At 42.0% G+C, this 72,089-nt stretch overlaps 1 protein-coding gene and 1 pseudogene across 1 annotated transcript; one reads left to right on the forward strand and one right to left on the reverse strand.

Annotated features, from left to right (window-relative positions):
* Window positions 1-1,034: 1,034 nt before the first annotated feature.
* On the reverse strand, window positions 1,035-19,640 carry ECRG4 (ECRG4 augurin precursor). The gene is made up of 4 exons (XM_049856983.1): window positions 19,112-19,640; window positions 9,214-9,261; window positions 5,066-5,223; window positions 1,035-1,403 (listed from the first exon to the last, which is right to left on the reverse strand). Exons 1-4 carry the CDS (start codon window positions 19,188-19,190, stop codon window positions 1,242-1,244), a joined length of 447 nt encoding a protein of 148 aa, XP_049712940.1. The 5' UTR covers window positions 19,191-19,640; the 3' UTR covers window positions 1,035-1,241.
* A 17,423-nt stretch (window positions 19,641-37,063) lies between these two features.
* On the forward strand, window positions 37,064-37,409 carry LOC126060298 (40S ribosomal protein S26-like; annotated as a pseudogene).
* The last annotated feature ends 34,680 nt before the right edge of the window (window positions 37,410-72,089 follow it).

The following is a 72,089-nucleotide window of genomic DNA, read 5'->3' on the forward strand; positions in this document are numbered from 1 at the left end:
CACTGAGCACTGAAGGAAGTCTGGGAGTTAACTAGGCCAACTGGGGAGGGAGCATCAGGGTGTGTTTGATGGAGGAGTTGATGGCTAGAGAGGCTGACTTATAGAACAAGGGAGTGAGGACAAGAGGGGACTGAAGAGCTAGGCTGGGGCCAGACCTCCTCGGATACATCAAGTATTTTCATCTTTATCCTAACAACAGTCAGAAGCTTTCACTCTGGGTATATTACAGGGATTAGACTGGAAATCCCTTTTAATAAGGTGGGTCATTAACTTGAATGGGAAGAGAAAAATACATTTATTTTTACTAATCTCTAATTCAAGTTTAGTTTTTTCTTCAATTATACATGTAGGCAGCCCACTGCAATAGTATTAACTCATCTGAGGCTTTGTCACCCTTAGGAATCAGCTGTTTCCTCACATCATAGTTGCTGTGGATGTCTCAATATCATTTACTGTCGCTACTTTAAAATTACAGTAGCTGTGTAGACCTGCCACTAGATCTTGTTTATTGCATGAAAAAGCACATTTATTGCTACAGTGAAACCTGTGAGAGCAGGAACTTGGCAGAACTGCCTCATTTTTCCATATCTCACATGTTTTCTGCCTTTGACAGGGTGCAGCCTTACCACTTCTCTATCATTCATTTCAGTGGAAAATATTTGAGTTTGCCTTCTCTGACAGGTTCCCACCTTACACAGGTTCCAGCTTTGGCAGGTTTTACTGTATATTACAAACATGTCTTTTAAAATGCTGATAGTTTTTTTTTTTTTTTTAATTGGCTTCCTTTTGCAATCCTTTGTGTTTTCTGTGTTTAAAAACATTATTCTTAAGAGATATTCCTAGACACAGAAAAGTTGAAGACTGTCTAAGAAGTACTCCTTGGAATAAATGACCAAATAGATGTTCTGTTCCCAGTAGTATGGCGTATTAGATAACCTGAGTAAACCCCCCAATGGGAACTAACTGTTGCCAGGTTAATTTTCACCCAAATAAATTTGCAGAGACTTTTTAACAAAATGCTTTTATTCCTATTTTTCAATGAGAGGCATTTTTAGGTACCTGCATAAAATATCAAAAGACATTTATATTTTTTGCTTAACTCTTTTTTTGTCACAGGAGCCTCTAGAAAAGGTGATAGAAAAGATCAGCTGAAATCAAGCAAAATGGAAACCAAATAGTTTGAGATTATGAGATACATGAAGAAAACCACTCCTGGTTTCTTGTACGCTGTGCGGGAGTGGTTAGTAGTCGTCGTAGTTAACACTGGCTCCATGCCTAAAGCTGTAGGAGCTACGGGGACCAATCGCAGCATCTTCATCATAGTGACGCTGGTAGTAATCACCGTAATAGTCGTGCCCGTTTCGATTTCTGTTTAGCCAGTAGGTGATATCATCTTCAAATTTCTGGAGGAAACGAGAACTGATTTAAGGACGCACACTGCCTTAGACGACATCTTACCTAGGACTTTTCTCTTTGGTGGTTTTTCCTTAATGGTTAACAGCCCTTACTAAGAATAACTCCTTGTGATAGTACTCCTGTGCTCAGACGTCAACCCCAACCAGCTGGAAGGAATAAACTGACCAAAACTCTTTTGCCCCAAAGGAATGCATGCCAATACCTTTGAAAACTTGTCATACTAGTTGTAAATATACCCCAGACTTAAACGTTTTTCTCTTTTTGGCAAATAAAAGGGACTTTTGCCAGATGCTCTAACAACTTGGCCTGACCCTTAGGCCCTGCAAACATCTTATTGTGGGCAGACATTCTCTTACCTTTCCATTCTATTCCTGTGCCTAGACTACTATGCATTGCACATCCAAAAAACTAAACCAAACCTGTTGCTGTCGGGTCAGTTCCCACTCATAGCGACCCTATAGGACAGAGTAGAACTGCCCCACTGGGTTTTCAAAGAGCCGCTGGCAGATTTGAACGGTCAACCTTTTGGTTAGCAGCCGTAGCTCTTAACCACTGTACTGCCAGGGATAGCAGGTGCTTAGTAACTGTTGGCTGGATAAATCAAGCACGGCATTGGCATGTTATAGCTACAGGACAGGATATTTTCGGTGCTGTTGGTGGTACTTCTTTTATACCTGTGTTGTTTACAGCGTGCATTTATTCTTTCCACAAACATTTATTAAAGGGGCACAGCGTGTCAGGCACTGTGCTAGGTGCTAGACGGTCATCAAAAACAAATCAGACATTCCCTGCCTTCAAGAAGCCTACAGTGAGAGATAGGACAGTTGCAGTTAATAAAAAGAAAAAGACAAGAACTGAAGACGAGTAAGAGGCATGGAGGGACATTCAGGTTTATAGCTTGGGCAACTGGTGTTTGCTATTAATGTGTTTTTGAAAGCAGAGACAGATCTTTCTTTGGTGGTGGGGAAGGTGCACAATGAATTAAGATTGGTACTAATACATGTTGACATTCAGGATCAGGTGAGAGATTTACTGTGAGGGCAAAAAGTAGGGGAGTGAATCCATACATGAGCCTAGAGAACCAGACTGGGTAGGTGGTGAGCCTGTCAAGGAGTCTGGGACACACCTGCATCCCAGCTGCTGTAAAACACAGATTCTTTGGCACCACTTCGCACCTCTTGGGTCACACTTTCTGGTGGCTGGCTCCCAGAAATCCGTACTCTTATTTTAATAAGATTGCTGGGAAACACTAACGTGTGGAGAACTTGGTGAGGCTGGATGCTGCTGCATACTATGTTGGTGTCCTCAACGCACCAATGGCTGCCCACCTTGGGTGAGAAGGCAGGATTTAGGCCACTTTGTGCTGTGCTGAGGAGCATGGTTCAAATTCCTCAGCTCCATTTGCTGAGCCTGAGGCCTTTGTAATCTTGCTAATCTTACCTCGTCCCCTTCGCCTTTAAGAAGACACTGACTGCTCTGCCTCCCTCCCCACCTTTCTTTGCTCACATTACATCATCTTATTCCTTGGTTTTTGTTATTTTATAAGCTTGTTTAAAGTTTTGGCTAAAAATAAATAGTTGTAATAAATTTGTTTTAGTGGATAAAGAGCTAATGCAAACTCATCTTGCCTGTAGGAGAAGATCAAAGAGTTAGGGGACTCATGTAATTCCACCATCAAAGACAACCACTGGTAACATTTTGCAGTGTTTCCTTCCAGGCTTTCCTGTGCACATGGTGTTACTGTCATCTTCCTTTATATCCATCTGTATTCTGTTTTCATCATGAGACATTTTAGCTATTTGCCCATGTGAAACTCGTAGTTCCCATTTTAATGAACTGATACAGATGCCAGGCAGATACCAAGAAAATACTAAGAATCAAGGACGTGCAAATTATTAAAAGATGATAAACAATTTTTACCTATCCAATCAGTAAAGGTACTATTTTTTATTTTATTTTCAATGAGAATACCAGATGATGTTGAAGGTGCTAGAAAATCGGTGCCCTCATACATGATTTTTGGGCCTATTTTGACAGGACTTAAAAGCGTGACCTTCTGCCCAAGCCATCCCAATGGCCAGAATGTAATTTTAAGTAAGGAACAAACTGCACACGACAGTACAAATCATAGCATCTATCTTTTGGGTTGTGAATGCTAGAAAGCTAATTCACAGAAGTGCTTAGAATCGTGCCTGGCACACTGGTTGCATGTGTTTAGCTCTTTGGACAGAAAAAAAAAAAGTGTATTTGAGTTAGCCAAAAAATAATAGTAGGGAACAAGAAGGAAATTGTCATACATCTGCATGATTTAATTTTATGCAGCCATTAAAAATGATATTTCTAAAGAGTTAATTTTTTTCCCACCCACTGCAGTATTTTGTGTGCACCCTCTGTTCGCAACACCAATACCGTGCCCTTTTGGGAAAACACTTCTGGCCATCCCAGTTGGAAATGCCGCCTGTGAAACGCTCATCTAGCGCCTGTCTGGACAGTGCAGGTTCCATGTTCCCTGTGCCTCTGTGTCTCACGTACACCTCTCAAAACAAGGGCTAGATTCAGCCTTGTCACCCACTCTGTAAAAACGCCCCGGTGCAGCAGAATCTAAGATTTAACTCTTGTCAAACTTTTCCCCGCCGCTGCCTTACCTGTACCTGTACCCCAGGTGGGCGTCTGATTATAAATATTCGTTTTCCTTAGTTCAGTGGATTAGTCCATGAAAGCCATCTAGGAATGTGAATTGAAATTCATCTTTTCCCTCAAGTGGGTTGCCATATTTTTCCAAAAACATCTGCAAAGACCTGTCTCCTTTAAAAAGTCACTTTTTATCTCGTTCCATTATCCTCATGGGTCTTCGCATTGGTCTGGCCGTTTCTGAGGTTTTCTTAGGTAAAGCTGGAAATTTGTCGGGTGGTTGTGAGTTATTCTGAGGACACCCAGGCAAAATTGTACAAATAAGTTAATAGCCTTCCTAGGAAAATCAGGTTTTTCATAAATCTTAAAAAAAAAAAGTTTTCAAGTTGATTCTGACTCATGGTGAACCCATGTGTCAGAGTAGAACTGTGCTCTAATGGCTAATTTTTCAGGAACAGATACCCAGGGGTGGCGCAGTGGTTAAGAGCTACAGCATGTTATGGCTGCTAACCAAAAAAAAGTCAACAGTTTGAATCCACCAGCCGCTCCTTGGAAACCTTATGGGGCAGTCGTACTCTGTCCTGTAGGCTCGCTAGGAGTCGGTATCGACTCGACGGCAACAGGCTTGGTTTTCTTTTGGGTTTTCTTCCAAGGTGCCTCTGGGCGGACTCAAACCTCCAACCTTTCAGTTACCAGCCGAGCACTTTAACCATTGTACCACCCAGGGACTCCTTAATAAGCCTAGGTCCAAGCCTTTTTGGTCTGTGGCTTCTCTGGAATTGCGCCTTCCAGACATGTCCTCCCTGCAGAGATTCTGAGCTGGGCTTAGTGTGATGGAGGAGAATTTCAGCTGATGCCCTGACAATGCAGGTAATGTCATCCAACGCCTAGATGGCCCTTGGCAGATAAGGGCGGAATGCATACTTTGGGGATAGATAAGCATTTTCTCTCTCCCCAAGCCATTCCTCTGGCCCCACCACACGGCCTGTAGGAAGTGAGCCCTCCAGCTGATACCTACAGCTTCATCAAAGCCCATGTACAGGAACTGCTGGTACCACTGCTGCACTTCCGGCCGCGTCCGGTCCCACAGCTGCCGCTTCTGGCGTTTCAGGCTGTTCAAGAATTCTTTCGCTTTGCTCTCATCAACAGCCACCGTAGACTTCGTTGGAGCAGATGCTGTAATGATCCAATTCCCACCCCCAAAGAACAAAAAATTACGATTTTTCTTCCTAAGGTGAATCACTTTTACACATCCTGCTCCCACCCCACCAGACATAAGGTAGCTCTGACTGTTTCATTCTTAGCACAGTGTGCAAAAACTCCAGCCTAAGCCCCCACTGCCCCATGTTCCTGTTAGTAAGCTCCCCTTGCTGTGCACAGGCGGATGTTCAACATCTAGGGCTCTGGATAGGAACAAAGTTCAGCTTATCTGCAGCCCACTCACCAGGCCCAGACCCCAGGCTTCACACAGGGAGTCGTGGCTTACCGGTTACCGTCAAGCTGATTCCAATTTATGGTGACCCCCATGTGTGGCAGAATAGAACTGTGCTCCACAGGGTTTCCAAGGCTGTGAGCTTTCAGAAGCAGATTGCCAGGTCTTTCTTCCAAGGTGTCTCTGGGTAGGTTCAAACTGCTAAACTTTTAGTTAGCAGTCGAACACTTAGCCATTTGTGCCATCCTGGGATTCCTGAGTAGTGGCTCAGCCCATGGGTAATAAAACTGGGTGTCTTGTGCTGGACATATATATGGTATATGTTCATTATATATACAGTATATGTTCGTTATATATACAAAGGAGGGGAGCGTGCTTGCTTCGAAGACAAAGTAAGAAAAAACTGGAATGATGGGCCCTGAAAGGGTAGGACTAGACGCAGTCTAGTGACATGGCCAAGTTCTCACATCAGTTTGCTAAAATACACAATGCCACCCTAGGCTACCATCTCTGGGCCTCCTGGTCTGATTACTGATGATTCAATGAAGTCTTGAACTGCACTGGGCCTTGCTTTGACACTGCTTCCTCCAGCGTCTTTCCATCACAGTCTCAGTTGTTTAGAAGGTGCCACTTCAGGAAGATGCGCTCAAGGAAAGCAGCTGCCCCCCGCCCCGCCACCTCCCCAGCTGTGTCATAGGGCTTGCCCCTTCTATCTAAACCTCTCTGAGCTTTTGTCCTCTCCCTCCCTGTCTTAGTGTTATTATGAAGAACAAAATAATGCAAGTAAAGTGCCTGATATATTTGTTGGTGACATCAGGAAGTATTACCAGGGTTTGTTTTTTCACCTCTTGTTCATCTGTATTCTCCTCAGGGCCGGTTACAATATTTTGTACACAGTAGATAATATATATGTATTCCTGGTGTGAACTGAGTAAAGGCTGAGGTGGTTGTTAGGTGCTGCTGAGTCGGTTCTGACTCCTAGTGACCCATGTACAACAGACTGGAACACTGCCTGGTCCATCCCCATCCTGACAATAATTGCTATGTTTGAGCCCATTGTTGCAGCCACTGGTCAGTCCATGTCGTTGAGGGTCTTCCTATTTTTCGCCGACCCTGTACTTTACCAAGTATAATGCCCTTCTCCAGGGACTCATCCCTCCTGACAACATTTCCAAAGTATGTGAGATGAAATCTCACCATCTTCACTTCTGAAGGAACATTCTGGCTGAACTTCTTCCAAGACAGGTTTGTTTGTTCTTCTGGTAGCCCATGGTATATTCAGTATTTTTCACCAACACCATAATTCAAATGCATCAATTCTTCTTTGGTCTTCTTTGTTCATTGTACAGCTTTCGCACGTATATGAGGCAACTGAAAATTCCACAGCTTGGGTCAGGCGTACCTTAGTCCCCAAAGTGACATCTTTGCTTTTTAACACTTTAAAGAGGTCTTTTGCAGCAGATTTGCCCAATGTAATACATTGTTTGATTTCTTGACTGCTACTTCCATGGGTGTTGATTGTGGATCCAAGTAAAATGAAATCCTTGACAACTTCAATCTTTTCTCCCTTTATCATGATATTGCTTATTGGTCTGGTTGTGAGGATTTTTGCTTTATGTTGAGGTGCAACCCATACTAAAGGCTGTAGTCTTTGATCTTCATCAGTAAGTGCTTCAAGCCCTCTTTTCTCTTTCAGCAAGCAAGGTTGTGTTATCTGCATATCATAGGTTGTTAATGAGTCTCCCTCCAATCCTGATGCCCCATTTTTATTCACACAGTCTAGTTTCTCAGATTATTTGTGCACTGTTTTTCTTCATATAGTCCAGTTTCTCAGATTATTTGCTCAGCATACAGATTGAGTAAGGATGGTGAAAGGATACAACCCTGATACACATTTTTCCTGATTTTAAACCACACAGTATCCCCTTGTTCTGTTCAAACGACTGCTTCCTGGTCTGTGTACAGGTTCCTCACGAGTACAATTAAGTGTTCTGGAATTCCCATTCTTCACAATGTTATCCGTAAATTTGTTAGGATCCACACAGTTAAATGCCTTTGCATAGTCAATAAAACACAGGTAAACATCTTTCTGGTATTCTTGGCTTTCAGCCAAGATCTTTCGGACATCAGCAATGATATCCCCTTGTTCCATGTCCTCTTCTGAATCCTGCTTGAATTCCTGGCAGTTCCCTGTTGATGTACTGCTGCATCGTTTTTGAATGATCTTCAGAAAAATTTTTCTTGGCTGAGGCAGTCCTGATTATCTCCACTGTTTGTTCTCTGATCCCCACCTTCAACAGGCCCGACCTCCGAGAATGTCCAGTCACCCCGAGCATCCTTTGAGTTGATGGCTCTTGCACAGCTGCCTGGCCCAGCGACCGAGGTGGACCAGGTCAGGTGAACCAGGTCCCCACGACTACTGGGGATGCTGGGAAAGATGCTGAAAGCTCTGCCGTAGGAGGGGAACTCCCCCCAGAAACTCTGCCCTGAGAGGGGCCACATACGGCCCAGGGACCTGTGGGGACCTCTGAGGGGCTGACTGGGAAGCACAAGAGTAAGTGCCCTAGGGCCCCCTTGCAGAGCAGATTCCAGCTGACTAGAAAATCAGTTGCCTTAGGCTCGACTCCGACTCATGGCGACCCCACGTGCGTCCGCGTAGAACCGTGCTCCATGGGGTTCTCAGTGACGAGTTCTTCAGAAGTAGATCACCAGGCGTTTCTTCCAAAGAGCCTCTGGGTGGAGTCAGCCTTGCAGCTTTTCAGTTACCACCCAGGGGCCCCAGGTGTTAACCGTTCGCACCACTCAGGGACTCAGCCTACTAGAATCCCCAGTTAGGAAGGAGAAAAGAGAATAAATGATTAAAATGTTCACATCAGAAGTGTAGTCAAAACTGAGATGACGTGTTAATTTTATGGATGCAGATGAAAGTTCAGAGAGGGGAGACAGCATTCACAACGCCATACAATAGATTCAGTTGGTCCAGTTAATCTCCCTGATTAGATCTGGCCTCAAGCCCATGTTTTGTGGCTCCCGACTGTCCTAGTTCTACTTCGTGTTGCTGCCCACCGAATTTATCTTAGAAGCGTTTTGCACGACAGGGGTTAGGAACAAAAAGGTTTTCCCGTTTCACCGCCCTTGCCCCTGTGAACAGCTAACTGGGTATAGAGTTGCACAACAATGCCATCCCCTGAGTACTCTGCCAACTGAGGTTTTCCCTACTTCAAAAGACAGGCTCTAAATTTAGACATGTGCTCTAAAGTGTTCCAGGGTTCTAAAACAAACAGCGTTCAATTAACATCGTGACACTGTTTCTTTTAGTTTTGAGTTCACAGACAGCTTTCAGAAAAACAATCTTCAAACATTCACCGGCGATAATATTTATCTCATAAAGTACGATACCACGTAACCACAGAATAAGGCCTTTTGATCTGCTAGCCTTTTAAGGAGTAAACACGTTTGATTTTCCAAATACAAGACTCCAGTGAGCACATTGAAGACGGCCATTTCATTTCAATCTAGTTAAGAATGCAATCTTTATCCAAACCGAAAAGACAAACCCACTGCCGTCGAGTCCATTCCGACTCGTAGCAACCTTATGGGACAGAGTAGAACTGCCCCATAGGGTTTCCAAGGAGTGACTGGTGGATTCAAACTGCCAAACTTTTGGTTAGCAGCCAAGTTCTTAACCTCTGTGCCACCAGGGCTCCAACCTTCATCCACTGAGGTATACTTACCTTCCCGTTTTTGAAGCATCAGCTTGAGTTTATTTCCACTTATGCCACCTAAAGGAATGAAAACAGAAATAAGTTTCAGAGTTGCCCCAAAGCCTTTAATTTCTCAAATGCCTCAATCAGAGTCAGAAGAAAGAACTGCATGCCCCCACCCTTGAGTTGGCCATTTGGCAATCCAGCAAAATGTGGATCATGTGAAAAGACTGGTTTCTCTTAGTAGTCCCCATCCAGTGTAATGGCCCCAGAGATGAGGTCAGAGCTGACACAGGGATCTTTTCCCATCATTCTTCCTTCATCCCCATATTCATACCCCCTGGAAAGCTATCATTCCTACACTGGCCTTGACCCTTTTCTTCTAACCAAGGCAACAATATACCACTAAGTCGTCAAAAGAGACATGGTCTCTATTTAATACACAGTATTTAATGCTTGCCCCATTACCCATCATGCCCAAACCAAAACCAAACCCATTGCCGTCAAGTCAATTCCAACTCACAGCAACCCTATAGGACAGAGTAGAACTGCCCTATAGAATTTCCAAGGAGCACCTGGTGGATTCAAACTGCTGACCTTTTGGTTAGCACCCGTAGCACTTGACCACTATGCCACCAGGGTTTCAAACAAAACTCAGGCTGCCAGTGGCTAATGCTGGTGACCATGACCATGGGCACCAAGAGCATTACAACATTATTCCCAGGGAAAAGCGGCACTGTTCTTTTAGTCCTCATGTAGTATTAAGAGGGCTACGCATCTGTCCTGTGTACCTTCCAGCCAACTTTTACTTTTCATGATTTAATGGGTTTAACATTGTTGTTGGCTGCTGTGGAGTTGGCGCTCAACTCATGGCAACCCCATGTCCAATGGGAATGGACCATTGTGATCCATAGGATTTTCATTGGCTAATTTTTCAGAAGTAGATTGTGAAGTCTTCCTAGTCCATTGTAGTGTAGAAACTCTGTTGAAACCTGTTCAGCATCACAGCAACATGCAAGCCCCCACTGATAGAGAGTGGAGGTGCACTGGCCAGGAATCAAACCTAGTCTCCCACATGGAAGGTAAGGATTCTACCACTGAACCACTGTTGGCCCCTAGTGGGTTGAATAGTGTCCCCCAAAAACCCAAGTCCACCTGAACCTCAAGATGTAAGTTTAGTGGGAAATAGGGTCTTTGTGGATGTAATTAGTTGAGGATATTGAGATCGTATTATACTGAAAATAGGGTGGGCCCTAATCCAATGACTGGGGTCCTTATAAGAAGAAAAGAACATACAGACAAGGCTATGTGAAGATAGAGATAGCCAGAGATTGGAGTTATACCATCACAAACTAGAGAATACCTGGGGGCATCAGAAGCTAGGAAGAGGCAAGGAAAGATTCTTCCCTAGAGCATTCAGAGGGAGCATGGCCCTGCCAACACCTTGATTTCGGACTTTGTCTTCAGAACTCTGGAAAACCACATTTCTGTTGTTTTCAGCCACTTAGTTTGGTTGTGTTTAAGCCAACCAAACTCTGTTACGGCAGCTGTAGAAAACCAGAACACATGGGTAACCAGACACGCACATGCTCAACTATTTTGGACTCTCAAAAAATTGATTTAGTGTTCAAACTGGGTGTCTATATAAATAGTGCTTTTTGATTTTCCAGAGAGTAAACTGGAAAAAAAGAATTAGTGTCTATATAACTTCTATAATGTTTATTATGTGTCAGGCACTATTCTAAGAGGTTTGTTGTTGTTGTTGCCATCGAGTCGGTTCCGACTCATAGCACCCCTATGCACAAAACACTGCTCGGTCCTGCGCCATCCTTACAATCGTTGTTATGCTTGAGCTCATTGTTGCAGCCACTGTGTCAATCCACCTCGTTGAGGGTCTTCCTCTTTTCCGCTGACCCTGTACTCTGCCAAGCATGATGTCCTTCTCCAGGGGCTGATCCCTCCTGACAACATGTCCAAAGTATATAAGACGCAGTCTCGCCATCCTTGCTTCTAAGGAGCATTCTGGTTGTACTCTTCTAAGACAGATTTGTTCGTTCTTTTGGCAGTCCATGGTATATTCAATATTCTTCACCAACACCACAATTCAAAGGCGTCAACTCTTCTTTGGTCTTCCTTATTCATTGTCCAGCTTTCACATGCATATGATGCGATTGAAAATACCATGGCTTGGGTCACGCTCACCTTAGTCTTCAGGGTGACATCTTTGCTCTTCAACACTTTGGAGAGGTCCTTTGCAGCAGGTTTGCCCAATGCAATGCGTCTTTTGATTTCCTGACTGCTGCTTCCATGGCCGTTGATTGTGGATCCAAGTAAATTGAAATCCTTGACAACTTCGACCTTTTCTCCGTTTATCACTTCTGCCATATACAATGTAAAATCAGAACTTGTATCTCCCTCAGGAGCCCTGGTGACACAGTGGTTAAGAGCTCAGCTGCTAACCAAAAGATCAGCAGCTCTAATCCACCAGCCACTCCTTGAAAACTCTATGTATGGGGCAGTTCTACTCTGTCCTATGGGGTCATTATAAATTGAAATCGACTGGACGGCAATGGGTTTGGTTTTGGTATTTCACTCTGACCCTGTCTACATGGGAGGATTTTTTTAAAAAATAAATTCATGTCAAGTATCTTTTTATTTTCTTTCATTTCTTTTTTATGGGGTGCAGTGGGGGAGCAAAAACTTTAAAATGTGTTTTGAATAAAAAAAAAGTTGACATATTTTCATCAACTCACTCTGGCTTAATTGAAAAATGGGCTGAAATATTGAGAACACTTCATTCAAGTTTGTTTGTTGCTGTTGAGTGCTGTGAAGCTAATTCCGACTCATAGTGGCCCCATTTGTTACAGAATAGAACTGCCCCATCGAGTTTTCTTGGCTGTAATCTTTGCAGAAGCAGATCTTTCTCCCACAGAGCTGCTGGGTGGATTCAAACCGCGAACCTCAACATTTTGGTTAGCAGCTGAGTGCTTAACCATTGCACCACCAGAGCTCCTTCATTCAAGTTTAGAGTGGTTACAATTGGGTTACTTTTCTAGTATTCTGAGTTATAGACCTGGAGTTGATTCTGCAGCTCTTGTTCTACGAGCCCACGCACCTGCAGACACCCGGTGGCAGCAAAAAGCAAGCGAGTGGGGTGCTCTACAGAAGCGAGATAACACGTCTTCACTGTAAAAATTCAGCCCAGTTTTGTAGCTTGTGCACATCGCTCTATAATCCAACATCATTGGTACCATTTGCTGTTTTTATTCAGTTCTAAAAGTGTTTCTAATGAATCTAATACTCTCAATAGAAAATAGCATGTCTGGCCTGATAGAATGGCCCTCTCCACCCAGTGAGCTGGTATGATTTACACTTGCATGGAAGAAGAAGCTCAGATACTCAAATGTTAACTAAAGGTGAACCCAAAGCCCTGGGGGAAAAAACCCTGGCACCGTAAGTAATGTCCAGATGTAAGGAACTAAAATCTGGCCCCAGGAGGAAGAAATGCATTGAGTTGGTGCGAAAACCATTTTCTCAGCCAGGGCTTCTTAACCTGGTCTCCTCTCTGTTCACGGGCAGGCTTTAGGGGTCTGGAGAGGCATGGAAAATTGTGTTTGCATCTGCAAAGGTTCAGTTTTCTGGGAATAGTAACCTAGTTTTCACCAGACTCTCAAAAAGTGTCTGTGATCCAAATAAGATGAAGAATCTCTTCTTTAAAAAATCACACTGTAACAGATACATGAGAAAATGCTCTCGATCATTAGCCGTTAGAGAAATGCAAATTAAAACTACGATGAGATTCCATCTCACTCCAGCAAGGCTGGCATTAATCCAAAAAACACAAAATAATAAATGTTGGAGAGGCTGCGGAGAGATTGGAACTCTTATACACTGCTGGTGGGAATGTAAAATGGTACAACCACTTTGGAAATCTATCTGGCATTTTCTTAAAAAGTTAGAAATAGAACTACCATACAACCCAGAAATCCTACTCCTCGGAATATACCCTAGAGAAATAAGAGCCTTTACACAAACAGATATATGCACACCCATGTTTATTGCAGCTCTGTTTACAATAGCAAAAACCTGGAAGCAATCAAGGTGTCCATCAATGGATGAATGGTTAAATAAATTGTGGTGTATTCACACAATGGAATACTACGCATCGATACAGAACAGTGACGAATCTGTGAAACATTTCATAACATGGAGGAACCTGGAAGGCATTATGCTGAGTGAAATTAGTCAGAGGCAAAAGGATAAATATTGTATAAGACCACTATTATAAGATCTTGAGAAATCGTATAAACTGAGAAGAACACATACTTTTGTGGTTACGAGGGGGCGAGGAAGGTAGGGTGAGAGAGGGTTATTTACTGATTAGTTAGTAGATAAAAACTGCTTTAGGTGAAGGGAAGGACAATACTCAATACACGGAAGGTCAGCTCAGCTGGACTGGACCAAAAGCAAAGAAGTTTCTGGGATAAAATGAAGGCTTCAAAGGTCAGCAGATCAAGGGCAGGGGTTTGGGGACTATGGCTGAAGGGGACTTCTAAGTCAACTGGCAAAATAATTCTATTATGAAAACATTCTGCATCCCACTTCGAAATGTGGCGTCTGGGGTCTTAAATGCTAACAAGCAGCCATCTAAGATGCATCAATTGGTCTCAACCCACCTGGATCAAAGGAGAATGAAGAACACCAAGGTCACACAATAACTATGAGCCCAAGAGACAGAAAGGGCCACATGAACCAGAGACTTACATCATCCTGAGACCAGAAGAACTAGATGGTGCCTGGCCACAACCGATGACTGCCCTGACAGGGAGCATAACAGAGAACCCCTGAGGGAGCAGGAGATCAGTGGGATGCAGACCCCAAATTCCCATAAAAAGACCAGACTTAATGGTCTGACTGAGACTAGAGGAATCCCAGCAGTCATGGTCCCCAAACCTTCTGTTGGCCCAGGACAAGAACCATTCCCGAAGACAACTCATCAGACATGGAAGGGACTGGACAATGGGTTGGAGAGAGATGCTAAGGAAGAGTGAGCTACTTGTATCAGGTGGACACTTGAGACTGTGTTGGCATCTCCTGTCTGGAGGGGAGATAGGAGGGTAGAGAGGGTTAGAAACTGGCAAAATTGTCATGAAAGGAGAGACTGGAAGGAGGGAGCGGGCTGACTCATTAGGGGGAGAGTAAGTGGGAGTATGGAGTAAGGTGTATATAAGCTTATATATGAAAGACTGACTTGATTTATAAACTATCACTTAAAGCACAATAAAAATTAAAAAAAAAAAATCACACTGTGTAGCTGGAAAGGAAAGCACACTCACAGCCAAGGATCACAGGCTGGCTGCCCACAGCTGAACTCTGCCTGCAGACATATATTATTATAGGGCCCAATGTCTGCAAAAGTTGAATCTGAACACCTTTAGGCCAAAGTGATTCAGTACACCTCATGGTCCCCATAGGCTGCTATACTTCATCTACTTCAGTTGCTTGCCTATTCCTCAGTAGGCATTTGAATTTGCATCCCCTTTAAGTGCTACCCGACTGTCTTTACAGTATTGTGCCAGTCCAGGAGCTTGCTGGCCTGATCTCTGAGATGGGGTAGGAAACCTGCTAGGACTTCCCCAGCTTGTTTAACACGCAAGCACCAACCTCACGATTCATGAGTAGGGTGACCACACTTCTGGTTCTCCCAGGACAGTCCCAGTTTAGGCCTGTTGTCCTGGCATAATTGATGATAGTGCCTCCTTTCATCCTCAAAGTGTTCCAGCTTGGGTGATAAATTATATGGTCACCCTCGTTTTACAGGCTTAATGGAACAGCCAGAAGTGACTTGGGAAGAATTTCTAGGGACCACAACATCTCTGATGGGGATGCTGACTTAAGGGGGGGGAGGCACAGAAGATATTGTCTCCATGTCTTCCAAAGGAAAGCTGGGTATCTCTGCTAATAGCCCAGTGTGCAGCAAGCAGCCCATCAAAGAGATTCAGTGCTTTTCATTTCATTTCATGCTCGGTATTGGTCTACAGTGATGTGGCTCTTTAAAAAGAAATTGCATCTGAGATACATCTATTGGTCCCATCACATTCAGACTAAAGGAGAATGAAGAAAACCAAAGACACAAGAAAAATATTAGTTCAAAGGACTAATGGACCACAGCCTTCACCAAACTGAGTCCAGCACAACTAGATGGTGTCCGGCTACCACCGCTGACTGCTCTGACACGGAGTACAGTAGAGGGTCCTGGACAGAGTGGGAGAAAAATGTAGAACAAAATTCAAGCTCACAACAAAAAAGACCAGACTTACTGGTCTGACAGAGACTGAGGAAACCCCTGACACTATGGACCCCGGACACCCTGCTAACTGAGAACTGAAGCCACTCCCTAAGTCCACCCTTCAGCCAAAGATTAGACAGGCCTATAAAACAATAACACATGTGAGGAATGTAATTCTTAGTTCAATCAAGTATACGAGGTCAAAAGAGAAATACCTCCCCAAAAGCAAAGATGAGAAGGCAAGAAGGAACAGGAAAACTGGACTAATGGACACGGAGAACCCAGGGTGGAAAGGGAAAGGAGGAAAGTGCTGACACATTGCAGGATTGCAACCAATGTCATGAAACAATTTGTGTGTAGATTTTTGAATGGAAAACTAATTCACAATCTTGGGCTGCATTAATAAATGGATTACCATTACTCATTGCCTTCGAGTCAATTCCAACTCATAGTTACCCTATAGGACAGAGTAGAACTCATAGTGACCCTATAGGACAGAGCAGAACTGCCCCATAGGGTTTCCAAGGAGCAGCTGGTGGATTCAAACTGCCCACCTCTTGGTTAGCAGCCAAGTGCTTAACTTCTGCACCACCAGGGCTCCAACCGATGAAAGCATAACACGTTGGAAAAAAAAAAAAGGAAACGATTGTCCTATTTCTGTTCCATCACTTCTTTGATCTATGGTGTGAAGTTCATAACATCATTTTAAGAAGCTCATAGAAAAACTGGAGCTGTGGTCGGAGGAATTTGTCCAGGGTGGACAGGGGCCCAAACATTTGTTATATGAGAAAAACTTAAAATAACTTGGGTGCAAGAACTGCAAGAACTGAAACTTCTGGGAGGAGTGCCATGCATCTGAGGGACCGTTCCGTCACAGACTAGGGCATGAAGTAAAGTTTCCAACAGCTGGGCAGCCTTCCAAAGATGGAATGAGTTGCCCCAAGAGGTTTCTGGTCAAGAGTTGCTAGACAGTCTGAGCATAAATAAATAGGCATAAGCTTGTGACAAGATGGGAATGTTTAATTAGATGAGGGTGGGACTACTGTATTTTTACCCAAATAATGCGCACCTTCTATGTTAGTGTTTGCCAACCTCACCCTCCTTCCCCTGTAAAACAATTAGCATAGTGCACGTAACAGAATACCTCACAGGGGGCAAATACAAAGAAGGTGCACGTTATTTGCATAAAAAATCTGGTTTTCTTAAAGGCTGTACTTCCCTTCCAATCTTAAGAGTCAGTGAAAAGAAAAATCTATGAAAACATTTGCCAAAGACAGATAAGCTCCTTGGCACTAATATCAGCATTCACTAACGTCTTAACATTTGTTGGTCTCTAACAACTCACAGGGTAGCACACACAGAGCTAAATATCGTCCCTCCATCTGTTTGCCTTCTGTAAAAGTTCTTCACAATTAATGAATAGACTGTGGTTTTGATGTTGAAATAGACATAGAATTTAGGCATTAGCAATGAGGCTGCAATTTCTTGCACCAAATGTATATGTACATATAACTATTGCTCCAGAAATGTAAACCTCACCAAACCTCAGCTATACAACTGAAAAGCACAGGTAAGTCCTAAATTATAAATTATTGATGTTGCCACTGTGCCAATTACTACATGCTGAACTATAAGTATTAATACATCTAACTGGACACCAAACTAAATTTGTTTGAATAAAGGAATAAAGAACAAATGAATAGCTGTGACTTTTTTTTTTTTTCTGTATTATGGATTTTCTATTCCAACATCATCAGTTACTCTTTCTAGGCGTGATACTAGATTCCCTAATTTACCAAACCTGGTTACCTTGCATCGATCTCCCAACAGTTTCAGGATTGCATGATGTGACTTCCTAGTTGCTAACTATTAATACATTGATCAAAAAGGGACAGTGGGTTTTTTTTTTTTTCTTCATTAAATGTTCTTTAGGTAGCAGAGAGCCATTTTGGGGACTCTACATAATATAAAAAAAAAAATTTTTTTTCATGTTATGTCCTAAGAACTTATCATATTTCAGCTCAAAGGTAATATCTTAACCAAGTCTTATTGCTAAATTATGAACTAGATAAAATATGGGTCCTGAAAAGGAATGGCTTATAGCCAAATACTTGTTTTGTTCAGATGTACTTCTTAAAATGGGATGAACTACTAGGGTGAAGTAGGGAAGTCATGTAACGGGAAATTGTTGACTAGCAGCCCCTGTGGTTGTAACTAGGAGCCCTGGTGGTGCAGTGGTTAAGACCTCAGGCTGCGAATCAAAAGGTCGACAGTTCGAATCCACCAGCCGCTCCATGGAAACCCTGTGGGGCAGTTCTGCTCTGCCCAATGGGGTCGCTATGTGTCAGAATCGACTTGATAGCAACGGGTTTGATTTTTGGGTGGTTGTAACGAGAACAACAGTAATTCTCCCCACTTGAACAGGCCCCCTGCTGTTCAAGTGCCTCAAAGACTCCCCCCTTAATGGTGACTCCGGTTTTCCATACCTGTTTTGAATAATAAGCAAAATATAGGAGCTGAGCAACCAAGTTTGCTTTCAGTTTACATTTTCCAGTGCCCGGTGACTTTGAGTGGATAAAGCACCAGTCTGGAAGCAGGATCTGCTGGCTTGATCAGGAGCTTACTTAGGCAAATCACTTAACTCGTTCCAGCATCAGTACCCTCAGCTGTAAAACTGGGGCCCCAGTACGTGCCCCACAGAGTTGTAAGGAGCAAAGGCTTGCATGTGTACCTGTGGCTACTTGTGAGCCATAAAGGATTATACAATGTATCAGGACAAAACATGCTGTTTCAGGTCGCAGTTCTTAAGAGGTGGAGCGGGAAGACTTGCTTGATTCCGGCTCTCATTTCTCTTCTACCCCCTTTCTCCTCTCACCCCAGTCTGCTCTCTGTTTTTGTGTTCTCCTTCGTATTCCCCCTTAATACTTCTCCCCTTCCTCCCTCATCTCACAGCTTCCCTGGCTCAGGGCTTTGCTCCTGCCTTTTCTTGCAAAGTGGCCCTGGCCTCCCCGGGTTCATGTATCTGTGCACCCACCAAACCATTTCATTATGAGTATCTGTATAAAGTGTGTACTTTTTATGGGGAATGAACCTGGAACTTTCAACAGATTTGTGGAGGATTCCATGAAGTAGAAAAGGAGTGTTTCACCTCTCTGGGGTGTGAGGCCTGGGTCTGCGCTTTGCAGACCTGGAACTTGGCCTGAGAAGGGCAGCAGAAACTCCGTTGCCTAGTGACCGCCTGGGAGGAAAGGGAGGTGATGGCGCCATCTGCCTCCCCCCTCGGTCCCGGAGAGCATCACCTTGCTTAAAGTCCTCAGTAACCCTTTGCGCCTTACATTAATTCTGAAACACTTCTTACCCCTCCCCCCCCCCCACTTTGGACGCCTGGCTCTGGATCTTTCCCAAGGTTACCCCGCAGTTCTGAGGTCGCCCAAGTGCCACTTCCCCCTCCTTTAAATGCAAAACTCTAAACCTGGTGTTCCATCAACTCTTGCCCTTTGACCTGGCTAAGCATAGGGTCCCTACTCCCGCCGCCTCCATCACCAATCACCTGTCCCCGGGAGCTTCAGCAGCGCTACCTTGAACCAAGCCCAGCCTCGAGCCAGGGCACGGCTCAAAGCCTGGCGCCGCCTCACTCACCTGGGCCCTGGCAGAGCAGGAGGAGCAGCACCAGTCCGGTCAGGGCCAGGACGGCGGGCCGCGCGGAGGAGGTGGCCATGGCTGCGGGGCTGATGAGGTGCAGTGGGGCCGGAGGGCGACGGGCGCACGCTGAGCCGCTGCGTCCGGACTGGAGGTCACGCCGGAGAAGAGGGGCCTTATCTACCCGACGCGCGCAAACCGGGCACAGGCGGGCAGGCGCCGCTCAATTCGCTCCTTTCATTGCTCCGGGCGGAACAGGACGCGGGCCGGCGACGCGCCAGGGGGCAGCTGGCCAAGGCGGCCGTGCCCAGCGCTCGGGCGAGCGCCCCCGAGGCCCCGGGCTGCCTGCACACGGCCAGCCGCCCCCCCTCACGCCCCTCGACCCCAAAGGGGTAGCCGTCCCTCCGCTCCAAGGCAGCGCGGCTTCCCGATGGTGGGAGCGCCCAGGGGACCCCCGGAGAGACTACGGCGGGGCCGGCTGCGGAAAGCAGCGAGGACAGAGCTTAGTTCCAGCGGTATATGGAAGGGCTCGTAGGAACCCAGGAAAAGGGAAAACGCTTTCCAGGCACGGGGGTGGTGGTGTGTGTGAAGGGGTGGGGAGGTGGAGGGCGGAGTGTTTGCCAGATTCCGGCTCTCCTTTCTCTTCTGCCCCACTTTCTCCTCTCACCCCAACCTGCTTTCTCACTGTTTTCCCGTATTCCGGGTTAATTCTTCTTCCCGCCTTCCCCACCTCACAGCTTCCCTGGCTCAGGGCTTTGCTCCTGCCTTGTCTGATGAAGTGGCCCTTGGAATTTCCTCGGTTCCCCACGCTGCCCTTACAGATGCCTTTGGCAGGGCTGTGTGCTGTGATATTTTGAAGACTTCACAGTCTGGCCTCAAAGCTGCCGTCCAGGAAAACATCCCACCGCAAATAATTCCAGTCGAAAAGGCTTTCAGAAACCAAGGCAAGGGTGAGCTTTGTAGGTGGTAGAAAAACAAACCCTGTCCAGTTGTGCTGTCTGTAAGCCATGCACATTTAAATGATAAAGTGTTCTTGTTAGTTGCCTTTGAACGGATTCCAACTAGTGGTGAATAGAATAGAACTGCTCCATAGGATTTTAGATGTTAATACCATACCATACCCATTGCCACGGAGTCGATTCCCACCCATAGAGACCCTATAGGATAGAGGAGAACTGCCCCATAGAGTTTCCAAGGAGCACCTGGTGAATTCAAACTGCTGGCCTTTTGGTTAGCAGCCGAACTCTTAACCGCTATGCCACAAAGTGAGGCCTAATAAAAATGAAAAACTGCCATCTCAATATAGAGGTCTATTCAGATACAGAGGACACATGAAAGGCAGTGTGGGGTGATGCATGAAAACTAAGACAAACTTGTCCCCACTTCCTGTGACCTTGAACAAGTCCCCTAATTAATCTCCCTGTACCTGTCTACAAAACGGTGGCAATGTAAAATTTACCTTTAGGGCCCTTCCCATCTAAGATCTGATCTGAACGGAACCCAGCCGATTGCCTCTGTTCTTAATCTCTTTCCTCACTTTTTACACCTCCCAGTGTTAAGTGCTGGCTCTCTCACTGTATAATTAGCTCCCCTCGTAATGCAGTTGGACTCCTCCACCAGGCAGTGAGAAAGAAATATATTAGCATTGAGTTAGAAAAGACAGATGATAGCTGAGAAAAGAGACTGTGAGGAGGCCTGAGAGAATAACCATGACTCGGGTTGCACAGGCTGCCCGAGGAGGCAGTGAGTGTCAGAAAGAGAATGTCCTACATCAAGTTATCATCGGGAAATGCTTATAAACCCTGGGGAAATGGTGGAATGGATGGTAGGGCTACAAAAGCAGCTAGGCATATATTTACTTTTGCCTAAGAGCAGGAAATGTCTTATTAGAAAAGAAAATCAAAGCAATAGAAAGCCAGTGTTCTGTTTGGATTGGTTTAGAACATAAATTAAGCATATTAATTGTAATCTCTTATTTATCTCCTGGAGATCAATCTTACCTTCTCCCCTCCGCCCTCCAAGCAGAATCTCCAGGAGTTTTAAATCTCTTAACTAGGATCTGATCAGAACTGAGTTTAAGCAGCTAGTGAGGTCAGTCAGCCCCCTCCCTGGATTTTTTTTTTTTTTCCCTGCTATCTTTGGGCAGCAGATTTGCATGTCATGCCTTCCCGTCCCATCTCTTCATGTTTACAGTTAAAAACTCATGGTGGCAATTTTATTTTTGCTAATTTAAAGATTCCACCGTAAAAATTTAAAATAAAGATTCCAAGAAAAGTTTAAAAGGTCTGCTTTAATTAGCTCAGACAGTTGTAGGACTTGAAGAAAAAGTAAATATGAAATCCTAATTTTATATGGTCCTATATTTTTAAAAAATATTATTTTAAGTGTAGAATTAGTAGGAAAAATCAAGGATCCTACAGAAAATTATTTTAAAATAATTACCAGTAAGATCAAAAAAAAATTTTTTTTTTTTGTTTTTTACCAGTAAGATCACACACACACACACAAAACATTGCCTGAGAATTAGACCTTGACTTTTCTCCTCAGGGAGAGAATACCAACCAAAAAAAAACCAAACTCGTTGCCGTTGAGCCCATTCCGACTCATAGTGACCCTACAGGACAGAGTAGAACTGCCCCATACAGTTTCCAAGGAGTGCCTGGTAGATTTGAACTGCTGGCCTTTTGGTTAGCAGCCAAGCACTTATCCAGTAGGCAACGGAGAGGATAGAGAAAAGGTCATTCACATGCCGCCCTCCAACCTGCTGCAGCCCACATCCAGCAGGGGTGCGGGGCGGAGCAGCACCTTCAGGATAAAGGGCAGTGATTAGAAAGTATGGCCAGAGGTGTACGCTGATTGCAAATCTTCTATTTAAAACGAACTTTACAGTTTCTAACCAAGAAGGTAAAAATGACGACCATTTGCTCTCAAGGGTCCATTTTGTAATGTGCAGAAACAAGAATGGTTTACAGTAGGCTTCACAGATCTCTTTCAAGTGGGAGTTTACACATTCTACAAGGAGTCCTGGTGGCACAATGATTAAGCGCTCAGCTGCTAACCGAAAGTTTGGTAGTTCGAACCCACCCAACAGCTATGCAGAAGAAATACCTGGCTGGCTATCTGCTGTGGTAAAGATTTGTTGTTGTTGTTGTTGTGTGCCCTTGAGTCAATTCCAACTCATTGTGATCCCCTGTGTCAGAACAGAACTGCTCAATGGGGTTTCCCAGGTTGTAATCTTTACGGAAACAGATCACCAGGTCTTTCTCCCACGGAGCAGCTGGTGGGTTCAAACTGCTGACCTATCGTCCAGCAGCGAGCTCCTAACCTTAGCGCCATGCCACCAGGGCTCTTCTGTAAAAATTACAGCTTAGGAAGCCCTGTGGGAGCAGTTCTGCTCTGTCACCTGGGGTCGCTGTGATCTGACTTTACTGACACCTAACAACAAAACAACAACATAAAACAGTGTTCAGAGCACTGTCGTCCACCTGTCTCATCTAATTTTTTATTCCCTTTCATTCATGTTGGGCCTATGGCTATTTTGATACTACCCGTGGGGTTTTTGTCTCTCTCCCATCCAAACATGGAGGAGTTAAGTTTTAGAGGAAGGCCAGGAAAGATTGGCTACTTTGGTCAGGTCTCTATGGACCATTAACACCTCTGTAAAGATCTCTAATTATCACCAATTCTTTCAGTACCAGTTTATGAGGTGTGACGAAATCCCCCGTAATTCCCACAAGGTAAAACAGCTCTATTAATAAACAATGAGTGTCCTGTACCACTAACCACTCCACTTCATAAAGGACTGTTAAACTCAGGTGCTCTACCTGGAGACAGTATATAATTTCTGGGGCCCACAGACACCCAAGTTCCTTTCCATTCATTTGTTTGTTCAACAGTGTTCACTCATAAAATACCACCTATGTGTGAGGCACTGTGAAGAGTCCTTTTCTTCTCATTCACTTGAATCTGTTATCCCCCTCCGTACAAGACCCTCCTTCTCCCTCTGTTAAAACAGGTCTCGTTCTTTATTCCAGTGTTTCTCAAATTTAGTATAAAAATCCCAAGGTGCTTGTTAAAGTAGGTTCCTGGGTAACACTCCCAGAAATTCTGGTCTAGTAGGTCTTCGGAGCCCTGGTAACGCAGTAGTTAAGAGATATGGCGTGCTAACCAAAAAGGTCAGCAGTTTGAATCTACCAGCTGCTCCTTTGAAACCCTACGGGCAGTTCTTCTCTGTCCTATAGGGTCGCTAGAGTCCAATCGACTCAGTGGCAGTGGGTTTGGTCTTGGGTTGCCATGAGTCAGGATCGACTCCACAGTAATGGTTTGATTTTGTTTGATTCTTTTTTATTTTGTTTTATTTTAGGTATTGGCTACGGCCCAGGGATCTGCATTAAAAAAAAAAAAAAAAAAAAAGATTTCTGGAGGGCTCTGGTATAAGTACTCCTTCACAGTATACTTTGAGAAACTGAGGCATTCTACTCTCCACAAAGACTCCCCTGCCTCAGGCCTCAGTCTTCATTCGCCTGGCTTCAGGCACTTCTACAATGTGCATCTTCTGCCCTCATATACCATGCCCACCACAGCCCTTCCCAGTGGTTTCATTTCTGCAATCAGTGCAGTAGCTAAGAACACAGGCTTTGGGTTCTACTTCCTGTTGTGTTACGAACTAACTGTGCGGGTAAATCAGTGTCCTTTCTAGGCCTGGGTCTGTAAAATGGGGGAAATGCTATCTAGTATATTGGGTTAATGGAGCCCTGGTGGTGCAGTGGTTAAGAGATCAGCTGCTAACCAAAAGGTTAGCAGTTCAAATCCACCAGCTGCTCCTTGGAAACCTTATGGGCGGTTCTACTCTGTCCTATAGGGCCGCTATGAGTCAGAATCAACTCAATGGCAACAGGTTTGTGTGTTTGTTCGTTTTTATATTGGGTTAATAGATAACATGCACAGAGCCTAGAATATAGTAAAAAAAAAAAAAAATTTTAAGCACGTAACAAATATTAGGAATTTTTACCATTATCAAAAATCCCCTGCCAACCTCTCCATCTACACAGCACTCTGACATCTGTCTGCTCCTTCCGCCTCCCACCAGCCTCTGCCAAAACCAGAAAGTCCGTGGTCCGTGAGTGGATTCTGACTCATGGCAGCTTCACATGTGTCAGAGTAGAACTGTGCTCCATGGGATTTTCTTGGCTGTAATCTTTATGGAAGCAGATCACCAGGGATCTCTTCTACAGCACGGCTGGGTGGATTCAAACCACTAGCCTTTAGGTTGGTAGTAGAGCACAAATGGTTTGTGCCAGGTGCTTAATGAGCCAGGAGTTATTGACCCTTGTTTTGGACTGATCCCAACCCACCCCACAGAGTTGTCAGATTGACCTTCCTAAACATAGCCTTGACATGATGTTCCCTACCTCCAAATGCCAGTGACCAAAGCAATCTTTCCAATCTGACTTCCAATCTTCAGGAAATGTGGCGACAGAGGAGCATGTTAAATGACATCACACCATGTGAGTGCAAACAGCCTAAGCCTAATCCACACTGAGGGAAAGTCTACAGGACAAATAAATGGCGTGGAGAAGTAGGCAAGGCATGAGATACAGCACATCAACTAAGAGGTGTATCAACTACACACAGTGTAGGACCTAGCTTAGATTATGAATCACAAGAAGAAATACGATAGGAGACATTTGATCATGGAGTGGGTTTTATATTAAGACTATTATTTTTTTTTAGGTGTGGTTAGGCCCTTATCTTTTCGAGATACACACTGTAGTCTTTATGAACAAAGTGATATGGTATCTGGGATTTGCTTTAACATATTTCAGGGAAAGAGATTGACGAAGTATTGATAATTCTTTCTCTAGGAAACCACTTATACATCCATTGCCCCCCAATTGTGACATATATAAGGGTACCATTGTTCTACTGTCTGTGTATATGTAAAATTTTTCATAATAAAAAGTTAAAAAATACATAGGATTTTAGTTACACCTTATTGACCATAGAATATATGACCTTCACATGTCATTCAGACTCTCTATTTAGCTTTTAAACATATACAACAGTTATTTTTTTCCTTATACTTTTCTGCAAGTTCTCTGATTTCCCACAAAACTCAAAGCTTGAAATAGACTCTGCACCTTCACAGCTTCACAGCTCTATCCACAACACTGGGAGCCCAGTGGGCTCCCGTCTCTGCTAGTCAAAACCCTCTGTTTCAGTTGTTTATCACTTCATAAAAAAATTACCCCAAACTTAGTGGCCTCAAACAACCACCATTTTATTATAGCTCATGATCGTGTGTGTTGGGAAATTGAGCCGGGCTCAGAAGAGCGGTGCCTGTGTTCCACTTGGTGTTGATGGAGGTTACTCAATAGCACTCAGCTGGCAGATGGGCTAGACTGGGGAATCCAAGATAACTTCACTCCCATGTCAGGCACCTTGGAAAGGATGACTGGAAGGCCGGACACAGAAAAGATTGTCAGCTGAAGCACCTACGTATGGCCTTTCCAGCATGGCAGTCTCAGAGTACTTTGTGCTATAATGTGACAGCTCAGAACTTAGGGTGTCCAGAGAAAGTGTTCCAAGATCAAGTCTTCCAAAAGACGAGAAGAGGAAGCTGCCAGGATCTTGAAGTCTCAGCCTGGAAACTGATACAGATCAATTTCATTGTATTCCATTGTTCTAAGCAGCTGAAGAACCCACCAGGATTCAGGAAAAGGGATACAGACCCCATTTCTCAAGAGGAAGGTGTCAAATTATCTGTGGCCGTCTTTAATCTATCATCCCATCCATCTTTCAAGGCTGACCTCAGATGCTATGTCCTCCAGGACACCTTCCTTACTTCCTCCGATAGGCCAGGAACACACTTTCTTCTAAGTTCCTACAACCCTCCTGTTGCCAGTGAATGTTTTCCCCTCCTACCTTAGTTTTATTTGTGTGCATTATTTAACTTTTCTCCCTTAGATTTTAAGCTTTTGAGTGCCTCAATTTGTTCTTTTTTACTATCCCATAGAACCAAACACTGGATAAATATTTGATGAATAGATGTTGCCATCCAAAAGTAAATCTGTGGTTACACAGATCTTGAATAAACGAGATCATTTAGTATGATCCTGCTTATTTTTTCTTTAAGTTTGATATTAGAAAATTATATGCTCAGTATCAAAAATGCGTAGCAAATCTTTTGTTATATCTGTTTTTATCACAATAAAATAAACAAACAAAAAAGCCAGCACACAGCAGCAGCCCGCAAACAGTCATCATGAAGGACTACTGAGGACCCGCCAAATGCCAGCTTGAGAAACTGTTTAAAACTAAGGACCAGCAACCACCGGGTTAATTTTCATGCTCAGTGGTGGGTCCTCAAACCTACTTTCCTGTTTATTAAGCAAGTTTCCATGTTGGAATTTTAATAACTTTTGCCATTTGAAATAACTAACTGAAACCAAAGGCAGGGAGAGGGGGGAAGTTTCCTTTCAGTCTAAAAAAATATTAAGAAGCACAAAGTCGTTATTATGCACAGCTCCAGCCAACCCACTGAGGGGTTCTTGTGAGCAGGGCCTGAGAAGAGGAGCCCAGGTTAGGGAAGGTAAGTGTTGATCCCAGCAAGGGAGCCTGGAGACGGCCAGAGGCTCCAGAGAAAGGGCTTTCTTATTTGTAAGGGACTGCTGGTGAAATGATGAGATTAAAACAGATAAACACAGTTTCTAACCTCTTCTGGACTTGAATTTACAGACTTTTAACCAAAAAGGTAAAGAAGGGCCAAGGAGAATAGACATTAACCAGACTGCCATGGTTAAAGAGCGGCATGGCTACTCATGTAAGAGCAGCCCTTAGAATAATTCCCCACTCATACTTTCCCCAATTCCCTTGTGGGACAGAAGGTCCCTGTATGGTGCAAGCAATTTGCTCTCGGCTACTAACCAAATTTTTTTTTTTTTTACTAACCAAAAGGTTATTAGTTTGAACTCACAGCAGTGCCACAGAAAAGAGCCCTGGCGATACACTTCCATAAAGATTACAGCCAAGAAAAACCCTATGGAGCACAGTCCTATTCTGATATTCTGTAACACATGGAGTCTCTGGAACGGACTTGATGGCAATGAGTGGTTTTTTTATTTTGTTTTTTTTTTTGGTTTGTAGGGACAGAGGACTTACAGTGAATTTCTTAATATGAAACTGTGATGTGATGAATTGCTTTTATATAGCCTTTCTCATCATGGTCTTGTAATTGCTTGGGTGGGACTATGCAAATAAGGTAATTATGACTCACCAAGGGGATTGGATAGCTTGCTAATAATGTAAATAAGATGCATGGCACTCACGTGAGGGTGGGACTACCCAAATAGGTGCATGGAATCCTAACTAGGGGATTAGTCAGTTTTGCCATTTCATTAGGCTTAAAGGAGACACCGAGAGAGATATTAGGAGCTATAACACAGAAGACACAGAGGGAGAGCTGTAATATTGAAGATGGCAAGAAGCAGTGGCAGGGAAAAAGTGGCAGCAGAACCAGGAGACCCGAAGGAGACCACGGGAGACCTCAGGAGACTGGTAGGAGACTGGAAAGAGCACGATGGGCTTCCTGGCCCAGGAAGCCAGAAAGCTGAGTGCCTTTGAGCAGGAGGCTTGCTGACACAGTAGGGTGCTTCTGGGCACTTGCTGGAGCTAGTTTTGCTGACCCAAGGAGCTAGAGCTGAATGCCTTCAGGACAAGGCTTACTGATGGAGAGGGGTGCCTCCAGGCTCTTATTGGCAGAACTAAAAGTACTTTGTAATGTAACACCTGCCCAAGCAGGGCAGAGGCCAAGTCGAGAGGCCAAGGGGCCAATGGCCAGAAAGAGACCTGCCTGCTGGCATGACTGGAAAGAAGCCGTCCTGATCGAAGAACTGTTCCTGAGCGTTCCTGAACCTGAATTGTAACCTGCTACTTCCCAAATAAGCTCCATAATGATATCGTCTGTGAGTTCTGTGTGGCCATTATGATGAATTATCAAACATAGCAGAGAATCAGAGTGCACTGTGGGAGTGAGAGATGGTGTCAGAATTGGTAAAAAGGGCTGGCGAGAGGAGGTATGTCTGACCTCTGCCTCATAGGAATCAACCTTGGGCCATTGATCTTGAATCTCCTTCCCTCTTGTGAACTTAGAAGAGATCAGATACCTCTGCCACACCATTTTTATAAAAACCCAAAGCAATAACTCAAACAAGTGGACATACATTTCAGTTTTATATAGGGAACCTGCAGCTCCATGGGTACTAGATACCAGCCTTAGGGCCTCCAGACCAGAGCCAGACACCAGCTTTCAGAGAGGAGGCCCTGAAGTATGCCCTGGCCACAATCTCATTAGCCCAGGAGCTGGGCAAGGCTGGCCTGCAGCTAGGCAGAGATGGGTAGGCTGAGGCCAAGAGGAACATCAGGCTCCACAAGCACCTGAACTATTTCTTGCTCCATCAGTGGCTCAAAACTGTCCATTCAAGGGGAAATAGGCACAACCCAACCAAGGCAAAGTCATAGAAGTTTCCTAGACACATCCGAACACCTTGAGGGACCAAGTTACTGGAGCTGAGGGTTGGGGCCATTGTCTCAGGGGACATCTAGGTCAATTGGCATAGCATATTTCATAAAGAAAACATTCTACATCCTACTTTGGTGAGTAGCATCTGGGATCTTAACAGTTTGTGAGCAGCCATCTAAGATACATCTATTGGGCCCATCCCATCCAGAGTGAAGGAGAATGAAGAAAACTAAAGACACAAGGAAAATATTAGTCCAAAGAACTAATGGACCACATGAACCACAGCCTCTACCAGCCTGAGCCCAGAAGAACCAGATGGTGCCTGGCTACCACCACCAACCAATCTGACAGGGAAAACAATATAGAGGGTCCCGGACAGAGCAGGAGAAAAATTCAAATTCATACACACACAAAAAAAGACTAGACTTACTGGTCTGACAGAGACTAGAGGAACCCCCAGGACTACCCTGCTAACTCAGAACTGAAGCCAATCCCAAAGTCTGTCTTTCAGCCAAAGATTAGACAGGCCTATAAAACAAACAATATACACATGTGAGGAATGCGCTTCTTAGTTCAATCAAGTATAGGCAACACCTGTCCAAAAGCAAATACGAGAAAGCAGGAAGGGACAGGAAAATTGGACAAATGGGCACGGAGAGCCCAGGGTAGAAATAGGGAGGGTGCTGACATATTGTGGGATTGCAACTAATGTCACAAAACAATTTGTGCATAGAATTTTGAATAAGAAAATAAGCGCAAAAAAAAAAAAAACTTGCTCTTCAGCTTTGGATGGATATGTCTAGTCCCAAAGTAGTGACACCACTTCTGTGGCTCTTAGGGCATTGCTGCTTTCCAATTTGGCAGGTCATTGAGCCCTACTTAGCTCTATCCTGAGCTTGTTCTTCGACAACAAAGTGCAGACAGCATCTGCAATGACCCCCAGAGATCTCCCAGAATGGTTTGGTTGTTTTTCTTTCTTCGTTTTTAAAAACCTTCTTTCAATTTGTTTGTTTTTTTCATTTTATGTTTATTTTGTTAATTATTGTGCAGAGTTTTAAGGTAGCCATGTAAACAGGGCCAGCCCATGATTAGAGTGAAAATAAGTGTACTTCGAACTTGCTCCGCTCGCTACCTCTCATATTACCATCAGAGATTCATTTCTTCTGTTAAGGTGGCGTATCTCCAAGAGGCTTAGTTTAAATCAGAATATTTTTGATGAAGTAATAACAATAAAAGAGCCACCCTTCATTCAGGAGGAAAAAGTACTAAAAAAGCAGCAATAGCAGCACGGCTCACGTTGAGCACTTCATCCAGTCAGCGACTGCAGAGCCAACCAGTTGCCATTCAGTCGATTCCAACTCGTGGCGATCCCACGTGTGTCAGAGCAGAGCTGCGGTCCAGAGGGTTTTCAGTGGCTGATTTTCCAGAAGTAAACAACCAAGGCTTGCTTCTGAGGTACCTCTGGGTGGACTCAAACCCCCAACCTTTCAATTAGCAGACGAGTGCGTTAACCGTTAGTATAACACAGGGACTCCCAACAATTGTACAGGCAACTGTTATATTCAAAGGTCTGCTCCAGGTAATCTAAAACCTCTGGTTTAAATGGTACTTTACAATTAATTTCCAGTTTAATCCTTCCCAGATTCTGCAGGGCGGGCAGGAATAGAGTCCCTCTTTTATGGCTAAGGAAGCTGAAGGTCAGAGATTGTGACTTGCTCCCTGAGCAGTTTTCATGAGCATCTGAAGTTTTCTGACTCTCAGTCTGATACTCTTAATACTCTACCCTAGCAGTCTGCGTTTTTCAATTGTCCGGAGAGCAAGACCCTGGGCTAGGCAGTATCCACAGGAGGGTTTAAGACCCCATTCCTGTCCGCAGAGGGCTGTCTGTCCAGTTGGGGAAGCAGAACACAGCCATTAAAATGACAAGTAGCTGAAGACTGTAATTAGATTTTGCAAGCAGGTTGCAAGCCGTCCCAGAACTGGCATTTTAAGGACTGCAACATCAAGGTTAGCGTTATTAGAAACAACGACGATTAAGACTTGCCAAAGTGATTTATAGTTTACAAAGCACCTTCGCATAGAGTTCCTCCTTTCAAACTAATAGTTCGGGGATGAGACCATTCCTCTCTGCAAAAACCTGTCTCTCCATTTTAAGGCTCTGCTTTAGACTCTTGTCTCCCCCAAGGTATTTACTCAGGAGGCTTCCTTTCCCCCTCCATAGGTATAATGCCATTCGTGTCATATTAGCATATCAGTTTAAAATCGTTTAGGTATTTCCTTTGTGAGATTTAGACTTTGCTCTAGGCTTTATTTTTACCGTGTGTGTGTGTGTGTGTGTGTGTGTGTTTTAAAGTCATTTTTCATGTTGCATTATTAGAATCTGTAAGCTTTGGATATATGCCCATGAGTCATTATTACTGCCTAACCGGTGAATCTCAAGCTTGGAGAGTTGGCTGGCGATGAAGCAAACTTTGTTGTTGAACAGCCTCCAGATCTGAGGTTGGAGGAGTTTGTTAACAGAGGTGGTTCCCAGAACCCTTTTCTGTCAATGCTCTTTCTACTTTGAGGGTCTCAGGAGCAGGGGTCTCCTGCCCCAAGGCAGGTATCACAGGACACAGCCACATAAGGGTTTTGTTATGGATTGAATTTTGTCCCCCCAAAATATGTGTTGTAAATCCTAACCCCTATATCTGTGTGGATGGAGCCTTGGTGGCACAGAGGTTAAGAACTCAGCTGCTAACCAAAAAGTCAGCAGTTGGAACCCACCAGCCACTCCTTGGAAGCCTATGGAGCAGTTCTACTCTGTCCTGTAGGGTCACTATGAGCCAAAATCTACTCAAAGGCAAATGGTTTTTATACCTGCGCAATCTCATTTGGGAATAGAGTTTGTTACTTTAAGGAGGTCATATCAATGCAAGGTGTGTCTTAAACTAATCACTTTTGAGATGTAAAAAGAACAGATGAGGCAGAGAGAGAAGGAAGCACAGATGGGGGAGATAGATGCCAAGTGAAGAGAGCCAAGAAACCAAGGAACCGAAGCTGAAAAGAGACACGGACCTTCCCCCGAGACGACACAGAGACGAAGCTTTCCCCTGGAGCCAGAGCCCTGAATTCAGACTTCTAGCCTCCTAATCTGTGAGAAAATAAATTTCCATTTGTTAAAGCTGCCCACATGTGGTATTTCTGTTACAGCAGCACAAAGAATCTACAACAGGCTCCCGTTGGCAGCTGTGGGTGAGCAGTTACTTTCCTTCACACCTCCAGATAGGCCCTGGGCACCAATCCCTGGAAACAGCCCTGAGGGCTTTTTCTTGCTTTCTCAAGCCTAAAATGGAGTCCAATAACATCTGCATTTTAATGACTTCATTGAAGTATAATTGAAGTACAATAAACTGCACATATTTAAAATGTGTAATTCAATGAGTTTCGACAAGTGCCTGTCAGAGTTCCTGCGTCCCCTGGTAAGCATCCCCTTCTATACTTCATGACATGTTCCATCACCAACCACTAACCCCCTACTCTGTATCTGCTAACCACAGCTTATGGATCACCAACCACTAACCCCCTACTCTGTATCTGCTAACTACAGCTTATGGATCACCAACCACTAACCCTTATTCTTTAGTTGCTAACTACAGCTTACAGAACCAAGCCTTATTTCTTCACTGATACCTGCCTTACTGAATACCTTGGAGAAAAAAGACAAGTACAACATATTCCATATTTCAAGGACCTAGAATCTTCTGTGTCCCCCTACCAGCTTTCCAGCACACTCCCTAGCCCCTACCCACAGTAGCCACGGCACTTCACTTTTTGCCTTCTCTACTCCCTTTGCACCACCTTCTCTTTCGATATAGTAACCAGTCCTAATAATACAAATTCATAAAAGGAAAATACTGTGTCTCAGACTGTTGATTTTTAGTGCTATAGAAGAAAAAAAAAAAAAGAACGCTGTCATTACCAGCAATGCATTATGGGTAGGTGAAGGTTGTCTTTTGTAGATAGGAATACCTGTAGGTTTTCAGAGTGGGATAGGTTCAGAAAGGTCACAGATCCTGACTTGCTGGCAGGTACTGCCTCTGAAGATGTTGACTTTGAGGCATGGTACCCTTTCCTGGCCCTAAATAGTGCTAAGCTACTGAGGAGGCCAAAAAACCAGCTTTTCCTCTTTCCCAGCACTATCTTCATGAGCTGCAGCAATGTTATAAGTATTTGCTTATCCCTCATTGTCATGGTGGGCTCTGCTGACCTCTCTGTCCTTCACCAACTAGCCCATGAGACCCTGGGCTTAGAGCCTGTGCCAGCTAGTCTCCAAAGATGGCCACTCTCTGTTCCTCTCCTTCCTGAGGCATGTGCCATTCCTCCCTTTAGATCTGGGCTGGTCTAGTGACTTCTTATAGCCAATAGCAGGAGTCAGAAGACTATGATCCTCAGGTCAAATCTGGCCCATGGTCTGTTCTTATAAATAAAGTTTTATTGGAACACAGTCATCCTCATTTTTTTAAGGCAGCTTTCAAGCTACAATGGCAGAGATGAGTGGTTGTGAGAGAGACCATATAACCTGCAAAGCTAAAATATTTATTATGTGGCCCATCACAGAAAGAGTTTGCCTACCCCTGCAATAGAACACAGTGGAAGTGACGTTCTGAGACTTCCCAACTCAGGTCTTAAGAGAATTAGCAGCTTCCCCGTCTTCCCTCTTGGAAGTCAGTTGCTGTGTAAAAGGTTCCAGCTATGCTGCCAGGGAGAGGTCACATGGAAAGTGCCATGTTGGGTGTCTCTTCCCCAGCTGAGCTCCCAGCAGAATGAAGCCACATGATTGAATGCAGGTGAGAGAGGCCAGCGACAGAGCCACCCAACTGAGCTGCCCAACTCACAGAAATAGTGAGAAGTAATAAATTGTCATTGTTTATGCCACTAAGTTTAAGGTAGTTTGTTATTCAGCAATAGATAACCAAAACAGCACCCTTCTCACCTGACTGCTACTGCAGAGCTAAGCAACGCCGTTGGTGCAATGTCCTAGGCACAGGACCACTGAGGAACATCTGCGGGGTGGAGTCCTAGGAAGAGAGAAGGAGGATAAAGATGATGTTCAGAAGATGGGGAGGAGAAGAAGGTAGGAAAAGGTTTGGAAGGACCTGTGGAGAGAGTGGGTAATAGACACAGAAGGCAGGAAAATTTTGGGAGGACCTGTGGAGAGAGTGGGTAATAGACACAGAAGGCAGGAAAAAGTTTGGGAGGACCTGTGGAGAGAGTGGTTAATAGACACAGAAGGCAGGAAAAGGTTTGGGAGGACCTGTGGAGAGAGTGGGTAATAGACACAGAAGGCAGGAAAAGGTTTGGGAGGACCTGTGGAGAGAGTGGGTAATAGACACAGAAGAAAGGAGAAGTGACCAGAGCAGAAACATGTTAAATGAATGAGTGAGCAGTTGTAGACACGTGTGGGTGATACGGATGGGGGGAGGGTGTGAGTGTACATAGAGAGGAAAGCCTCAGGAGTGCAGACTTTTTAACAAACTGCAGAAATTCACATTTCAGTTCTGACGAAGATGGCTTTTAAAAATGTTTAAACAACACAACATGTGTAACAGGCAGTTTTAGCTTCTAGGCTGTTAGGCTGGCATCTTTCTTCTGTAGAATTCTGCTCTTTGAGGAATCTAGGTATAGTTTCAAATTATTTTTTTTTGTGATAATAACATGTCATTTAATGCAATAAAAAACTTCAAACCAAATAAACTCAATGAAATTTCAAGAATCACACAGCTAGCCAAACCAACAAAATTCTGGCCTCATGACTGATCCCTGTCAACTGGTCATGAGTGCAGCTCCCAGATTCACACTGAACAGTTTCATAGTGATCTCAGCCCTCAGAAGAGACTATTTCAGTCCCTGACTGCCTGAAGTGCTTTGGTCTCTCAGCCTAATGAACTCCAACCTGTAATTTTCATATTGGTATTTTGTGACATCGTTCTTTATTCCAGTATTTAACAGCTTGTTTATTTTTCTGGAAACCCTGGTGGCGTAGTCGTTAAGTGCTATGGCTGTTAACCAAAAGCTTGGCAGTTTGAATCCACCAGGCGCTCCTTGGAAACCCTATGGGGCAGTTCTACTCTGTCCTGTAGGGTCGCTATGAGTTGGAATCGACAGCAATGGGTTTTGGGTTTTGGTTATATTTCTACCATGAGCATTGATTCCAGTAGCAGTTGCTTATGCTTCCTGCTTCAAATATTGGTACAGCATTTTTCTCCAAAATTTAGTTTATACCTTGTTGCCATTGAGTCGTTTTGATTCATAGTGATCCTATAGACAGAGTAGAACTGCCCCATGGGGTTTCCGAGGAGTGGCTGGTGGGTTTGAACTGCCAACTTTTGGTTAGCAACTGATTTCTTAACCATGAGCCACTGGGGCTCCAATTAAATAATAACCATATCAAAATGATATTGCATAAGAAAAACCATAGAAAGTCTGTGATCAACCAAATTTGGATTAATGGCCCAGACAAAAACAAATGCACATCTTGCCACATGTTAAGAAGAGTTGGTGTGTCTACCCAGCACTGACCCACTAGTATTCCCCTTCGTGGAGTCCCTGAATAGTATCAACAGTTAATGTGCTTGGTTGCTAGTTGAAAGGTTGGAGGTTTGAGTCCACCCAGAGGTTACTTGGAAGAAAGGTCTGGTGATCTATTTCTGAAAAAAAAAAAAAAGCCATTGAAAACCCTATGGAGCACAGTTTTACTCTGACACGCATGGGGTCACCATGTGTCAGACTTGACTCAACACAACTGGACTGAATTCCCCTATCCTTCTTCTAAGGAGCTCTGGTAGTACAATGGTTAAGCACTCAGCTGCTAACCAAAAGGTAGGTAGTATGAACCCACTCAGCAGCTCCATCAGGAAAGACCTGGTGATCTGCTCTCATAAAGATCGCAGCCTAGGAAATACTAAGGGGTGGTCCTGCTCTGCCCCACAGCGTTGTTATGAGTCAGAGTTGATTCAATGGCACCCAACAACAACAAATCTTCCTTCCATCAAGAACTCCCCTTCTGTTCCAAACATATGCTTCCCCCTTTTAGGTGGCTTGCTCTCCAGCCTACAGGTGATGGGCCCAGGGCTGGACATCTGACCCAAGCTGCACCAATGGGTCCCTTCCCTGAGATACTCGGACCTGTGATCGATGAGAGCACTCAGTCAGTGTGGCTGAAGCTGTAAGGGGTGAAGTCCAGGTATAGTTACCAGCTGCGCTAGCCAACATGTAAAGAAAGCCAGTCTTCAGAGGGGGAAAAGCATGAAGTCAAGTGAAGAAAAGCAGAGATGAGAGATGGGACATCTGAGAGATTCTGCTGGTCCCTGAGGCCCTACTGTGCCCAGCAGCTTCCTGATCCTATGTGAGATAACCCATGAACTTTCCAATAAGTTGCTTAAATTAGTTCAATAGGACTTTGATACTTACAACTCGAAGAGGCCTGAGAGACCAAAATTTCCCTAGAGATGGGCTATTCACCATTCAACACCTCACCTGCGAAAGTATAAAAATAATAGAGGTCATCCCACAGTGGTCTCTTTTGTAGTGCACATTTTCGTCCTTGGGCCAAAACCATTTTGCATTTCCTGTCTCACACCCACAGAGACCAGCATCTGGGCGGTTTCAGACACTCTGAATAGCATATAGTCAGTAGTGCTGGAACCTGACTGTGAAAAATAAGAGAATCAATTTCCATTAATAAGAAGCAACAAGGCTCCTCATTGAATGGCTGGGGCCTTCGTATAATGTCAACGTTAATGTACTTTATACACATCAGGGAGGCCTCCCAGGAATTGTCCCTACACCCTCACCATCGTACAGGCCTGCATGGTGGGGCTCAAGATCTAACTTGCATGTAATTAGCAGTTCAGCCTGCTCTGAGACTACGTACATACATCTCATGTTGATTATAGCCAGCACTTTGGTTTCTTCTATTAGTTGCTTTTTGTATGGAGCAAGTCACGTTTGGCACAGCATGAAAAAGAGCCATAAACATTCAAATACTCTGCAAGAAGAAAATAAATTCCAGAGGATAAATGCCTCCTCTCAACCCCGGTAGCTCAGTTAGCCACCCTGCCTCTGGTTTTGACAGAGATTTCAAATAAATTTCTTCGGTATCTTTGGTGGAATTTTAGAAAAATAAACATATGCTAAAATTTGCTCTGTTTATAAACAATCTCCTTCAGTCCCATAGAAATCTAGTATCTAAGTAAACTGTTTATTTAGTTGGCCTAAGATTAATAGTCAAACGTTTAATGAAAAGGATTCTGGGTAGAAATCACTGACCATGGGTGTGAGTGAAGCTAATTAGACAAAGCTTTGCTATAATTTTTTTTTTTTTTTTCTGGTCCAGCTTTCATTTTTTCATCAAAATTCCTGATGATGGCTCTCGGGTCCTCGCTTCAAAGATGACAAAGAAAAGGAACAACGATGGTTGCGCCAAAAAGGACCATGACCACATTCATCCTATTCTCTGCAAGGACTGTGCCTGCCACCTGCCCAAAGACCAGGCCGTTAAGTTTGTAATTGGAAACATAGTAGAGGCCAAAGCCATCAGGGATATTTCTGAAGCCAGTGTCTTCACACATACGTGCTTCGGAAGCTGCATTATTGTGTGAGCTGTGCCGTTCACAGCAAGGTGGTCAGGAGATGCTCTGTGAAGCCCTGAAGGACAGAACACCCTCACCCCCATTTAGACCTGAGGCACTGCCCAGATGTCCACCAAAACCCGTGCAGGGGTGGATTACCCAATGAGCAAGATACACACGGATTTTCCTCTGCTTACTTACTAATCTGTAGAGCACAATTTCATCTGTTTTTCACCCATCTAACTCATTTGAAATTGTGCAGTACAGATTAGTAAGTAAACACAATTAAGCCCATATGTACCTTCCCCTGGTGGCTTAGTGGTTAAGAGGTTGGCTGCTAACCAAAAGGTTGGCAGTTTGAATCCACCAGCCACTCCTTGGAAACTCTGTGGCGGCAGTTCTACTCTGTCCTATAGGGTTGCTGTGTGTTGAAATCCACTCAACAGCAATGGGATTGGGGATTTTTGGTTTTTTTTTTTTTGGTACCTTGCTTACTGTAAATCCGTGTGTGGCTTGCTTACTGGTTAATCTGCCCCTGCATGTAAGGACTGGAGTCCTTAAAGGCTGAAAAAAAGCTAATCAGAAGCAAAATAAAAAGGAAATTATACTAAAAAAAATCTTGATGATGACAAAACTGCAAAGAGCCCATGAAAGAAGGTTTTAGTCATCAACCCTGTTGCCTCATATCCAATTATTACTGCCAACAAGACAAAGGCTTTCAATTTTGCCAAGTACATTAGATGTTCAAACAGTTGGGAAATTATTCGAACATCAGTTATTAAAGTCATCTAGACTGTGCTTTACAGATAAACCTCCCACTCACCTTCTTGCCTGGAGAACTGGGAAGATTTTAAGCTTGTTAATTGACATAATCAACTCCATACCAAACAAGAATGGCAAAATAGCTGCTTCCAGGGCTACCATGTTGAGCTTTCGAATGTACTATTAAAATTACCACACTCATTCAAACAGTTGGCTTGTTTTTTGATACACTCTGTCAGGTTGATTGTTCTTCAAATTCAGTACCAGTCTGAAAGAGACACAGATGAAGAAAGCAATGTAGAAGCTCCAGTGGAGACCAGTCCCCAAAATAACCCCTTTAACTTTTTCCCTCCCTTGCCTGCAACTCCAACCAGAAGCCATTTCCTTGGGTTTCCTACTCATTGACCCTCCGCTTTCCAGAGTAATTAGGTATGGCAGAGAGGCCACACATTAAACCACAATCAATAATTTCCCTTGAAGGCCAATCTTATTTTCTCCGTTGTGGTCATAGCTAGGAATAACCGGCATGGAGAATAGTTCAACTTTGCAAGAAGGAGAAAAGAAAGATTGGAAAGACAGGACCTTGCTTAGCCCCAGCTAGAGGCTGCTAATGGGAGGTCTGAACCCCAGGGAAGAACTGAGGAACTGAAATCTAGTGTCAGGGGAACCAAGAGAATAAGGATATCATAGGAGGCAGAGAGCTTTTATAAGTAGATGGGAGGGTACCACATTCTCTTCTTTATTTTCTCCGTGACCACTTCCAGTGAGATGGAAGTGGGGGAAAAGGACATATGGATGAAGATCAGTGAATAAATAAATACAGACAAGTAAAAACAGCCACCACTAAATATTGTCAACACTGAGCTAGGGAAAGCATAAGGAAAGAACACAGCATCAAGAGCCAAAAGATGAAGCAAAACCAAAAAAACCAACCAACCAAACAAATAAAACCAGAGCAGAGATTCAAGGAGTAGGAAAGTGTGGGACGGGAACATAATCAGTAAATAAGCCCTGAGCAGCAAAATGCTTGTCATTAAAATCTCCGTTATGGATTGAACCAAAACAGGATTGCAAGCACTTTCACCTTGGCCGTTGCAGGCACAAGCACAAAGGTGTTTAGGGTGGAATGAGCAGGTTTCAATCAAATACTTGTTATTGTACAAGTTTTGTGTAGAAAGAGTATTGTACTGGAACACTGTTAATATTCCATCACAAATGAACACAACAACACCAACCTATCTTCATGAGAGAGCTTTTTATGTAACAGAAATTAAAACAGAAAAATTGTGTTGGCAAGTGGGTTATGACTGTTACATAGAGATGCTCATCCCCTAAGTTTTTCAAGGAGCTCAAAGCAATCAAAATGTTCAAAGAAGTAATTTTAAACATTAATGTGTTTTCACATCACAATTAATCCATAAATACTTACTGTCCCGTGTGACCTGGCATGGTGGATTGTGTGTGGGGGGGATCTCAAATATTTCTCTGTCCTTGAGAATGGGGCTGTGGGACTAAGAGACTGCTCAAGCTATGGCCCTTATATTATAAAATGCTACAGGTACCTATGCTTCCAGCAGGATGAGATAACTGGTACAGAACTCCTGCTGTAAGAAACAGAAAACTGGACATGATGTAGGAAACAATCCTTTACAGACATTGGACAACAACCAGCAAAAGACTGTGATCCCCAACCAAAGGGAAACAACTGAGGTGAGGTCTACGATCACCCTGGTGTTTTGGTTTGGAAGCCTTCTCCAGAATGTGAAACGGGAAGGGGGACCTAAGCAAAAGACAGCAGTCTCGCTGACATGAGCAGACAGACATTAAGGTTTGGTGAAGACGAAGTGGTTGGAATCTTCAAACCAGAGTACTGAAGAGGAGGGAACGACACAATAAAAGAGCTAAAAAAAAAAACAAAAACTCTGCATTGGGGTCCTCTCGAGTCCTTTGCTGACTGCTAAGTGTACACACGGGAGGTGAAACTTCTTGGGACTGGGCAGTGAGCTAGCAGGGAGTTAGAAGTTGGAAAGTTCACAAACCTTGCACAGGACTCAGAGACATTTGCACTAGGACCAGCCAAAGTAAAGAGAGGTCACTGAACACTTGGGGCACTCAGTAGGGACCCCTGATATGTTCTGTGTTAGTAGCAGGACTAAACAAAGCCCAAGCAAAAAGGCTACATGAGACCTACAGTAACAATGCTTAAAAACAAGCCTGAAAAGAATCAAACTGGTCTACAAGTAATTAAAGTCTTGCCCAAGTAGAACCCAACACTCTTTAGAGGAAGACAGCAAAATCCCGACATTCGACAGAAGAGCATCAAATCAAAATCACTAGGTAAGTGAGGAAGCAGGAACGTGGCCTATAATTAGAAGGAAAAAGAATCAGCCTATAAAAACAGAGTTAGGAATGTCAGAGAAAATGGTGGAACTGGCACATGAGAGCTTTAAGACAGCTATTATAATTTAAAGGAATACATGAACATAAAAAGAGATAGAAGACACATGTAAAATATAAAAATATCAAAGAAAATTGATAGCTTAAAGCAAAAATAACAACGTATTGTGGGGTTTATAACATATGAAGAAGTAAAATGTTTGGCAACCACAGTCCGAACAGGAGGCGGGAAATGGAAATCTATTGTTGAAAGAGTCTTGACACTACTTGTAAAGTGGTGATTTATAGTGTCAACACAATCCTAATCAAAACCCCAGAGGACATTTATGTAGAAATTGATCAGTTGATTCTAAAAGTTACGGGGTCATGCAACCAGACCCAGGAAACCAAAAACAGCAAGAAATTGATGACTTCTCCTACCTGAGTTCAGGACCTTTTGCAAAGCTACAGTAAGCAAGTCAGTGTGGTATTGGTATAACGGTAGATATCTTGATCAATGGAACAAAATGAGTGTCCAGGAATAAACCAACACATACACGTTGATTTTCAACAAAGGTACCAAGATAATTCAACGGAAAAAAGAACAGTCTTTTCAACAAATAGTTCCAGAATAATCAGTTATTCATAGGGACAAAAATCAATATACAAAAGTTACCTCAAAATGGATAAAATGGATAAAAAACCTAAATAAAGAATGAAAACCGTAAAATGTTCAGAAAAAAAGGAGGACAAAATCTTCAGGACCTTTGGGTCAAAAAGTCTTAAGCATAAGTCAAAAAGCATTAACTATTGAAAAAATGATAAATTGGACTACATTAAAATAAAAAAAAATGTTTATTATTGTACTTTAGATAAATGTTTACAGAACAAATTACCTTCTCATTAAGCAATTATTACACATATTGTTTTGTGACATTGGTTAACAACCCCACGACATGTCAACACTCTCATTTTCTTGACGTTGGATCCTCTATCACCAGCTTTCCTGTCCCCTCCTGCCTTCTAGTCGTCCTTGCACCTGGACTGGTGCACCTCTTTAGTCTCGTTTTGTTTCATGGGCCTGTCTAATCTTTGGCTGAAGGGTGAATTTCAGGAGTGACTTCATTACTGAGCTAAAAAGGTGTCTGGGGGCCATATTCTCAGGGTTTCTCCAGTCTCTCTCAGACCAGTAAGTCTGGTCTTTTTTTTTTTTTGAGAGTTAGAATTTTGTGCTACATTATTCTCCAGTTATGCTCAGAACCCTCTATTGTGATCCCTGTCAGAACAGTCAGTGGTGGCAGCCGGGCACCATCTGGTTGTGCTGGGCCCAGTCTGGTGGAGACTGTAGTACTTGTAGCCCATTAGTCCAAACATTAGTCATTTGGACTCGTCATTCCCTTGTGTCTTTGGTTTTCTTCATTCTCCCTTGCTCCTGAAGGGGTGAGACCAGCGGAGTATCTTAGATGGCCGCTCACAAGCTTTTAAGACCCCAGAGGCTACTCACCAAAGTAGAATGTAGAACATTTTCTTTATAAACTATGTTATGTGAATTAAGCTAGTTGTTCCCCAAGACCATAGTCCCCACAGCCCTCAGCCCAGTAATTTGGTCCCTCAGGGAGTTTGAATGTGTCTATGGAGCTTCCATGGCCTTGCCTTGGACAAGTTGTGCTGGCTTCCCCAGTATTGTGTACTGTCTTACCCTTCACCAAAGTTACCACTTATCTATTGTCTAGTTAGTGTTTTTTCTTTTCTACACCTCCCCTCCCTTGTAACCATCAAAGATTGTTTATTTTTGTGTGTAAACCTTCTGATGAATTTTTATAGTAGTGGTCTCATACAGTATTTGTCCTTTTGTGACTGATTTATTTCACTCAGCATAATGCCCTCCAGATTCATCCACGTCGTGAGATGCTTCACAGGTTCATCATGGTTCTTTGTCATTGCAAGGTACTTCATCGTGTGTATGAGCCATAGTTTGTTTATCCATTTATCTGTTGACAGGCATCTGGGTTGTTTCCATCTTTTTTGCTATTGTGAACAATGCTGCAGTGAACATGGGTGTGCATATGGCTATCCACGTGACAACTCTTATTTCTCTAGGATATATTCCTAGGAGTGGGATTGCTGAATCATTTGGTATTTCAATTTCTGACTTTCTAAGGAAGCACCATATCATTTTCCAAAATGGTTGTACCATTTTGCATTCCCACCAGCAAGAGTTCCAATCTCCCCGTGGCCTCTCCAACATTTGTTATTTCTTATTTTTCTTGTCAATAATGCTGGGGTGAGATGGTATCTCATTGTGGTTTTGATCTGCATTTCTATAATGGCTAGTGATCATGAACATTTGCTCATGTGTCTGTTGGCTGCTTTAATAGCTTCTTTGATGAAGTGTCTGTTCATTTCCTTTGCCCATTTTTTAATTGGATTATTCATCTTTTTGTTGCAGAGGTATTGGGTTTTCTTGTAGGTCTTAGAACTTAGGCCTTTGTTGGATTTGTAATAGCCCAAAATTTTTTCTTTCCCAGTCCGTATGTTCTTTTTTTTTTACTCTTTTGGTGAAGTCCTTTGATTAGTGTAAGTGTTTAATTTTTAGAAGATCCCAGTTATCTAGCTTATCTTCTGGATTTTGTTTTGTTAGTTATGGTTGTGTCCTGTTAATGCAGTGTGTTAGGGCCTCTAGCATTGATCCTATTTTTTTCTATGTTCTTTATAGTTTTTGTTTTTATATTTAGTCAAAACATATTAAGATGATGAAAAGGCTCCAAGATTAAGAGAAAATATGAAATGGGATTAAAGACAAAACTGGCTGCCTAGGATAGGAGACCACAGGAAAATACAAACACAATAGTTAGAAACAACACCAAGGGTTTTCCATATTCAAAATAGCAGAAACAAAGGTGGCCCAGGGAGATTGGTTGGAGCACCACAATCAGAGTAGCCAGGCTGGTCCACTCTTAGGTATCACACACATGCCTGCCACAAACTAACTAAAAAACCAAATCCATTGCTGTTCAGTTGATTCTGACTCATAGCAACCCTATAGGACAGAGTAGAACTCCCCCATTTAGGCTTTCAAATTATGTGACCTTTATGGAAGTAGACAGCCACATCTTTCTCACATGGAGTATCTGGTGGGTTCTAACTGCCGACCTTCCACTTAGCAGCCTAGCACTTAACCAAAGCGCCACGAGGGCTCCTTGACACGAGCTAGGTGTTCGCAAAAAGAGTATCTATTATCATGCGATTGGGTCGGAGAGACAGGAAATCACTGGGTACATGGCAAAGCCTTCAAGGAATGGGCTGCCCTAGCCCAGTGACCAGGCCTGGTCTTCTGCTTTCACTGAAAACAATGTAGAATAAAACCCTAGCAGATCCTTCTGTTCCTTCTCCCTGCTAGAAACAGAGGTAGTAAACAATCTAGCGGGGATTCCCAAGTGCAAAGTTGAGTCCACAACCAAGAATTACCACAAACTTGAAAGGGATTGGCACCATGAGAGACAACAAACTTAACAGAAAAACATACAACCAAAGAAATAAAGTTGATAAAACAAATAGAAAAGAGCTTTAAAATAATCTATATCCTCAAAGTAATAAAGGAAGACTTCAAAAAAGAACTAATTAGATATGTTTGAAACAATCTGCTGAATAGTGAATTAATGAACTAGAGGATCAGGCTGAGGAATCTTTCCAAAATGCAGTACAAAGGGATAAAGAGAATATATATATCCACTTTGGTTATAGAGTTTTGATTGCCTGGATGGGAAGCAAGGAGATTAGTTGGAGGTGCTGTAATATTCCAAGTGAGAGATGGTGGAAGACTGACTAGGGTGGTATTAGCATGGAAGGAAGGTAGTGAACGGAATTTGAAATACAAAAAAAAAAAATTTTTTTTTTTTTTTTTTTTTATAGGAGGTGGAATCAACATGACTTGGTGATTGGTTCTGGAGAATGAGATAAAGGGAGGAAGCAAGATAGTTCTAGATTTCTGGCTTTAGCCACTGGGTGGCTGCTACCACGTTCATTGAGGGGGATGATACAGAAGTACGGCAAAATATGCAGGGAAAGATGAGTTAAAGTTCAAACATGTTAGAGTTGAAGGGACAAGTGGACACATCCAATGAGCAGTTGGACATATACTAGTAGATCTGGAACTTAGGAAAGAGACTGGGCTGGAGACAATTTGGGAAATTGTTACTATATAATGATCTCTGACTCCATAGCAGTGGAGATGGTCACCCAGGGAGATGGTATTGAATGGAAAGTTGAGTGCTTACAATAAAACCTAGAGGAACTTCGACATTTAAGGAAAAATCAAGAGAAACCTAGAAATTAGACAAAGATGGAGAGTTTCATTCTTTAAAAAAAATTAGATACTCCTGGGAAGGACAAATTATTAGTTACTAACTCTTCAGTGTACAACAGTATAAAAAATGTTTCTTTTTCTGGGGGGAAAGCACGAATTCCTTAATTACTAAAATGAAGTGCAAATCACTGAAAAAGTAGTGAGGAGGACACCAAAGACAAATTTCCACCATGTCATTTTTCTGCTCATAGTCACCAATTGTGATTCAACACCTGTCCATGAAGACAGCACTTGGTTAGATGAATGATAAACAGAATTCCTCATTTATTAGGATATTTGGTGTTCACATTGGTTAAGTAGTGCTGACGGGGCTTACTGGCAAGTTGTAGAGGTGGGTTTGTTATATATAACTGGGTTCTGATGTACAATGGCATTAAGCTTTAGCTTGTTTAGTTTTGGTAAAATCCCCAGTATTAAATACATCCATTCCTTACTTACCAACATGGTTAGTTTCCAAAGACCAGGTCATTATGCAATAATTGGCATTGTATGAAAATGGAGGATGATTACATCGTTACATAAGTACCAAACCACTGAGCATCCTGTTCCATCCAAGCTGACACATAACCTTAACCATCATAGCCAGTGTTAACTTTTGCCTCCCACCTCAGCATTCATTACCATCAGAATAGTGAGGAGTAGGTATTCTATATTTGAAGGTACTTTCTAAAGTATATATCATGATATAAATATAAGTTATTATTATTATCACTGTTTGTGTAAAGCAGATATACCAATCATTTGTTTGACTAAATTACAGGTCACCTTAGTCTGGCTGTATAATTCATTTGATCACCAGCAAGAAAAAGGAAGGGGGAGTTTGAGAAAAAGAAGAATCAGGGGCAGGAGAGAAGGCAGGAGAAAGAAAAAAAACAAAAAGAGAGGGAGAGTGGAAGACCTGAGAATCTTCTATGTGCCCACAGTATAAAAGACATTTTAAGTGCATATTCTCTTGCATTTAAAAATATATTATCTAATTTACTTTCTAGTAATTATGTAAGGTAGATGTTACTATCCCTGTTTGAGGAAGAAACTGAAGCAGAGAGAACCCACGGTAAGTGGAAACATACAGATTACTGTTAAGTGTTCCAACTCTAAGTTTTTCCACTGTTGCATAAAGAATTGAGTTTTCAACTCATAGTTCAATTTCAAACTTTAAAATATTTTTGAGCCTAGTTGGAATTACATTAAACATTTTTTCAATACCTTCCTGAAGCCTGGAAAGAAATTGAACAAATGGAAGGAGAGTGTCGATTGAGAGAGATTAATGAATTAAGTTATTACTAGGCGTACATCACTATCCACAACAACAATAAATCATATTCCAATCTCTGTGAAGTCCCAGTAGGGTTTCCTCCTCAGGCAAAGCCGCACTCTTCCGAAAGGTCAGATCGCGATTGCTCTCCGTTCGTTCTCCTGTGAGGAAAATGTCAGCACACTCCGGTCACGGCAGTAAGTGTGCATCAGAATTTCTGCAGGGAGAAGATCCCGAGACTGCTGAGGAGCCAATGTGTGTCTCTCAGACGGTCACAAAACTTTTTTTAGTAGCTTGTATAGAACCCTGGCTCTAGCTGTGTTTTTTCTTTAAGACTAATTTCACAGCAGATGACATGTAAGTTTACCAAGAAGTCCTGGGAAAATCCATGAAAATCAAAAGACAGAGCTCAAATTGAGCAAAGTAATTAAATGGGTCCCCCCAGATTCCTTCCAAATGATAAATATAAATAAGCAATTTCACATTATGGAGTTAGATTACTGCCTACAGATCTTTAATATTTATCCATGCTTGCTGAAAGTGAAGAGGACTTGAAGCACTTACTGATGAAGATCAAAGACTACAGCCTTCAGCATGGATTGCACCTCAACACAAAGAAAACAAAAATCCTCACAGCTGGACCAATAAGCAACACCATGATAAACGGAGAAAATACAGAAGTTGTCAAGGATTTCATTCTACTTGAATTCACAACCAACGCTTATGAAAGCAGCAGTTAAGAAATCAAACGACATACTGCACTGGGCCACCACGTGCTTGTTGTCAGTTTGTTGTACCGTTGTGGCTGTGTGTTGCTGTTATACTGGAAGATTTGCCACCAGTATTTCAAATACTAGCAGGGTCACTCTTGGTAGACAGTTTTCAGCAGAGCTTTCAGACTAAGACAGACTAGGAAGAAGGACCTGGCAGTCTACTTCTGAAGAAATTGGCCAGTGGAAACCTTATGAATGGCGGCAGAACACCGTCTGGTACAGTGCCAGAAGACGAGCCCCCCAGGTTGGAAGGCGCTGAAAATACGACTGGAGAAGAGCTGCCCCTTAAAGTAGAGTCGACCTTAATGAGGTGGATGGAGTTAAGCTTTCAGAACCTTCATTTGCTGGTGTGGCACGACTCAAAATAAGAAAAAACAACTGCAAACATCCATTAATAATTGGAAAGTGGAATGCATGAAATATGAATCTAGGAAAATTGGAAGTCATCAAAAATGAAGTGGAGCTCATAAGCATCGATATCCTAGGCATTCGAGAGCTGAAATGAACAGACACTGGCTACTTAAATCAGATAATCGTAGGGTCTACTCTGCTGGGAACGACAGACTGCAGAAGAACAGCATTGCTTTCATCAACAAAAGAACATTTCAAGCTGTATCCTGAGTACAATGCTGTTGGTGATACGATAATACACCTACAAGGAAGAACAGTTAATACGACTACTATTCAAATTTATGCATCAAACACTAATGCCAAAGATGAAGAAACTGAAGACTTTTACCAACTTCTGCAGTCTGAAATTGATCAAACGTGCAATCAGGATGCATTGATGATTACTAGTGATTGGAATGCAGAAGTTGGAAACAAAAAAGAAGGATAGGGAGTTGGAAAATGTGGTCTTGGTGACAGAAATGATGCCAGAGATCACAGGATAGAATTTTGCAAGACCAATGACTTATTCATTGCAAATACCTTTTTCAACAACATAAACAGAAACTATATACGTGAACCTCACTGGATGGAATACATAGGAATCAAATCGACTACATCTGTGGAAGGAGACAATGGAAAAGCTCAAAATCATGAGTCAGAACAAGGCCAAGGTCTGACTGTGAATCAGATCATCAATACTCATACGCAAGTTCAAGCTGAAACTGAAGAAAATTAGAACAAGTCCACGAGTGCCAAAGTACAATCTTGAGCATATCCCACCTGAATTTAGAGACCCTCTCAAGAATAGGTTTGACGGACGTTCGAGGGCGGAGCCAAGATGGCGGACTAGGCAGACGCTACCTCGGATCCCTCTTACAACAAAGACACGGAAAAACAAGTGAATCGATCACATACATAACAATCTACCAACCCTGAACAACAAACACAGATTTAGAGACGGAGAACGAACTAATACGGGGAGGCAGTGATTGTTTTCAGAGCCTGGAGCCAGCGTACCAGTCAGGTACGGCACAAGCACAGAGAGCTGCTCCACCCCCTGAACTAACCCCGGGAGGGGGACCAGCCAGTTCCGCGGGCAGCGTGGGACGCAGCCGGTAGGAGAAGTCCCCGGGAGGCAGTGACTGGTCTTGGAACGGGGAGAGCAGCGTCCCAGCCAGGGAACCATCCCGCCGGGATTTGGACTGGACGCAGGTACGGCATAAACATGGAGAGCTGCTCCACCCCCCTGAACTAACCCCGGGAAGGGGCCCAGCTGGTTCGGGCGGGCGGCGTGGGACGCAGCTGGTAGGAGAAGTCCCCGGGAGGCAGCGACTGATTTTGGAGTCGAGAGTGCACCGTCCCAGTAGGGGAGCCTTGATGCTGGGCGTGGGGCTGGAAGCGGAGGATCTGACCGTGACTCCAACGGGCCAGACCCCCCGCGGGCAATCTCCACACAGCCAGCACACATAGGCGACGCGCCCCGCGGGAGTCTCAGATATAATAGTCATTCCAAGCAAGACAAGCAACTCTGGCTATATTCTGAGGTGCTACTCTCCTATCTCTCTGTTCCCTCCCCCACCCTCCCCAGGCGGCTTCATTAACATCCGAATAGCCTGAGCCAGAGGGAGAACTCTGATAGGGATCTGACTGCATTTTTTTTTAGTGGATTTTCTGGAAAAACTAGTTTCCCAGTGATGGCTCGGAGACAAAAATCCATATCAAACCACTTAAAGAAGCAGACCATGACAGCTTCTCCAAGCCCCCAAACAAAAGAATCAAAATCTTTCCCAAATGAAGATACAATCCGGGAATTATCAGATACAGAATATAAAAAACTAATTTACAGAATGCTTAAAGATATCACAAATGAAATTAGGCTAACTGCAGAAAAAGCCAAGGAACACACTGATAAAACTGTGGAAGAACTCAAAAAGATTATTCAAGAACATAGTGGAAAAATTAATAAGTTGCAAGAATCCATAGAGAGACAGCATGTAGAAATCCAAAAGATTAACAATAAAATTACAGAATTAGACAACGCACTAGGAAGTCAGAGGAGCAGACTCGAGCAATTAGAATGCAGACTGGGACATCTGGAGGACAAGGGAACCAACACCAACATAGCTGAAAAAGATAAAAGAATTAAAAAAAATGAAGAAACCCTAAGAATCATGTGGGACTCTATCAAGAAGGATAACCTGCGGGTGATTGGAGTCCCAGAACAGGGAAGGGGGACAGAAAACACAGAGAAAATAGTTGAAGAACTCCTGACAGAAAACTTCCCTGACATCAAGAAAGACGAAAGGATAGCTATCCAAGATGCTCATCGAACCCCATTTAAGATTGATCCAAAAAGAAAAACACCAAGACATATTATCATCAAACTCGCCAAAACCAAAGATAAACAGAAAATTTTAAAAGCAGCCAGGGAGAAAAGAAAGGTTTCCTTCAAGGGAGAATCAATAAGAATAAGTTCAGACTACTCAGCAGAAACCATGCAGGCAAGAAGGGAATGGGACGACATATACAGAACACTGAAGGAGAAAAACTGCCAGTCAAGGATCATATATCCAGCAAAACTCTCTCTGAAATATGAAGGCGAAATTAAGATATTTACAGATAAACACAAGTTTAGAGAATTTGCAAAAACCAAACCAAAGCTACAAGAAATACTAAAGGATATTGTTTGGTCAGAGAACCAATAATATCAGATATCAGCACAACACAAGGTCACAAAACAGAACGTCCTGATATCAACTCAAATAGGGAAATCACAAAAACAAACAAATTAAGATTAATTTAAAAAAATACACATAACAGGGAATCATGGAAGTCAATAGGTAAAAGATCACAATAATCAAAAAGAGGGACTAAATACAGGAGGCATTGAACTGCCATATGGAGAGTGATACAAGGCGATATAGAACAATACAAGTTAGGTTTTTACTTAGAAAAATAGGGGTAAATAATAAGGTAACCACAAAAAGGTATAACAACTCTATAACTCAAGATAATAGCCAAGAAAAACGTAACGACTCAACTAACATAAAGTCAAACACTATGAAAATGAGGATCTCACAATTTACTAAGAAAAACGCCTCAGCACAAAAAAGTACGTGGAAAAATGAAATTGTCAACAACACACATAAAAAGGCATCAAAATGACAGCACTAAAAACTTATTTATCTATAATTACGCTGAATGTAAATGGACTAAATGCACCAATAAAGAGACAGAGAGTCACAGACTGGATAAAGAAACACGATCCATCTATATGCTGCCTACAAGAGACACACCTTAGACTTAGAGGCACAAACAAACTAAAACTCAAAGGATGGAAAAAAATATATCAAGCAAACAATAAGCAAAAAAGAAGAGGAGTAGCAATATTAATTTCTGACAAAATAGACTTTAGACTTAAATCCACCACAAAGGATAAAGAAGGACACTATATAATGATAAAAGGGACAATTGATCAGGAAGACATAACCATATTAAATATTTATGCACCCAATGACAGGGCTGCAAGATACATAAATCAAATTTTAACAGAATTGAAAAGTGAGATAGATACCTCCACAATTATAGTAGGAGACTTCAACACACCACTTTCGGAGAAGGACAGGACATCCAGTAAGAAGCTCAACAGAGACACGGAAGATCTAATTACAACAATCAACCAACTCGACCTCATTGACTTCTACAGAACTCTCCACCCAACTGCTGCAAAATATACTTTTTTTCTAGCGCACATGGAACATTCTCTAGAATAGACCACATATTAGGTCATAAAACAAACCTTTGCAGAGTCCAAAACATCGAAATATTACAAAGCATCTTCTCAGACCACAAGGCAATAAAACTAGAGATCAATAACAGAAAAACTAGGGAAAAGAAATCAAATACTTGGAAAATGAACAATACCCTCCTGAAAAAAGACTGGGTTATAGAAGACATTAAGGAGGGAATAAGGAAATTCTTAGAAAGCAATGAGAATGAAAATACTTCCTATCAAAACCTCTGGGACACGGCAAAAGCAGTGCTCAGAGGCCAATTTATATCGATAAATGCACACATACAAAAAGAAGAAAGAGCCAAAATCAGAGAACTGTCCCTACAACTTGAACAAATAGAAAACGAGCAACAAAAGAATCCATCAGGCACCAGAAGAAAACAAATAATAAAAATTAGAGCTGAACTAAATGAATTAGAGAACAGAAAAACAATTGAAAGAATTAACAAAGCCAAAAGCTGATTCTTTGAAAAAATTAACAAAATTGATAAACCATTGGCTAGACTGACTAAAGAAATACAGGAAAGGAAACAAATAACCAGAATAAGAAATGAGAAGGACCACATCACAACAGAACCAAATGAAATTAAAAGAATCATTTCAGATTATTATGAAAAACTGTACTCTAACAAATTTGAAAACCTAGAAGAAATGGATGAATTCCTGGAAAAACACTACCTACCTAAACTAACACATTCAGAAGTAGAACAACTAAATAGACCCATAACAAAAAAAGAGATTGAAACGGTAATCAAAAAACTCCCAACAAAAAAAAGCCCTGGCCCGGACGGCTTCACTGCAGAGTTCTACCAAACTTTCAGAGAAGAGTTAACACCACTACTTCTGAAGGTATTCCAAAGCAAAGAAAATGACGGAATACTACCCAACTCATTCTATGAAGCCACCATCTCCCTGATACCAAAACCAGGTAAAGACATCACAAAAAAAGAAAATTATAGACCTATATCCCTCATGAACATAGATGCAAAAATCCTCAACAAAATTCTAGCCAATAGAATCCAACAACACATCAAAAAAATAATTCACCCTGATCAAGTGGGATTTATACCAGGTATGCAAGGCTGGTTTAATATCAGAAAAACCATTAATGTAATCCATCACATAAATAAAACAAAAGACAAAAACCACATGATCTTATCAATTGATGCAGAAAAGGCATTTGACAAAGTCCAACACCCATTCATGATAAAAACTCTTACCAAAATAGGAATTGAAGGAAAATTCCTCAACATAATAAAGGGCATCTATGCAAAGCCAACAGCCAATATCACTCTAAATGGAGAGAACCTGAAAGCATTTCCCTTGAGAACGGGAACCAGACAAGGATGCCCTTTATCACCGCTCTTATTCAACATCGTGCTGGAAGTCCTAGCCAGGGCAATTAGGCTAGACAAAGAAAGAAAAGGTATCCGGATTGGCAAGGAAGAAGTAAAGTTATCACTATTTGCAGATGACATGATTATATACACAGAAAACCCTAAGGAATCCTCCAGAAAACTACTGAAACTAATAGAAGAGTTTGGCAGAGTCTCAGGTTATAAAATAAACATACAAAAATCATTTGGATTCCTCTACATCAACAAAAAGAACACCGAAGAGGAAATAACCAAATCAATGCCATTCACAGTAGCCCCCAAGAAGATAAGATACTTAGGAATAAATCTTACCAAGGATGTAAAAGACCTATACAAAGAAAACTACAAAGCTCTACTACAAGAAATTCAAAAGGATATACTTAAGTGGAAAAACATACCCTGCTCATGGATAGGAAGACTTAACATAGTAAAAATGTCTATTCTACCAAAAGCCATCTATACATTTAACGCACTTCCGATCCAAATTCCAATGTCATATTTTAAGGGGATAGAGAAACAAATCACCAATTTCATATGGAAGGGAAAGAAGCCCCGGATAAGCAAAGCACTACTGAAAAAGAAGAAGAAAGTGGGAGGCCTCACTCTACCTGATTTCAGAACCTATTATACAGCCACAGTAGTCAAAACAGCCTGGTATTGGTACAACAACAGACACATAGACCAATGGAACAGAATTGAGAACCCAGACATAGATCCATCCACGTATGAGCAGCTGATATTTGACAAAGGACCAGTGTCAATTAACTGGGGAAAAGATAGCCTTTTTAACAAATGGTGCTGGCATAACTGGATATCCATTTGCAAAAAAATGAAACAGGACCCATACCTCACACCATGCACAAAAACTAACTCCAAGTGGATCAAAGACCTAAACATAAAGACTAAAACGATAAAGATCATGGAAGAAAAAATTGGGACAACCCTAGGAGCCCTAATACAAGGCATAAACAGAATACAAAACATTACCAAAAATGATGAAGAGAAACCCGATAGCTGGGAGCTCCTAAAAATCAAACACCTATGCTCATCTAAAGACTTCTCCAAAAGAGTAAAAAGACCACCTACAGACTGGGAAAGAATTTTCAGCTATGACATCTCCGACCAGCGCCTGATCTCTAAAATCTACATGATTCTGTCAAAACTCAACCACAAAAAGACAAACAACCCAATCAAAAAGTGGGCAAAGGATATGAACATGCACTTCACTAAAGAAGATATTCAAGCAGCTAATGGATACATGAGAAAATGCTCTCGATCATTAGCCATTAGAGAAATGCAAATTAAAACTACGATGAGATTCCATCTCACACCAGCAAGGCTGGCATTAATCCAAAAAACACAAAATAATAAATGTTGGAGAGGCTGCGGAGAGATTGGAACTCTCATACACTGCTGGTGGGAATGTAAAATGGTACAGCCACTTTGGAAATCTATCTGGCGTTATCTTAAACAGTTAGAAATAGAACTACCATACAACCCAGAAATCCCACTCCTGGGAATAGACCCTAGAGATACAAGAGCCTTCACACAAACAGATATATGCACACCCATGTTTATTGCAGCTCTGTTTACAATAGCAAAAAGTTGGAAGCAACCAAGGTGTCCATCAACGGATGAATGGGTAAATAAATTGTGGTATATTCACACAATGGAATACTACGCATCGATAAAGAACAGTGACGAATCTCTGAAACATTTCATAACATGGAGGAACCTGGAAGGCATTATGCTGAGCGAAATGAGTCAGAGGCAAAAGGACAAATATTGTATAAGACCACTATTATAAGATCTTGAGAAATAGTAAACCTGAGAACTCAGAACACATACTTTTGTGGTTAGGAGGGGGGGAGGGAGGGAGGGTGGGAGAGGGTTTTTTATTGATTAATCAGTAGATAAGAACTGCTTTAGGCGAAGGGAAAGACAACACTCAATACATGGAAGGTCAGCTCAATTGGACTGGACCAAAAGCAAAGAAGTTTCCGGGATAAAATGAATGCTTCAAAGGTCAGCAGAGTAAGGGCGGGGGTCTGGGGAACATGGTTTGCGGGGACTTCTAAGTCAATTGGCAAAATAATTCTATTATGAAATCATTCTGCATCCCACTTAGAAATGTGGCATCTGGGGTCTTAAATGCTAACAAGCGGCCATCTAAGATGCATCAATTGGTCTCAACCCACCTGGAGCAAAGGAAAATGAAGAACACCAAGGCCACACGACAACTAAGAGCCCAAGAGACAGAAAGGGCCACATGAACCAGAGACCTACATCATCCTGAGACCAGAAGAACTAGTTGGTGCCCGGCCACAATCGATGACTGCCCTGACAGGGAGCACAGCAGAGGACCCCTGAGGGAACAGGAGATCAGTGGGATGCAGACCCCAAATTCTCATAAAAAGACCAAACTTAATGGTCTGACTGAGACTGGAGGAATCCCGGTGGCCATGCTCCCCAGACCTTCAGTTGACACTGGACAGGAACCATCCCCGAAGACAACTCATCAGAAATGAAAGGGACTGGTCAGTGGTTGGGAGAGAGACGCTGATGAAGAGTGAGCTAATTATATCAGGTGGACACTTGAGATTGTGTGGGTAACTCTTGTCTGGAGGGGGGATGGGAGGATAGAGAGAGAGGGAAGCCAGCAAAATTGTCAAGAAAGGAGAGACTGAAAGGGCTGACTCAAGAGGGGGAGAGCAAGTGGGAGTAGGGAGTGAGATGTATGTAAACTTATATGTGACAGACTGATTGGATTTGTAAACGTTCACTTGAAGCTTAATAAAAGTTATTAAAAAAAAAAAAAACCTCTGGGACACAGCAAAAGCAGTGCTCAGAGGCCAATTTATATCGATAAATGCACACATACAAAAAGAAGAAAGAGCCAAAATCAGAGAACTGTCCCTACAACTTGAACAAATAGAAAATGAGCAACAAAAGAATCCATCAGGCACCAGAAGAAAACAAATAATAAAAATTAGAGCTGAACTAAATGAATTAGAGAACAGAAAAACAATTGAAAGAATTAACAAAGCCAAAAGCTGGTTCTTTGAAAAAATTAACAAAATTGATAAACCACTGGCTAGACTGACTAAAGAAATACAGGAAAGGAAACAAATAACCAGAATAAGAAATGAGAAGGACCACATCACAACAGAACCAAATGAAATTAAAAGAATCATTTCAGATTATTATGAAAAATTGTACTCTAACAAATTTGAAAACCTAGAAGAAATGGATGAATTCCTGGAAAAACACTACCTACCTAAACTAACACATTCAGAAGTAGAACAACTAAATAGACCCATAACAAAAAAAGAGATTGAAACGGTAATCAAAAAACTCCCAACAAAAAAAAGCCCTGGCCCGGACGGCTTCACTGCAGAGTTCTACCAAACTTTCAGAGAAGAGTTAACACCACTACTTCTGAAGGTATTCCAAAGCAAAGAAAATGACGGAATACTACCCAACTCATTCTATGAAGCCACCATCTCCCTGATACCAAAACCAGGTAAAGACATCACAAAAAAAGAAAATTATAGACCTATATCCCTCATGAACATAGATGCAAAAATCCTCAACAAAATTCTAGCCAATAGAATCCAACAACACATCAAAAAAATAATTCACCCTGATCAAGTGGGATTTATACCAGGTATGCAAGGCTGGTTTAATATCAGAAAAACCATTAATGTAATCCATCACATAAATAAAACAAAAGACAAAAACCACATGATCTTATCAATTGATGCAGAAAAGGCATTTGACAAAGTCCAACACCCATTCATGATAAAAACTCTTACCAAAATAGGAATTGAAGGAAAATTCCTCAACATAATAAAGGGCATCTATGCAAAGCCAACAGCCAATATCACTCTAAATGGAGAGAACCTGAAAGCATTTCCCTTGAGAACGGGAACCAGACAAGGATGCCCTTTATCACCGCTCTTATTCAACATCGTGCTGGAAGTCCTAGCCAGGGCAATTAGGCTAGACAAAGAAAGAAAAGGTATCCGGATTGGCAAGGAAGAAGTAAAGTTATCACTATTTGCAGATGACATGATTATATACACAGAAAACCCTAAGGAATCCTCCAGAAAACTACTGAAACTAATAGAAGAGTTTGGCAGAGTCTCAGGTTATAAAATAAACATACAAAAATCATTTGGATTCCTCTACATCAACAAAAAGAACACCGAAGAGGAAATAACCAAATCAATGCCATTCACAGTAGCCCCCAAGAAGATAAGATACTTAGGAATAAATCTTACCAAGGATGTAAAAGACCTATACAAAGAAAACTACAAAGCTCTACTACAAGAAATTCAAAAGGATATACTTAAGTGGAAAAACATACCCTGCTCATGGATAGGAAGACTTAACATAGTAAAAATGTCTATCCTACCAAAAGCCATCTATACATTTAACGCACTTCCGATCCAAATTCCAATGTCATATTTTAAGGGGATAGAGAAACAAATCACCAATTTCATATGGAAGGGAAAGAAGCCCCGGATAAGCAAAGCACTACTGAAAAAGAAGAAGAAAGTGGGAGGCCTCACTCTACCTGATTTCAGAACCTATTATACAGCCACAGTAGTCAAAACAGCCTGGTATTGGTACAACAACAGACACATAGACCAATGGAACAGAATTGAGAACCCAGACATAGATCCATCCACGTATGAGCAGCTGATATTTGACAAAGGACCAGTGTCAATTAACTGGGGAAAAGATAGCCTTTTTAACAAATGGTGCTGGCATAACTGGATATCCATTTGCAAAAAAATGAAACAGGACCCATACCTCACACCATGCACAAAAACTAACTCCAAGTGGATCAAAGACCTAAACATAAAGACTAAAACGATAAAGATCATGGAAGAAAAAATTGGGACAACCCTAGGAGCCCTAATACAAGGCATAAACAGAATACAAAACATTACCAAAAATGATGAAGAGAAACCCGATAGCTGGGAGCTCCTAAAAATCAAACACCTATGCTCATCTAAAGACTTCTCCAAAAGAGTAAAAAGACCACCTACAGACTGGGAAAGAATTTTCAGCTATGACATCTCCGACCAGCACCTGATCTCTAAAATCTACATGATTCTGTCAAAACTCAACCACAAAAAGACAAACAACCCAATCAAAAAGTGGGCAAAGGATATGAACATGCACTTCACTAAAGAAGATATTCAAGCAGCTAATGGATACATGAGAAAATGCTCTCGATCATTAGCCATTAGAGAAATGCAAATTAAAACTACGATGAGATTCCATCTCACACCAGCAAGGCTGGCATTAATCCAAAAAACACAAAATAATAAATGTTGGAGAGGCTGCGGAGAGATTGGAACTCTCATACACTGCTGGTGGGAATGTAAAATGGTACAGCCACTTTGGAAATCTATCTGGCGTTATCTTAAACAGTTAGAAATAGAACTACCATACAACCCAGAAATCCCACTCCTGGGAATAGACCCTAGAGATACAAGAGCCTTCACACAAACAGATATATGCACACCCATGTTTATTGCAGCTCTGTTTACAATAGCAAAAAGTTGGAAGCAACCAAGGTGTCCATCAACGGATGAATGGGTAAATAAATTGTGGTATATTCACACAATGGAATACTACGCATCGATAAAGAACAGTGACGAATCTCTGAAACATTTCATAACATGGAGGAACCTGGAAGGCATTATGCTGAGCGAAATGAGTCAGAGGCAAAAGGACAAATATTGTATAAGACCACTATTATAAGATCTTGAGAAATAGTAAACCTGAGAACTCAGAACACATACTTTTGTGGTTAGGAGGGGGGGAGGGAGGGAGGGTGGGAGAGGGTTTTTTATTGATTAATCAGTAGATAAGAACTGCTTTAGGCGAAGGGAAAGACAACACTCAATACATGGAAGGTCAGCTCAATTGGACTGGACCAAAAGCAAAGAAGTTTCCGGGATAAAATGAATGCTTCAAAGGTCAGCAGAGTAAGGGCGGGGGTCTGGGGAACATGGTTTGCGGGGACTTCTAAGTCAATTGGCAAAATAATTCTATTATGAAATCATTCTGCATCCCACTTAGAAATGTGGCATCTGGGGTCTTAAATGCTAACAAGCGGCCATCTAAGATGCATCAATTGGTCTCAACCCACCTGGAGCAAAGGAAAATGAAGAACACCAAGGCCACACGACAACTAAGAGCCCAAGAGACAGAAAGGGCCACATGAACCAGAGACCTACATCATCCTGAGACCAGAAGAACTAGTTGGTGCCCGGCCACAATCGATGACTGCCCTGACAGGGAGCACAGCAGAGGACCCCTGAGGGAACAGGAGATCAGTGGGATGCAGACCCCAAATTCTCATAAAAAGACCAAACTTAATGGTCTGACTGAGACTGGAGGAATCCCGGTGGCCATGCTCCCCAGACCTTCAGTTGACACTGGACAGGAACCATCCCCGAAGACAACTCATCAGAAATGAAAGGGACTGGTCAGTGGTTGGGAGAGAGACGCTGATGAAGAGTGAGCTAATTATATCAGGTGGACACTTGAGATTGTGTGGGTAACTCTTGTCTGGAGGGGGGATGGGAGGATAGAGAGAGAGGGAAGCCAGCAAAATTGTCAAGAAAGGAGAGACTGAAAGGGCTGACTCAAGAGGGGGAGAGCAAGTGGGAGTAGGGAGTGAGATGTATGTAAACTTATATGTGACAGACTGATTGGATTTGTAAACGTTCACTTGAAGCTTAATAAAAGTTATTAAAAAAAAAAAAAACCTCTGGGACACAGCAAAAGCAGTGCTCAGAGGCCAATTTATATCGATAAATGCACACATACAAAAAGAAGAAAGAGCCAAAATCAGAGAACTGTCCCTACAACTTGAACAAATAGAAAATGAGCAACAAAAGAATCCATCAGGCACCAGAAGAAAACAAATAATAAAAATTAGAGCTGAACTAAATGAATTAGAGAACAGAAAAACAATTGAAAGAATTAACAAAGCCAAAAGCTGGTTCTTTGAAAAAATTAACAAAATTGATAAACCACTGGCTAGACTGACTAAAGAAATACAGGAAAGGAAACAAATAACCAGAATAAGAAATGAGAAGGACCACATCACAACAGAACCAAATGAAATTAAAAGAATCATTTCAGATTATTATGAAAAATTGTACTCTAACAAATTTGAAAACCTAGAAGAAATGGATGAATTCCTGGAAAAACACTACCTACCTAAACTAACACATTCAGAAGTAGAACAACTAAATAGACCCATAACAAAAAAAGAGATTGAAACGGTAATCAAAAAACTCCCAACAAAAAAAAGCCCTGGCCCGGACGGCTTCACTGCAGAGTTCTACCAAACTTTCAGAGAAGAGTTAACACCACTACTTCTGAAGGTATTCCAAAGCAAAGAAAATGACGGAATACTACCCAACTCATTCTATGAAGCCACCATCTCCCTGATACCAAAACCAGGTAAAGACATCACAAAAAAAGAAAATTATAGACCTATATCCCTCATGAACATAGATGCAAAAATCCTCAACAAAATTCTAGCCAATAGAATCCAACAACACATCAAAAAAATAATTCACCCTGATCAAGTGGGATTTATACCAGGTATGCAAGGCTGGTTTAATATCAGAAAAACCATTAATGTAATCCATCACATAAATAAAACAAAAGACAAAAACCACATGATCTTATCAATTGATGCAGAAAAGGCATTTGACAAAGTCCAACACCCATTCATGATAAAAACTCTTACCAAAATAGGAATTGAAGGAAAATTCCTCAACATAATAAAGGGCATCTATGCAAAGCCAACAGCCAATATCACTCTAAATGGAGAGAACCTGAAAGCATTTCCCTTGAGAACGGGAACCAGACAAGGATGCCCTTTATCACCGCTCTTATTCAACATCGTGCTGGAAGTCCTAGCCAGGGCAATTAGGCTAGACAAAGAAAGAAAAGGTATCCGGATTGGCAAGGAAGAAGTAAAGTTATCACTATTTGCAGATGACATGATTATATACACAGAAAACCCTAAGGAATCCTCCAGAAAACTACTGAAACTAATAGAAGAGTTTGGCAGAGTCTCAGGTTATAAAATAAACATACAAAAATCATTTGGATTCCTCTACATCAACAAAAAGAACACCGAAGAGGAAATAACCAAATCAATGCCATTCACAGTAGCCCCCAAGAAGATAAGATACTTAGGAATAAATCTTACCAAGGATGTAAAAGACCTATACAAAGAAAACTACAAAGCTCTACTACAAGAAATTCAAAAGGATATACTTAAGTGGAAAAACATACCCTGCTCATGGATAGGAAGACTTAACATAGTAAAAATGTCTATCCTACCAAAAGCCATCTATACATTTAACGCACTTCCGATCCAAATTCCAATGTCATATTTTAAGGGGATAGAGAAACAAATCACCAATTTCATATGGAAGGGAAAGAAGCCCCGGATAAGCAAAGCACTACTGAAAAAGAAGAAGAAAGTGGGAGGCCTCACTCTACCTGATTTCAGAACCTATTATACAGCCACAGTAGTCAAAACAGCCTGGTATTGGTACAACAACAGACACATAGACCAATGGAACAGAATTGAGAACCCAGACATAGATCCATCCACGTATGAGCAGCTGATATTTGACAAAGGACCAGTGTCAATTAACTGGGGAAAAGATAGCCTTTTTAACAAATGGTGCTGGCATAACTGGATATCCATTTGCAAAAAAATGAAACAGGACCCATACCTCACACCATGCACAAAAACTAACTCCAAGTGGATCAAAGACCTAAACATAAAGACTAAAACGATAAAGATCATGGAAGAAAAAATTGGGACAACCCTAGGAGCCCTAATACAAGGCATAAACAGAATACAAAACATTACCAAAAATGATGAAGAGAAACCCGATAGCTGGGAGCTCCTAAAAATCAAACACCTATGCTCATCTAAAGACTTCTCCAAAAGAGTAAAAAGACCACCTACAGACTGGGAAAGAATTTTCAGCTATGACATCTCCGACCAGCGCCTGATCTCTAAAATCTACATGATTCTGTCAAAACTCAACCACAAAAAGACAAACAACCCAATCAAAAAGTGGGCAAAGGATATGAACATGCACTTCACTAAAGAAAATATTCAAGCAGCTAATGGATACATGAGAAAATGCTCTCGATCATTAGCCATTAGAGAAATGCAAATTAAAACTACGATGAGATTCCATCTCACACCAGCAAGGCTGGCATTAATCCAAAAAACACAAAATAATAAATGTTGGAGAGGCTGCGGAGAGATTGGAACTCTCATACACTGCTGGTGGGAATGTAAAATGGTACAGCCACTTTGGAAATCTATCTGGCGTTATCTTAAACAGTTAGAAATAGAACTACCATACAACCCAGAAATCCCACTCCTGGGAATAGACCCTAGAGATACAAGAGCCTTCACACAAACAGATATATGCACACCCATGTTTATTGCAGCTCTGTTTACAATAGCAAAAAGTTGGAAGCAACCAAGGTGTCCATCAACGGATGAATGGGTAAATAAATTGTGGTATATTCACACAATGGAATACTACGCATCGATAAAGAACAGTGACGAATCTCTGAAACATTTCATAACATGGAGGAACCTGGAAGGCATTATGCTGAGCGAAATGAGTCAGAGGCAAAAGGACAAATATTGTATAAGACCACTATTATAAGATCTTGAGAAATAGTAAACCTGAGAACTCAGAACACATACTTTTGTGGTTAGGAGGGGGGGAGGGAGGGAGGGTGGGAGAGGGTTTTTTATTGATTAATCAGTAGATAAGAACTGCTTTAGGTGAAGGGAAAGACAACACTCAATACATGGAAGGTCAGCTCAATTGGACTGGACCAAAAGCAAAGAAGTTTCCGGGATAAAATGAATGCTTCAAAGGTCAGCAGAGTAAGGGCGGGGGTCTGGGGAACATGGTTTGCGGGGACTTCTAAGTCAATTGGCAAAATAATTCTATTATGAAATCATTCTGCATCCCACTTAGAAATGTGGCATCTGGGGTCTTAAATGCTAACAAGCGGCCATCTAAGATGCATCAATTGGTCTCAACCCACCTGGAGCAAAGGAAAATGAAGAACACCAAGGCCACACGACAACTAAGAGCCCAAGAGACAGAAAGGGCCACATGAACCAGAGACCTACATCATCCTGAGACCAGAAGAACTAGTTGGTGCCCGGCCACAATCGATGACTGCCCTGACAGGGAGCACAGCAGAGGACCCCTGAGGGAACAGGAGATCAGTGGGATGCAGACCCCAAATTCTCATAAAAAGACCAAACTTAATGGTCTGACTGAGACTGGAGGAATCCCGGTGGCCATGCTCCCCAGACCTTCAGTTGACACTGGACAGGAACCATCCCCGAAGACAACTCATCAGAAATGAAAGGGACTGGTCAGTGGTTGGGAGAGAGACGCTGATGAAGAGTGAGCTAATTATATCAGGTGGACACTTGAGATTGTGTGGGTAACTCTTGTCTGGAGGGGGGATGGGAGGATAGAGAGAGAGGGAAGCCAGCAAAATTGTCAAGAAAGGAGAGACTGAAAGGGCTGACTCAAGAGGGGGAGAGCAAGTGGGAGTAGGGAGTGAGATGTATGTAAACTTATATGTGACAGACTGATTGGATTTGTAAACGTTCACTTGAAGCTTAATAAAAGTTATTAAAAAAAAAAAAAACCTCTGGGACACAGCAAAAGCAGTGCTCAGAGGCCAATTTATATCGATAAATGCACACATACAAAAAGAAGAAAGAGCCAAAATCAGAGAACTGTCCCTACAACTTGAACAAATAGAAAATGAGCAACAAAAGAATCCATCAGGCACCAGAAGAAAACAAATAATAAAAATTAGAGCTGAACTAAATGAATTAGAGAACAGAAAAACAATTGAAAGAATTAACAAAGCCAAAAGCTGGTTCTTTGAAAAAATTAACAAAATTGATAAACCACTGGCTAGACTGACTAAAGAAATACAGGAAAGGAAACAAATAACCAGAATAAGAAATGAGAAGGACCACATCACAACAGAACCAAATGAAATTAAAAGAATCATTTCAGATTATTATGAAAAATTGTACTCTAACAAATTTGAAAACCTAGAAGAAATGGATGAATTCCTGGAAAAACACTACCTACCTAAACTAACACATTCAGAAGTAGAACAACTAAATAGACCCATAACAAAAAAAGAGATTGAAACGGTAATCAAAAAACTCCCAACAAAAAAAAGCCCTGGCCCGGACGGCTTCACTGCAGAGTTCTACCAAACTTTCAGAGAAGAGTTAACACCACTACTTCTGAAGGTATTCCAAAGCAAAGAAAATGACGGAATACTACCCAACTCATTCTATGAAGCCACCATCTCCCTGATACCAAAACCAGGTAAAGACATCACAAAAAAAGAAAATTATAGACCTATATCCCTCATGAACATAGATGCAAAAATCCTCGACAAAATTCTAGCCAATAGAATCCAACAACACATCAAAAAAATAATTCACCCTGATCAAGTGGGATTTATACCAGGTATGCAAGGCTGGTTTAATATCAGAAAAACCATTAATGTAATCCATCACATAAATAAAACAAAAGACAAAAACCACATGATCTTATCAATTGATGCAGAAAAGGCATTTGACAAAGTCCAACACCCATTCATGATAAAAACTCTTACCAAAATAGGAATTGAAGGAAAATTCCTCAACATAATAAAGGGCATCTATGCAAAGCCAACAGCCAATATCACTCTAAATGGAGAGAACCTGAAAGCATTTCCCTTGAGAACGGGAACCAGACAAGGATGCCCTTTATCACCGCTCTTATTCAACATCGTGCTGGAAGTCCTAGCCAGGGCAATTAGGCTAGACAAAGAAAGAAAAGGTATCCGGATTGGCAAGGAAGAAGTAAAGTTATCACTATTTGCAGATGACATGATTATATACACAGAAAACCCTAAGGAATCCTCCAGAAAACTACTGAAACTAATAGAAGAGTTTGGCAGAGTCTCAGGTTATAAAATAAACATACAAAAATCACTTGGATTCCTCTACATCAACAAAAAGAACACCGAAGAGGAAATAACCAAATCAATGCCATTCACAGTAGCCCCCAAGAAGATAAGATACTTAGGAATAAATCTTACCAAGGATGTAAAAGACCTATACAAAGAAAACTACAAAGCTCTACTACAAGAAATTCAAAAGGATATACTTAAGTGGAAAAACATACCCTGCTCATGGATAGGAAGACTTAACATAGTAAAAATGTCTATTCTACCAAAAGCCATCTATACATTTAACGCACTTCCGATCCAAATTCCAATGTCATATTTTAAGGGGATAGAGAAACAAATCACCAATTTCATATGGAAGGGAAAGAAGCCCCGGATAAGCAAAGCACTACTGAAAAAGAAGAAGAAAGTGGGAGGCCTCACTCTACCTGATTTCAGAACCTATTATACAGCCACAGTAGTCAAAACAGCCTGGTATTGGTACAACAACAGACACATAGACCAATGGAACAGAATTGAGAACCCAGACATAGATCCATCCACGTATGAGCAGCTGATATTTGACAAAGGACCAGTGTCAATTAACTGGGGAAAAGATAGCCTTTTTAACAAATGGTGCTGGCATAACTGGATATCCATTTGCAAAAAAATGAAACAGGACCCATACCTCACACCATGCACAAAAACTAACTCCAAGTGGATCAAAGACCTAAACATAAAGACTAAAACGATAAAGATCATGGAAGAAAAAATTGGGACAACCCTAGGAGCCCTAATACAAGGCATAAACAGAATACAAAACATTACCAAAAATGATGAAGAGAAACCCGATAGCTGGGAGCTCCTAAAAATCAAACACCTATGCTCATCTAAAGACTTCTCCAAAAGAGTAAAAAGACCACCTACAGACTGGGAAAGAATTTTCAGCTATGACATCTCCGACCAGCGCCTGATCTCTAAAATCTACATGATTCTGTCAAAACTCAACCACAAAAAGACAAACAACCCAATCAAAAAGTGGGCAAAGGATATGAACATGCACTTCACTAAAGAAAATATTCAAGCAGCTAATGGATACATGAGAAAATGCTCTCGATCATTAGCCATTAGAGAAATGCAAATTAAAACTACGATGAGATTCCATCTCACACCAGCAAGGCTGGCATTAATCCAAAAAACACAAAATAATAAATGTTGGAGAGGCTGCGGAGAGATTGGAACTCTCATACACTGCTGGTGGGAATGTAAAATGGTACAGCCACTTTGGAAATCTATCTGGCGTTATCTTAAACAGTTAGAAATAGAACTACCATACAACCCAGAAATCCCACTCCTGGGAATAGACCCTAGAGATACAAGAGCCTTCACACAAACAGATATATGCACACCCATGTTTATTGCAGCTCTGTTTACAATAGCAAAAAGTTGGAAGCAACCAAGGTGTCCATCAACGGATGAATGGGTAAATAAATTGTGGTATATTCACACAATGGAATACTACGCATCGATAAAGAACAGTGACGAATCTCTGAAACATTTCATAACATGGAGGAACCTGGAAGGCATTATGCTGAGCGAAATGAGTCAGAGGCAAAAGGACAAATATTGTATAAGACCACTATTATAAGATCTTGAGAAATAGTAAACCTGAGAACTCAGAACACATACTTTTGTGGTTAGGAGGGGGGGAGGGAGGGAGGGTGGGAGAGGGTTTTTTATTGATTAATCAGTAGATAAGAACTGCTTTAGGTGAAGGGAAAGACAACACTCAATACATGGAAGGTCAGCTCAATTGGACTGGACCAAAAGCAAAGAAGTTTCCGGGATAAAATGAATGCTTCAAAGGTCAGCAGAGTAAGGGCGGGGTCTGGGGAACATGGTTTGCGGGGACTTCTAAGTCAATTGGCAAAATAATTCTATTATGAAATCATTCTGCATCCCACTTAGAAATGTGGCATCTGGGGTCTTAAATGCTAACAAGCGGCCATCTAAGATGCATCAATTGGTCTCAACCCACCTGGAGCAAAGGAAAATGAAGAACACCAAGGCCACACGACAACTAAGAGCCCAAGAGACAGAAAGGGCCACATGAACCAGAGACCTACATCATCCTGAGACCAGAAGAACTAGTTGGTGCCCGGCCACAATCGATGACTGCCCTGACAGGGAGCACAGCAGAGGACCCCTGAGGGAACAGGAGATCAGTGGGATGCAGACCCCAAATTCTCATAAAAAGACCAAACTTAATGGTCTGACTGAGACTGGAGGAATCCCGGTGGCCATGCTCCCCAGACCTTCAGTTGACACTGGACAGGAACCATCCCCGAAGACAACTCATCAGAAATGAAAGGGACTGGTCAGTGGTTGGGAGAGAGACGCTGATGAAGAGTGAGCTAATTATATCAGGTGGACACTTGAGATTGTGTGGGTAACTCTTGTCTGGAGGGGGGATGGGAGGATAGAGAGAGAGGGAAGCCAGCAAAATTGTCAAGAAAGGAGAGACTGAAAGGGCTGACTCAAGAGGGGGAGAGCAAGTGGGAGTAGGGAGTGAGATGTATGTAAACTTATATGTGACAGACTGATTGGATTTGTAAACGTTCACTTGAAGCTTAATAAAAGTTATTAAAAAAAAAAAAAACCTCTGGGACACAGCAAAAGCAGTGCTCAGAGGCCAATTTATATCGATAAATGCACACATACAAAAAGAAGAAAGAGCCAAAATCAGAGAACTGTCCCTACAACTTGAACAAATAGAAAATGAGCAACAAAAGAATCCATCAGGCACCAGAAGAAAACAAATAATAAAAATTAGAGCTGAACTAAATGAATTAGAGAACAGAAAAACAATTGAAAGAATTAACAAAGCCAAAAGCTGGTTCTTTGAAAAAATTAACAAAATTGATAAACCACTGGCTAGACTGACTAAAGAAATACAGGAAAGGAAACAAATAACCAGAATAAGAAATGAGAAGGACCACATCACAACAGAACCAAATGAAATTAAAAGAATCATTTCAGATTATTATGAAAAATTGTACTCTAACAAATTTGAAAACCTAGAAGAAATGGATGAATTCCTGGAAAAACACTACCTACCTAAACTAACACATTCAGAAGTAGAACAACTAAATAGACCCATAACAAAAAAAGAGATTGAAACGGTAATCAAAAAACTCCCAACAAAAAAAAGCCCTGGCCCGGACGGCTTCACTGCAGAGTTCTACCAAACTTTCAGAGAAGAGTTAACACCACTACTTCTGAAGGTATTCCAAAGCAAAGAAAATGACGGAATACTACCCAACTCATTCTATGAAGCCACCATCTCCCTGATACCAAAACCAGGTAAAGACATCACAAAAAAAAGAAAATTATAGACCTATATCCCTCATGAACATAGATGCAAAAATCCTCAACAAAATTCTAGCCAATAGAATCCAACAACACATCAAAAAAATAATTCACCCTGATCAAGTGGGATTTATACCAGGTATGCAAGGCTGGTTTAATATCAGAAAAACCATTAATGTAATCCATCACATAAATAAAACAAAAGACAAAAACCACATGATCTTATCAATTGATGCAGAAAAGGCATTTGACAAAGTCCAACACCCATGTATGATAAAAACTCTAACCAAAATAGGAATTGAAGGAAAATTCCTCAACATAATAAAGGGCATCTATGCAAAGCCAACAGCCAATATCACTCTAAATGGAGAGAACCTGAAAGCATTTCCCTTGAGAACGGGAACCAGACAAGGATGCCCTTTATCACCGCTCTTATTCAACATCGTGCTGGAAGTCCTAGCCAGGGCAATTAGGCTAGACAAAGAAATAAAAGGCATCCGGATTGGAAGGAGGAAGTAAAGTTATCACTATTTGCAGATGACATGATTATATACACAGAAAACCCTAAGGAATCCTCCAGAAAACTACTGAAACTAATAGAAGAGTTTGGCAGAATCTCAGGTTATAAAATAAACATACAAAAATCACTTGGATTCCTCTACATCAACAAAAAGAACACCGAAGAGGAAATAACCAAATCAATACCATTCACAGTAGCCCCCAAGAAGATAAGATACTTAGGAATAAATCTTACCAAGGATGTAAAAGACCTATACAAAGAAAACTACAAAGCTCTACTACAAGAAATTCAAAAGGATATACTTAAGTGGAAAAACATACCTTGCTCATGGATAGGAAGACTTAACATAGTAAAAATGTCTATTCTACCAAAAGCCATCTATACATTTAACGCACTTCCGATCCAAATTCCAGTGTCATATTTTAAGGGGATAGAGAAACAAATCACCAATTTCATATGGAAGGGAAAGAAGCCCCGGATAAGCAAAGCACTACTGAAAAAGAAGAAGAAAGTGGGAGGCCTCACCTTACCTGATTTCAGAAGGTATTATACAGCCACAGTAGTCAAAACAGCCTGGTACTGGTACAACAACAGGCACATAGACCAATGGAACAGAATTGAGAACCCAGACATAGATCCATCCACGTATGAGCAGCTGATATTTGACAAAGGACCAGTGTCAATTATTTGGGGAAAAGAAAGCCTTTTTAACAAGTGGTGCTGGCATAACTGGATATTCATTTGCAAAAAAATGAAACAGGACCCATACCTCACACCATGCACAAAAACTAACTCCAAGTGGATCAAAGACCAAAACATAAAGACTAAAACGATAAAGATCATGGAAGAAAAAATTGGGACAACCCTAGGAGCCCTAATACAAGGCATAAACAGAATACAAAACATTACCAAAAATGATGAAGAGAAACCCGATAATTGGGAGCTCCTAAAAATCAAACACCTATGCTCATCTAAAGACTTCTCCAAAAGAGTAAAAAGACCACCTACAGATTGGGAAAGAATTTTCAGCTATGACATCTCTGACCAGCGCCTGATCTCTAAAATCTACATGATTCTGTCAAAACTCAACCACAAAAAGACAAACAACCCAATCAAAAAGTGGTCAAAGGATATGAACACACATTTCACTAAAGAAGATATTCAGGCAGCCAACAGATACATGAGAAAATGCTCACGATCATTAACCATTAGAGAAATGCAAATTAAAACTACGATGAGATTCCATCTCACACCAGCAAGGCTGGCATTAATCCAAAAAACACAAAATAATAAATGTTGGAGAGGCTGCGGAGAGATTGGAACTCTCATACACTGCTGGTGGGAATGTAAAATGGTACAACCACTTTGGAAATCCATCTGGCGTTATCTTAAACAGTTAGAAATAGAACTACCATACAACCCAGAAATCCCACTCCTGGGAATAGACCCTAGAGATACAAGAGCCTTCATACAAACAGATATATGCACACCCATGTTTATTGCAGCTCTGTTTACAATAGCAAAAAGTTGGAAGCAACCAAGGTGTCCATCAACGGATGAATGGGTAAATAAGTTGTGGTATATTCACACAATAGAATACTACGCATCGATAAAGAACAGTGACGAATCTCTGAAACATTTCATAACATGGAGGAACCTGAAAGGCATTATGCTGAGCGAAATGAGTCAGAGGCAAAAGGACAAATATTGTATAAGACCACTATTATAAGATCTTGAGTAATAGTAAACCTGAGAAGAACACATACTTTTGTGGTTAGGAGGGGGGGAGGGAGGGAGGGTGGGAGAGGGTTTTTTATTGATTAATCAGTAGATAAGAACTGCTTTAGGTGAAGGGAAAGACAACACTCAATACATGGAAGGTCAGCTCAATTGGACTGGACCAAAAGCAAAGAAGTTTCCGGGATAAAATGAATGCTTCAAAGGTCAGCAGAGTAAGGGCGGGGTCTGGGGAACATGGTTTGCGGGGACTTCTAAGTCAATGGGCAAAATAATTCTATTATGAAATCATTCTGCATCCCACTTAGAAATGTGGCATCTGGGGTCTTAAATGCTAACAAGCGGCCATCTAAGATGCATCAATTGGTCTCAACCCACCTGGAGCAAAGGAAAAAGAAGAACACCAAGGCCACACGACAACTAAGAGCCCAAGAGACAGAAAGGGCCACATGAACCAGAGACCTACATCATCCTGAGACCAGAAGAACTAGTTGGTGCCCGGCCACAATCGATGACTGCCCTGACAGGGAGCACAACAGAGGACCCCTGAGGGAGCAGGAGATCAGTGGGATACAGACCCCAAATTCTCATAAAAAGACCAAACTTAATGGTCTGACTGAGACTAGAGGAATCCCGGCGGCCATGGTCCCCAGACCTTCTTTTGGCACAGGACAGGAACCATCCCCGAAGACAGCTCATCAGGCATGAAAGGGACTGGTCAGCGGGTGGGAGAGAGACGCTGATGAAAAAAAAAAAAAAGAATAGGTTTGACGTGTTGAACACTAATGACTGAAGACCGGATGAGTTGTGGAATGACATCAAGGACATCATACATGAAGAAAGCAAGAGGCCATTAAAAAGACAAGAAAGAAAAGACCAAAATGGATGTCAGAAGAGACTCTGAAAGTTGCTCTTGAATCTCAAGTAGCTAAAGCAAAAGGAAGAAATGATGAAGTAAAAGGGCTGAACGGAAGATTTCAAAGGGCGACTCAAAAAGACAAAGTGAAGTATTATAATGAAATGTGCAAAGACCTGGAGTTAGGAAACCAAAAGGCATTTCTCAAGCTGGAAAACGGAAGAGAAAGTTCAAGCCTCTAGTTGCAACATTTAAGGATTCCATGGGCAAAATACTGAATGATGCAGGAAACATCAAAAGAAGATGGAAGGAATACACAGGGTCACTGTACCAAAAAAAAAAAAAAAAATTGGTGAACGTTCAACCATTTCAGGAGGTGGCATATGATCAAGAATCAACGGTACTGCAGGAAGGGGTCCAACCCACAATGAAGGCATTGGCAAAAAACAAGACCCCGGGTATTCATGGAATACCTACGGACATGTTCACCAAACTGACGTGGTGCTGGAGGTGCTCACGCATCTATGATGAGAAATTGGAAGACAATTAACTGGCCAAGTGACTGGAAGAGATCCTTATTTGTACCCATTCCAAAGAAAGGTGATCCAACAGAATAAAGAAATTATCGAACAATACCATTAATATCACACACAAGTAAAATTTTGCTGAAGATCGTTCAAAAATGGTTGCAGCAGTATATAAACAAGGAACTACCAGAAATTCAAGCTGAATTCGGAAGAGGGATATCATTGCTGATATCAGATGGATCTTGGCTGAAAGCAGAAAATGCCAGAAAGAGGTTTAGCTGTGTTTTATTGACTATATAAAGGCATTTGACTGTGTTGTTCATAACAAATTATGGATAAATTTTTGAAGAACAGGAATTTCAGAACACTTAATTGTGCTCATTAGGAAACTGTACAGAGACCAAGAGGCAGTTGTTTGAACAGAGCAAGGGAGGGTTTAAAGTCAGAAAAGGTATGCATAAGGGTTGTGTAACTTCACCATACTTTTTCAGTCTATAAACTGGACTATTTGAAAAAGAATGTGGCATCAGGATTGGAGGAAGACTCATTAACAACCTGCACTATACAGATGACACAAACTTGCTTGGTGAAAGCAAAGAGAACTTGAAGCATTTACTGATGAAGATCAAAGGCTACAGCCTTCAGTCTGGGTTGTACCTCTAAGTAAAGAAAAC

The sequence above is a fragment of the Elephas maximus genome, chromosome 17, assembly GCF_024166365.1.
Source record: "Elephas maximus indicus isolate mEleMax1 chromosome 17, mEleMax1 primary haplotype, whole genome shotgun sequence".
In the NCBI taxonomy this organism is placed as follows: domain Eukaryota; kingdom Metazoa; phylum Chordata; class Mammalia; order Proboscidea; family Elephantidae; genus Elephas; species Elephas maximus.

Bases quoted from the DNA above. Each gene is read 5' to 3' on its own strand.
- ECRG4 (XM_049856983.1), bottom strand. From the start codon at position 19,190: ATGGCCACCTCCTCCGCGCGGCCCGCCGTCCTGGCCCTGACCGGACTG. The intron at 9,262-19,111 runs GTGAGTGAGGCG...TCATTCCTTTAG, and splicing joins CCTGCTCTGCCAGGGCCCAG to GTGGCATAAGTGGAAATAAA. The intron at 1,404-5,065 runs GTAGGTATCAGC...CGTTTCCTCCAG, and splicing joins ACATGGGCTTTGATGAAGCT to AAATTTGAAGATGATATCAC.